Consider the following 72,089-nt stretch of genomic DNA (forward strand, 5'->3'; position numbering starts at 1 on the left):
AAGTATATTTCATGCTGTTTACATATAGAAGTAAAAACTCATGGTATAACAGTGTATTCACATTGAATACAAGTATATTTCATGCAGTTTACATATAGAACTAAAAACTCATGGTATAACAGTGTATTCACATTGAATACAAGTATATTCCATGCAGTTTACATATAGAACTAAAAACTCATGGTATAACAGTGTATTCACATTGAATACAAGTATATTCCATGCAGTTTACATATAGAAGTAAAAACTCATGGTATAACAGTGTATTCACATTGAATACAAGTATATTTGATGCTGTTTACATATAGAACTAAAAACTCATGGTATAACAGTGTATTCACATTGAATACAAGTATATTCCATGCAGTTTACATATAGAAGTAAAAACTCATGGTATAACAGTGTATTCACATTGAATACAAGTATATTCCATGCAGTTTACATATAGAAGTAAAAACTCATGGTATAACAGTGTATTCACATTGAATACAAGTATATTTGATGCTGTTTACATATAGAACTAAAAACTCATGGTATAACAGTGTATTCACATTGAATACAAGTATATTCCAGATTTACATATAGAAGTAAAAACTCATGGTATAACAGTGTATTCACATTGAATACAAGTATATTTCATGCTGTTTACATATAGAACTAAAAACTCATGGTATAACAGTGTATTCACATTGAATACAAGTATATTTCATGCTGTTTACATATAGAAGTAAAAACTCATGGTATAACAGTGTATTCACATTGAATACAAGTATATTTGATGCAGTTTACATATAGAAGTAAAAACTCATGGTATAACAGTGTATTCACATTGAATACAAGTATATTCCATGCAGTTTACATATAGAAGTAAAAACTCATGGTATAACAGTGTATTCACATTGAATACAAGTATATTCCATGCAGTTTACATATAGAAGTAAAAACTCATGGTATAACAGTGTATTCACATTGAATACAAGTATATTCCATGCAGTTTACATATAGAACTAAAAACTCATGGTATAACAGTGTATTCACATTGAATACAAGTATATTCCATGCAGTTTACATATAGAAGTAAAAACTCATGGTATAACAGTGTATTCACATTGAATACAAGTATATTTGATGCTGTTTACATATAGAACTAAAAACTCATGGTATAACAGTGTATTCACATTGAATACAAGTATATTCCATGCAGTTTACATATAGAAGTAAAAACTCATGGTATAACAGTGTATTCACATTGAATACAAGTATATTCCATGCAGTTTACATATAGAACTAAAAACTCATGGTATAACAGTGTATTCACATTGAATACAAGTTATATTCCATGCTGTTTACATATAGAAGTAAAAACTCATGGTATAACAGTGTATTCACATTGAATACAAGTATATTTGATGCTGTTTACATATAGAACTAAAAACTCATGGTATAACAGTGTATTCACATTGAATACAAGTATATTCCATGCAGTTTACATATAGAAGTAAAAACTCATGGTATAACAGTGTATTCACATTGAATACAAGTATATTTGATGCTGTTTACATATAGAACTAAAAACTCATGGTATAACAGTGTATTCACATTGAATACAAGTATATTCCATGCAGTTTACATATAGAAGTAAAAACTCATGGTATAACAGTGTATTCACATTGAATACAAGTATATTTCATGCTGTTTACATATAGAACTAAAAACTCATGGTATAACAGTGTATTCACATTGAATACAAGTATATTCCATGCAGTTTACATATAGAAGTAAAAACTCATGGGTATAACAGTGTATTCACATTGAATACAAGTATATTTGATGCTGTTTACATATAGAACTAAAAACTCATGGTATAACAGTGTATTCACATTGAATACAAGTATATTTCATGCAGTTTACATATAGAAGTAAAAACTCATGGTATAACAGTGTATTCACATTGAATACAAGTATATTCCATGCAGTTTACATATAGAAGTAAAAACTCATGGTATAACAGTGTATTCACATTGAATACAAGTATATTTCATGCTGTTTACATATAGAACTAAAAACTCATGGTATAACAGTGTATTCACATTGAATACAAGTATATTCCATGCAGTTTACATATAGAAGTAAAAACTCATGGTATAACAGTGTATTCACATTGAATACAAGTATATTTGATGCTGTTTACATATAGAACTAAAAACTCATGGTATAACAGTGTATTCACATTGAATACAAGTATATTCCATGCAGTTTACATATAGAAGTAAAAACTCATGGTATAACAGTGTATTCACATTGAATACAAGTATATTTGATGCTGTTTACATATAGAACTAAAAACTCATGGTATAACAGTGTATTCACATTGAATACAAGTATATTCCATGCAGTTTACATATAGAAGTAAAAACTCATGGTATAACAGTGTATTCACATTGAATACAAGTATATTCCATGCAGTTTACACATAGAAGTAAAAACTCATGGTATAACAGTGTATTCACATTGAATACAAGTATATTCCATGCAGTTTACATATAGAAGTAAAAACTCATGGTATAACAGTGTATTCACATTGAATACAAGTATATTCCATGCAGTTTACATATAGAACTAAAAACTCATGGTATAACAGTGTATTCACATTGAATACAAGTATATTCCATGCAGTTTACATATAGAACTAAAAACTCATGGTATAACAGTGTATTCACATTGAATACAAGTATATTCCATGCAGTTTACATATAGAACTAAAAACTCATGGTATAACAGTGTATTCACATTGAATACAAGTATATTCCATGCAGTTTACATATAGAAGTAAAAACTCATGGTATAACAGTGTATTCACATTGAATACAAGTATATTTGATGCTGTTTACATATAGAAGTAAAAACTCATGGTATAACAGTGTATTCACATTGAATACAAGTATATTTGATGCTGTTTACATATAGAAGTAAAAACTCATGGTATAACAGTGTATTCACATTGAATACAAGTATATTCCATGCAGTTTACATATAGAAGTAAAAACTCATGGTATAACAGTGTATTCACATTGAATACAAGTATATTTGATGCTGTTTACATATAGAACTAAAAACTCATGGTATAACAGTGTATTCACATTGAATACAAGTATATTCCATGCAGTTTACATATAGAAGTAAAAACTCATGGTATAACAGTGTATTCACATTGAATACAAGTATATTTGATGCTGTTTACATATAGAAGTAAAAACTCATGGTATAACAGTGTATTCACATTGAATACAAGTATATTTCATGCTGTTTACATATAGAAGTAAAAACTCATGGTATAACAGTGTATTCACATTGAATACAAGTATATTTGATGCTGTTTACATATAGAAGTAAAAACTCATGGTATAACAGTGTATTCACATTGAATACAAGTATATTTGATGCTGTTTACATATAGAACTAAAAACTCATGGTATAACAGTGTATTCACATTGAATACAAGTATATTTGATGCTGTTTACATATAGAACTAAAAACTCATGGTATAACAGTGTATTCACATTGAATACAAGTATATTCCATGCAGTTTACATATAGAAGTAAAAACTCATGGTATAACAGTGTATTCACATTGAATACAAGTATATTTGATGCTGTTTACATATAGAAGTAAAAACTCATGGTATAACAGTGTATTCACATTGAATACAAGTATATTTCATGCTGTTTACATATAGAAGTAAAAACTCATGGTATAACAGTGTATTCACATTGAATACAAGTATATTTGATGCTGTTTACATATAGAACTAAAAACTCATGGTATAACAGTGTATTCACATTGAATACAAGTATATTCCATGCAGTTTACATATAGAAGTAAAAACTCATGGTATAACAGTGTATTCACATTGAATACAAGTATATTTGATGCTGTTTACATATAGAAGTAAAAACTCATGGTATAACAGTGTATTCACATTGAATACAAGTATATTTGATGCTGTTTACATATAGAACTAAAAACTCATGGTATAACAGTGTATTCACATTGAATACAAGTATATTTGATGCTGTTTACATATAGAACTAAAAACTCATGGTATAACAGTGTATTCACATTGAATACAAGTATATTTGATGCTGTTTACATATAGAAGTAAAAACTCATGGTATAACAGTGTATTCACATTGAATACAAGTATATTCCATGCAGTTTACATATAGAAGTAAAAACTCATGGTATAACAGTGTATTCACATTGAATACAAGTATATTTGATGCTGTTTACATATAGAACTAAAAACTCATGGTATAACAGTGTATTCACATTGAATACAAGTATATTCCATGCAGTTTACTATATAGAAGTAAAAACTCATGGTATAACAGTGTATTCACATTGAATACAAGTATATTCCATGCAGTTTACATATAGAAGTAAAAACTCATGGTATAACAGTGTATTCACATTGAATACAAGTATATTTGATGCTGTTTACATATAGAACTAAAAACTCATGGTATAACAGTGTATTCACATTGAATACAAGTATATTCGATGCAGTTTACATATAGAAGTAAAAACTCATGGTATAACAGTGTATTCACATTGAATACAAGTATATTCTGATGCAGTTTACATATAGAAGTAAAAACTCATGGTATAACAGTGTATTCACATTGAATACAAGTATATTCCATGCAGTTTACATATAGAAGTAAAAACTCATGGTATAACAGTGTATTCACATTGAATACAAGTATATTTGATGCTGTTTACATATAGAAGTAAAAACTCATGGTATAACAGTGTATTCACATTGAATACAAGTATATTTGATGCTGTTTACATATAGAACTAAAAACTCATGGTATAACAGTGTATTCACATTGAATACAAGTATATTTGATGCTGTTTACATATAGAACTAAAAACTCATGGTATAACAGTGTATTCACATTGAATACAAGTATATTTCATGCTGTTTACATATAGAAGTAAAAACTCATGGTATAACAGTGTATTCACATTGAATACAAGTATATTTGATGCTGTTTACATATAGAACTAAAAACTCATGGTATAACAGTGTATTCACATTGAATACAAGTATATTCCATGCAGTTTACATATAGAAGTAAAAACTCATGGTATAACAGTGTATTCACATTGAATACAAGTATATTTGATGCTGTTTACATATAGAACTAAAAACTCATGGTATAACAGTGTATTCACATTGAATACAAGTATATTCCATGCAGTTTACATATAGAAGTAAAAACTCATGGTATAACAGTGTATTCACATTGAATACAAGTATATTTGATGCTGTTTACATATAGAAGTAAAAACTCATGGTATAACAGTGTATTCACATTGAATACAAGTATATTTGATGCTGTTTACATATAGAAGTAAAAACTCATGGTATAACAGTGTATTCACATTGAATACAAGTATATTTGATGCTGTTTACATATAGAAGTAAAAACTCATGGTATAACAGTGTATTCACATTGAATACAAGTATATTTCATGCTGTTTACATATAGAACTAAAAACTCATGGTATAACAGTGTATTCACATTGAATACAAGTATATTTGATGCTGTTTACATATAGAACTAAAAACTCATGGTATAACAGTGTATTCACATTGAATACAAGTATATTCCATGCAGTTTACATATAGAAGTAAAAACTCATGGTATAACAGTGTATTCACATTGAATACAAGTATATTTGATGCTGTTTACATATAGAAGTAAAAACTCATGGTATAACAGTGTATTCACATTGAATACAAGTATATTTGATGCTGTTTACATATAGAAGTAAAAACTCATGGTATAACAGTGTATTCACATTGAATACAAGTATATTTGATGCTGTTTACATATAGAACTAAAAACTCATGGTATAACAGTGTATTCACATTGAATACAAGTATATTCCATGCAGTTTACATATAGAAGTAAAAACTCATGGTATAACAGTGTATTCACATTGAATACAAGTATATTCCATGCAGTTTCCATATAGAAGTAAAAACTCATGGTATAACAGTGTATTCACATTGAATACAAGTATATTTGATGCTGTTTACATATAGAAGTAAAAACTCATGGTATAACAGTGTATTCACATTGAATACAAGTATATTTGATGCTGTTTACATATAGAACTAAAAACTCATGGTATAACAGTGTATTCACATTGAATACAAGTATATTTGATGCTGTTTACATATAGAAGTAAAAACTCATGGTATAACAGTGTATTCACATTGAATACAAGTATATTTGATGCTGTTTACATATAGAAGTAAAAACTCATGGTATAACAGTGTATTCACATTGAATACAAGTATATTCCATGCAGTTTACATATAGAAGTAAAAACTCATGGTATAACAGTGTATTCACATTGAATACAAGTATATTTGATGCTGTTTACATATAGATCTAAAAACTCATGGTATAACAGTGTATTCACATTGAATACAAGTATATTCCATGCAGTTTACATATAGAAGTAAAAACTCATGGTATAACAGTGTATTCACATTGAATACAAGTATATTCTATGCAGTTTACATATAGAAGTAAAAACTCATGGTATAACAGTGTATTCACATTGAATACAAGTATATTTGATGCTGTTTACATATAGAACTAAAAACTCATGGTATAACAGTATATTCACATTGAATACAAGTATATTCCATGCAGTTTACATATAGAAGTAAAAACTCATGGTATAACAGTGTATTCACATTGAATACAAGTATATTCCATGCAGTTTACATATAGAAGTAAAAACTCATGGTATAACAGTGTATTCACATTGAATACAAGTATATTCCATGCAGTTTCCATATAGAAGTAAAAACTCATGGTATAACAGTGTATTCACATTGAATACAAGTATATTTGATGCTGTTTACATATAGAAGTAAAAACTCATGGTATAACAGTGTATTCACATTGAATACAGGTATATTTGATGCTGTTTACATATAGAACTAAAAACTCATGGTATAACAGTGTATTCACATTGAATACAAGTATATTTGATGCTGTTTACATATAGAACTAAAAACTCATGGTATAACAGTGTATTCACATTGAATACAAGTATATTCCATGCAGTTTACATATAGAAGTAAAAACTCATGGTATAACAGTGTATTCACATTGAATACAAGTATATTCCATGCAGTTTACATATAGAAGTAAAAACTCATGGTATAACAGTGTATTCACATTGAATACAAGTATATTCTATGCAGTTTACATATAGAAGTATAAACTCATGGTATAACAGTGTATTCACATTGAATACAAGTATATTCCATGCAGTTTACATATAGAAGTAAAAACTCATGGTATAACAGTGTATTCACATTGAATACAAGTATATTCCATGCAGTTTACATATAGAAGTAAAAACTCATGGTATAACAGTGTATTCACATTGAATACAAGTATATTCCATGCAGTTTACATATAGAAGTAAAAACTCATAGTATAACAGTGTATTCACATTGAATACAAGTATATTCCATGCAGTTTACATATAGAAGTAAAAACTCATGGTATAACAATGTATTCACATTGAATACAAGTATATTCCATGCAGTTTACATATAGAAGTAAAAACTCATGGTATAACAGTGTATTCACATTGAATACAAGTATATTTGATGCTGTTTACATATAGATCTAAAAACTCATGGTATAACAGTGTATTCACATTGAATACAAGTATATTCCATGCAGTTTACATATAGAAGTAAAAACTCATGGTATAACAGTGTATTCACATTGAATACAAGTATATTCTATGCAGTTTACATATAGAAGTAAAAACTCATGGTATAACAGTGTATTCACATTGAATACAAGTATATTTGATGCTGTTTACATATAGAACTAAAAACTCATGGTATAACAGTAAATTCACATTGAATACAAGTATATTCGATGCAGTTTACATATAGAAGTAAAAACTCATGGTATAACAGTGTATTCACATTGAATACAAGTATATTCCATGCAGTTTACAAATAGAAGTATAAACTCATGGTATAACAGTGTATTCACATTGAATACAAGTATATTCCATGCAGTTTACATATAGAAGTAAAAACTCATGGTATAAAAGTGTATTCACATTGAATACAAGTATATTTCATGCAGTTTACATATAGAAGTAAAAACTCATGGTATAACAGTGTATTCACATTGAATACAAGTATATTCCATGCAGTTTACATATAGAAGTAAAAACTCATGGTATAACAGTGTATTCACATTGAATACAAGTATATTTGATGCTGTTTACATATAGAAGTAAAAACTCATGGTATAACAGTGTATTCACATTGAATACAAGTATATTCCATGCAGTTTACATATAGAAGTAAAAACTCATGGTATAACAGTGTATTCACATTGAATACAAGTATATTTGATGCTGTTTACGTATAGAACTAAAAACTCATGGTATAACAGTAAATTCACATTGAATACAAGTATATTCGATGCAGTTAACATATAGAAGTAAAAACTCATGGTATAACAGTGTATTCACATTGAATACAAGTATATTCCATGCAGTTTACATATAGAAGTAAAAACTCATGGTATAACAGTGTATTCACATTGAATACAAGTATATTTGATGCTCTTTACATATAGAAGTAAAAACTCATGGTATAACAGTGTATTCACATTGAATACAGGTATATTTGATGCTGTTTACATATAGAACTAAAAACTCATGGTATAACAGTGTATTCACATTGAATACAAGTATATTTGATGCTTTTTACATATAGAAGTAAAAACTCATGGTATAACAGTGTATTCACATTGAATACAAGTATATTTGATGCTTTTTTACATATAGAAGTAAAAACTCATGGTATAACAGTATATTCACATTGAATACAAGTATATTCCATGCAGTTTACATATAGAGGTAAAAACTCATGGTATAACAGTGTATTTACATTGAATACAAGTATATTCCATGCAGTTTACATTTAGAAGTAAAAACTCATGGTATAACAGTGTATTTACATTGAATACAAGTATATTCCATGCAGTTTACATATAAAAGTAAAAACTCATGGTATAACAGTGTATTCACATTGAATACAAGTATATTTGATGCTGTTTACATATAGAACTAAAAACTCATGGTATAACAGTGTATTCACATGGAATACAAGTATATTCCATGCAGTTTACATATAGAAGTAAAAACTCATGGTATAACAGTGTATTCACATTGAATACAAGTATATTTGATACTGTTTACATATAGAAGTAAAAACTCATGGTATAACAGTGTATTCACATTGAATACAAGTATATTCCATGCAGTTTACATATAGAAGTAAAAACTCATGGTATAACAGTGTATTCACATTGAATACAGGTATATTTGATGCTGTTTACATATAGAACTAAAAACTCATGGTATAACAGTGTATTCACATCGAATACAAGTATATTCCATGCAGTTTACATATAGAAGTAAAAACTCATGGTATAACAGTGTATTCACATTGAATACAAGTATATTCCATGCAGTTTACATATAGAAGTATAAACTCATGGTATAACAGTGTATTCACATTGAATACAAGTATATTTGATGCTGTTTACATATAGAAGTAAAAACTCGTGGTATAACAGTGTATTCACATTGAATACAGGTATATTTGATGCTGTTTACATATAGAAGTAAAAACTCATGGTATAACAGTGTATTCACATTGAATACAAGTATATTTGATGCTGTTTACATATAGAAGTAAAAACTCATGGTATAACAGTGTATTCACATTGAATTCAAGTATATTCCATGCAGTTTACATATAGAAGTAAAAACTCATGGTATAACAGTGTATTCACATTGAATACAAGTATATTTGATGCTGTTTACATATAGAAGTAAAAACTCATGGTATAACACTGTATTCACATTGAATACAAGTATATTTGATGCAGTTTATATATAGAAGTAAAAACTCATGGTATAACAGTGTATTCACATTGAATACAAGTATATTTGATTCTGTTTACATATAGAAGTAGAAACTCATGGTATAACAGTGTATTCACATTGAATACAAGTATATTTGATGCTGTTTACATATAGAAGTAGAAACTCATGGAATAACAGTGTATTCACATTGAATACAAGTATATTCCATGCAGTTTACATATAGAAGTGAAAACTTATTGTATAACAGTGTATACACATTGAATACAAGTATATTCCATGCAGTTTAAATATAGAAGTAAAAACTCATGGTATAACAGTGTATTCAAATTGAATACAAGTATATTTGATGCAGTTTACATATAGAAGTAAAAACTGATGGTATAACAGTGTATTCACATTGAATTCAAGTATATTCCATGCAGTATACATATAGAAGTAAAAACTCATGGTATAACAGTGTATTCACATTGAATACAAGTATATTCCATGCAGTTTACATATAGAAGTAAAAACTCATGGTATAACAGTGTATTCACATTGAATACAAGTATATTCCATGCAGTTTACATATAGAGGTAAAAACTCATGGTATAACAGTGTATTTACATTGAATACAAGTATATTCCATGCAGTTTACATATAGAAGTAAAAACTCATGGTATAACAGTGTATTCACATTGAATACAAGTATATTTGATGCTTTTTACATATAGAAGTAAAAACTCATGGTATAACAGTATATTCACATTGAATACAAGTATATTCCATGCAGTTTACATATAGAAGTAAAAACTCATGGTATAACAGTGTATTCACATTGAATACAAGTATGTTTGATGCTGTTTACATATAGAACTAAAAACTCATGGTATAACAGTGTATTCACATTGAATACAAGTATATTCAATGCAGTTTACATATAGAAGTAAAAACTCATGGTATAACAGTGTATTCACATTGAATACAAGTATATTCCATGCAGTTTACATATAGAAGTAAAAACTCATGGTATAACAGTGTATTCACATTGAATACAAGTATATTTGATGCTGTTTACATATAGAACTAAAAACTCATGGTATAACAGTGTATTCACATTGAATACAAGTATATTCCATGCAGTTTACATATAGAAGTAAAAACTCATGGTATAACAGTGTATTCACATTGAATACAAGTATATTTCATGCAGTTTACATATAGAACTAAAAACTCATGGTATAACAGTGTATTCACATTGAATACAAGTATATTTGATGCTGTTTACATATAGAACTAAAAACTCATGGTATAACAGTGTATTCACATTGAATACAAGTATATTCGATGCAGTTTACATATAGAAGTAAAAACTCATGGTATAACAGTGTATTCACATTGAATACAAGTATATTTGATGCTTTTTACATATAGAAGTAAAAACTCATGGTATAACAGTGTATTCACATTGAATACAAGTATATTCCATGCAGTTTACATCATAGAAGTAAAAACTCATGGTATAACAGTGTATTCACATTGAATACAAGTATATTCCATGCAGTTTACATATAGAAGTAAAAACTCATGGTATAACAGTGTATTCACATTGAATACAAGTATATTCCATGCAGTTTACATATAGAAGTAAAAACTCATGGTATAACAGTGTATTCACATTGAATACAAGTATATTTGATGCTGTTTACATATAGAACTAAAAACTCATGGTATAACAGTGTATTCACATTGAATACAAGTATATTCCATGCAGTTTACATATAGAAGTAAAAACTCATGGTATAACAGTGTATTCACATTGAATACAAGTATATTTGATGCTGTTTACATATAGAAGTAAAAACTCATGGTATAACAGTGTATTCACATTGAATACAAGTATATTCCATGCAGTTTACATATAGAAGTAAAAACTCATGGTATAACAGTGTATTCACATTGAATACAAGTATATTTGATGCTGTTTACATATAGAACTAAAAACTCATGGTATAACAGTGTATTCACATTGAATACAAGTATATTCCATGCAGTTTACATATAGAAGTAAAAACTCATGGTATAACAGTGTATTCACATTGAATACAAGTATATTCCATGCAGTTTACATATAGAAGTATAAACTCATGGTATAACAGTGTATTCACATTGAATACAAGTATATTTGATGCTGTTTACATATAGAAGTAAAAACTCATGGTATAACAGTGTATTCACATTGAATACAAGTATATTTCATGCTGTTTACATATAGAAGTAAAAACTCATGGTATAACAGTGTATTCACATTGAATACAAGTATATTTCATGCAGTTTACATATAGAAGTAAAAACTCATGGTATAACAGTGTATTCACATTGAATACAAGTATATTCCATGCAGTTTACATATAGAAGTAAAAACTCATGGTATAACAGTGTATTCACATTGAATACAAGTATATTTGATGCTGTTTACATATAGAAGTAAAAACTCATGGTATAACAGTGTATTCACATTGAATACAAGTATATTTGATGCAGTTTATATATAGAAGTAAAAACTCATGGTATAACAGTGTATTCACATTGAATACAAGTATATTTGATGCTGTTTACATATAGAAGTAAAAACTCATGGTATAACAGTGTATTCACATTGAATACAAGTATATTTGATGCTGTTTACATATAGAAGTAAAAACTCATGGTATAACAGTGTATTCACATTGAATACAAGTATATTCCATGCAGTTTACATATAGAAGTAAAAACTCATGGTATAACAGTGTATTCACATTGAATACAAGTATATTCCATGCAGTTTACATATAGAAGTAAAAACTCATGGTATAACAGTGTATTCACATTGAATACAAGTATATTTGATGCAGTTTACATATAGAAGTAAAAACTCATGGTATAACAGTGTATTCACATTGAATACAAGTATATTCCATGCAGTTTACATATAGAAGTAAAAACTCATGGTATAACAGTGTATTCACATTGAATACAAGTATATTCCATGCAGTTTACATATAGAAGTAAAAACTCATGGTATAACAGTGTATTCACATTGAATACAAGTATATTCCATGCAGTTTACATATAGAAGTAAAAACTCATGGTATAACAGTGTATTCACATTGAATACAAGTATATTCCATGCAGTTTACATATAGAAGTAAAAACTCATGGTATAACAGTGTATTCACATTGAATACAAGTATATTCCATGCAGTTTACATATAGAAGTAAAAACTCATGGTATAACAGTGTATTCACATTGAATACAAGTATATTTGATGCTGTTTACATATAGAACTAAAAACTCATGGTATAACAGTGTATTCACATTGAATACAAGTATATTCCATGCAGTTTACATATAGAAGTAAAAACTCATGGTATAACAGTGTATTCACATTGAATACAAGTATATTCCATGCAGTTTACATATAGAAGTAAAAACTCATGGTATAACAGTGTATTCACATTGAATACAAGTATATTTGATGCTGTTTACATATAGAACTAAAAACTCATGGTATAACAGTGTATTCACATTGAATACAAGTATATTCCATGCAGTTTACATATAGAAGTAAAAACTCATGGTATAACAGTGTATTCACATTGAATACAAGTATATTTCATGCAGTTTACATATAGAAGTAAAAACTCATGGTATAACAGTGTATTCACATTGAATACAAGTATATTTGATGCTGTTTACATATAGAACTAAAAACTCATGGTATAACAGTGTATTCACATTGAATACAAGTATATTCCATGCAGTTTACATATAGAAGTAAAAACTCATGGTATAACAGTGTATTCACATTGAATACAAGTATATTCCATGCAGTTTACTATATAGAAGTAAAAACTCATGGTATAACAGTGTATTCACATTGAATACAAGTATATTTGATGCTGTTTACATATAGAAGTAAAAACTCATGGTATAACAGTGTATTCACATTGAATACAAGTATATTTGATGCTTTTTACATATAGAAGTAAAAACTCATGGTATAACAGTGTATTCACATTGAATACAAGTATATTCCATGCAGTTTACATATAGAAGTAAAAACTCATGGTATAACAGTGTATTCACATTGAATACAAGTATATTCCATGCAGTTTACATATAGAAGTAAAAACTCATGGTATAACAGTGTATTCACATTGAATACAAGTATATTCCATGCAGTTTACATATAGAAGTAAAAACTCATGGTATAACAGTGTATTCACATTGAATACAAGTATATTTGATGCTGTTTACATATAGAACTAAAAACTCATGGTATAACAGTGTATTCACATTGAATACAAGTATATTCCATGCAGTTTACATATAGAAGTAAAAACTCATGGTATAACAGTGTATTCACATTGAATACAAGTATATTCCATGCAGTTTACATATAGAAGTAAAAACTCATGGTATAACAGTGTATTCACATTGAATACAAGTATATTCCATGCAGTTTACATATAGAAGTAAAAACTCATGGTATAACAGTGTATTCACATTGAATACAAGTATATTTGATGCTGTTTACATATAGACGTAAAAACTCATGGTATAACAGTGTATTCACATTGAATACAAGTATATTCCATGCAGTTTACATATAGAAGTAAAAACTCATGGTATAACAGTGTATTCACATTGAATACAAGTATATTCCATGCAGTTTACATATAGAAGTAAAAACTCATGGTATAACAGTGTATTCACATTGAATACAAGTATATTCCATGCAGTTTACATATAGAAGTAAAAACTCATGGTATAACAGTGTATTCACATTGAATACAAGTATATTCCATGCAGTTTACATATAGAAGTAAAAACTCATGGTATAACAGTGTATTCACATTGAATACAAGTATATTCCATGCAGTTTACATATAGAAGTAAAAACTCATGGTATAACAGTGTATTCACATTGAATACAAGTATATTCGATGCAGTTTACATATAGAAGTAAAAACTCATGGTATAACAGTGTATTCACATTGAATACAAGTATATTCCATGCAGTTTACATATAGAAGTAAAAACTCATGGTATAACAGTGTATTCACATTGAATACAAGTATATTCCATGCAGTTTACATATAGAAGTAAAAACTCATGGTATAACAGTGTATTCACATTGAATACAAGTATATTCCATGCAGTTTACATATAGAAGTAAAAACTCATGGTATAACAGTGTATTCACATTGAATACAAGTATATTTCATGCAGTTTACATATAGAAGTAAAAACTCATGGTATAACAGTGTATTCACATTGAATACAAGTATATTCCATGCAGTTTACATATAGAAGTAAAAACTCATGGTATAACAGTGTATTCACATTGAATACAAGTATATTTGATGCTGTTTACATATAGAACTAAAAACTCATGGTATAACAGTGTATTCACATTGAATACAAGTATATTCGATGCAGTTTACATATAGAAGTAAAAACTCATGGTATAACAGTGTATTCACATTGAATACAAGTATATTCCATGCAGTTTACATATAGAAGTAAAAACTCATGGTATAACAGTGTATTCACATTGAATACAAGTATATTTGATGCTGTTTACATATAGAAGTAAAAACTCATGGTATAACAGTGTATTCACATTGAATACAAGTATATTTGATGCTGTTTACATATAGAAGTAAAAACTCATGGTATAACAGTGTATTCACATTGAATACAAGTATATTTGATGCTGTTTACATATAGAAGTAAAAACTCATTGTATAAAAGTGTATTCACATTGAATACAAGTATATTTGATGCTGTTTACATATAGAAGTAAAAACTCATGGTATAACAGTGTATTCACATTGAATACAAGTATATTCCATGCAGTTTACCTATTAAAATAGGGTGTACAGTATAAAATGGACATTTTTTTATTCATTCGGCATTCGAGATTTGGGTTAATAATTGTAAAATAAATAACTTCTTAAAGTCTTAGATTTTTAAAATAAAATTATCTTTCCCCACTTGCCAGTATAAATTTTGTGTTTGGTTGAAATTCAATTTTTTTTTAGATATTTTTGGTTAGAAACTGAATTAAAACTAAATAAATTTAAACGGCGCTTGGCCGTTCGTTAGCTACACATATGAGGCACGTTTACTTAAAATTTGAGCCCTCCACCTTTTTTTTATCTTCACGCACAATAAGGGAAAAATAACTCTATTTGGATTTAAAGTACATTTGTATTGTTTTTGTACTATTACAACATTTCCATTGCTTCTTTACTCATATTTGAGATACTGAAATTGGAACGGTGTTGTTCAACTAGCTGAGCAAGGGACTCTCTTTCTTTTTATCAAAGCAACTGTCTTTATAGTCTCCAATCAGCTTGATGCCCCTCTCTGCGCAATCGTTAACTGTTATTAACGAGTCAACGAATTCCTTCGCCACTCGAAAGTCTTCAAAATGAATCCACAAATTACAAGGCACCATCATCCATTCTTGGCGTTTGTTCAGTTTCAATAAATGAAATAAAAGCCATGACCTACCGCAATGTAAATTTATAAGTAAATAGGAAATATATATAAGATTCAATAATAATGAGAAAAGACCTTTCTCCAATAAGGTCTGATAGAGTGGGTTGGTCATCTGGACGCCAATTTATTGTTGGTGGCTTCGGCTTCCCTACAGCGAATTCAGTTGGTCTACTCGTTGATATAAGAGTGTGAGCTAATTTGTTTTTATCTTCGTCTGTAAGGTTCGGATCAAAAAGTGCAAGAGGCACAAGTTCTTGTGTCAAGTAATCCAAATGCAAATTGATGGAGTGAATCGTTTCTTTTGCTAGAAGATGCAAAAGTATTTTGTTAGTTCATATTAGGCTACATTATTCAATTAAAAATTCAATGAATTTACGAAAATATACCAGCTTCTTTATCGACTAAGGAGTATTGATGCATAAAGCAAAGGAATCGTAGATCATTAGAAGGCGCTGACGACGTTAAAGATGACTGAAGGAAATATTTTCCATAAAACACAGCTATATAAATTGCCATACGCTTTACTTCCTTCACTTCTTTGGGGCGAAGATGAAAAAATTTTTGAAGTAGATGTATTTTAAGGTAATAAATAGCCTTCGCCATGAAGCGAGCGTGATGATCGGCACCAGGGCGGCGAATTTTGAATTGATTAGTTGACAAATCAGCTCCAAGGAAGACGGCCATGAGCTCACACAACTCTTTGTAGTCTTCTCTAGGGAACACATCGTTTTTCAAGCAGTTTCCCGCCCACTCCTTCACTTCATTCGCTTGAGAGGTCATGAATGGATTCAGTTCATCATAGTCCAAAGTCTGGTATTCTTCTGGAGAAATAAGTGGTTGAAAACTATTGTAATCGTCTTTGAATCTTGAAAAAAGCTTGTATGTCGGGCCTGTTGTTGGACCACCAAGTTTCTTCTGAGTTCTTTTAATGTGACATTCGGCAATGTGTCTACGACATGGACAATTCAGGAGTGGATGTCCGAGTTCCTGTTCTAATAATACAGTAGCTCCATTATACGCACCAGAATTACTGGCGGTTGTGTCGTAAACGGCTGCGACGACGTTATCTTGGAGGTTCCATTCGGTCAAAGCTTGGATACAGGCATCTTTTTGTGCCAATCCAGAAGAAGATAGAACACTACAAATGGACAAAATCTTGGGCGGTGGACTGAAAACAATGGCAACTCTATCCTCTTTTAGTCCTCCTCTCATTGAAAATATTTTTGAATCAAAGTGGATAGTACCATGTCGAGGAGGTATGTAGCTTTGTCGCACTTCTTTTGCGATTCTCTCGATCTCTTTGGATCTTTTTTGATGAACACTTCCGACAGACAACGTTACATTAGATAGAGTTGATCCACTAACCGAGTTCACGAAAGAAGCCAGCATTACTGTGTGTTGCCGAGTAGAGAGGCCCATCCTTAAAGCAGCACTCGATGTCGGAGTGATTAAATCTCTTTGTAGCACTACGTCAGTCTCACTTGTAAAGTTCATTTCATGTTCAAATGAAGAATCCAGGTCTACGATGTTTTTTCCTTCACCATCAGTTGAAGAATCTATGCTGTCATCTGCTGCTGTTGTCTGAGCGATTCTGTCAAGTTCTTTTTGTTTTCTTTGTTCAATTAAATCTTCTCTTTCCTTTCTCTGTCTTTCTTTTGCATCCAATATCTTGTCCACTCCATCCATACACCCCACCTGAGGTACCTGACGCTGTCCAATTAGAAAATCCCAATCAATTTTCCACTCAGTGTTTGGTGACTCAGATCGGGTGTTTCCTGATTGTTCTAACAATCCGTAGGTGTTGGGGTGAGAAATATCAAAAAGACATTTGAGATTACCGACAAACTGTTGTATCCTTTCTTGTGGTTTAGTATCATTCAGACGATTATTGGGGATTTTCTTCAAAGTCTCATATTTCCCAACAAGTTTTACTATTTGATCTAAACATGACTTCTCAGGCTTAGTGGGAATTCGAGATGGTTTCCAAAATCGAGAAATAATCTCATCGTATATAATCTTGGCGATGGCTCGAACAGTAGAAGTAAATGGACCACAACTATTATCTCTTATAAAAAGATAACGTTTTAAAATAAGGTGATTGATTGGGAGTTTTGAACCAAGAATTTCACTGATTGTAGATCCAACAAGCCAATGATGACTTTCAGAACGAAGGACACGTTTCATTTTCACTTACACTTGTTTCTCGTTTACGCTTCTGACAATTAACTGACAACAACAACAACTCTTACGGTGACCCCTTGCGGTCACAGTAATTATGACTTCGGTTTTTCTGACAACATTGGCGCTCTTTGAACTGATTGTGCGTGAAGATAAAAAAAGGTGGAGGGCTCAAATTTTAAGTAAACGTGCCTCATATGTGTAGCTAACGAACGGCCAAGCGCCGTTTAAATTTATTTAGTTTTAATTCAGTTTCTAACCAAAAATATCTAAAAAAAAATTGAATTTCAACCAAACACAAAATTTATACTGGCAAGTGGGGAAAGATAATTTTATTTTAAAAATCTAAGACTTTAAGAAGTTATTTATTTTACAATTATTAACCCAAATCTCGAATGCCGAATGAATAAAAAAATGTCCATTTTATACTGTACACCCTAGTAAAAACTCATGGTATAACAGTGTATTCACATTGAATACAAGTATATTCCATGCAGTTTACATATAGAAGTAAAAACTCATGGTATAACAGTGTATTCACATTGAATACAAGTATATTTGATGCTGTTTACATATAGAACTAAAAACTCATGGTATAACAGTGTATTCACATTGAATACAAGTATATTCCATGCAGTTTACATATAGAAGTAAAAACTCATGGTATAACAGTGTATTCACATTGAATACAAGTATATTTCATGCAGTTTACATATAGAAGTAAAAACTCATGGTATAACAGTGTATTCACATTGAATACAAGTATATTCCATGCAGTTTACATATAGAAGTAAAAACTCATGGTATAACAGTGTATTCACATTGAATACAAGTATATTCCATGCAGTTTACATATAGAAGTAAAAACTCATGGTATAACAGTGTATTCACATTGAATACAAGTATATTTGATGCTGTTTACATATAGAAGTAAAAACTCATGGTATAACAGTGTATTCACATTGAATACAAGTATATTTGATGCTGTTTACATATAGAACTAAAAACTCATGGTATAACAGTGTATTCACATTGAATACAAGTATATTCCATGCAGTTTACACATAGAAGTAAAAACTCATGGTATAACAGTGTATTCACATTGAATACAAGTATATTCCATGCAGTTTACATATAGAAGTAAAAACTCATGGTATAACAGTGTATTCACATTGAATACAAGTATATTCCATGCAGTTTACATATAGAAGTAAAAACTCATGGTATAACAGTGTATTCACATTGAATACAAGTATATTTGATGCTGTTTACATATAGAAGTAGAAACTCATGGTATAACAGTGTATTCACATTGAATACAAGTATATTCCATGCAGTTTACATATAGAAGTAAAAACTCATGGTATAACAGTGTATTCACATTGAATACAAGTATATTCCATGCAGTTTACATATAGAAGTAAAAACTCATGGTATAACAGTGTATTCACATTGAATACAAGTATATTTGATGCAGTTTACATATAGAAGTAAAAACTCATGGTATAACAGTGTATTCACATTGAATACAAGTATATTCCATGCAGTTTACATATAGAAGTAAAAACTCATGGTATAACAGTGTATTCACATTGAATACAAGTATATTTGATGCTGTTTACATATAGAAGTAAAAACTCATGGTATAACAGTGTATTCACATTGAATACAAGTATATTTCATGCAGTTTATATATAGAAGTAAAAACTCATGGTATAACAGTGTATTCACATTGAATACAAGTATATTTGATGCTGTTTACATATAGAAGTAAAAACTCATGGTATAACAGTGTATTCACATTGAATACAAGTATATTTGATGCTGTTTACATATAGAAGTAAAAACTCATGGTATAACAGTGTATTCACATTGAATACAAGTATATTCCATGCAGTTTACATATAGAAGTAAAAACTCATGGTATAACAGTGTATTCACATTGAATACAAGTATATTCCATGCAGTTTACATATAGAAGTAAAAACTCATGGTATAACAGTGTATTCACATTGAATACAAGTATATTTGATGCAGTTTACATATAGAAGTAAAAACTCATGGTATAACAGTGTATTCACATTGAATACAAGTATATTCCATGCAGTTTACATATAGAAGTAAAAACTCATGGTATAACAGTGTATTCACATTGAATACAAGTATATTCCATGCAGTTTACATATAGAAGTAAAAACTCATGGTATAACAGTGTATTCACATTGAATACAAGTATATTCCATGCAGTTTACATATAGAAGTAAAAACTCATGGTATAACAGTGTATTCACATTGAATACAAGTATATTCCATGCAGTTTACATATAGAAGTAAAAACTCATGGTATAACAGTGTATTCACATTGAATACAAGTATATTTCATGCAGTTTACATATAGAAGTAAAAACTCATGGTATAACAGTGTATTCACATTGAATACAAGTATATTTGATGCTGTTTACATATAGAAGTAAAAACTCATGGTATAACAGTGTATTCACATTGAATACAAGTATATTCCATGCAGTTTACATATAGAAGTAAAAACTCATGGTATAACAGTGTATTCACATTGAATACAAGTATATTTGATGCTGTTTACATATAGAAGTAAAAACTCATGGTATAACAGTGTATTCACATTGAATACAAGTATATTCCATGCAGTTTACATATAGAAGTAAAAACTCATGGTATAACAGTGTATTCACATTGAATACAAGTATATTTGATGCTGTTTACATATAGAAGTAAAAACTCATGGTATAACAGTGTATTCACATTGAATACAAGTATATTCCATGCAGTTTACATATAGAAGTAAAAACTCATGGTATAACAGTGTATTCACATTGAATACAAGTATATTTGATGCTGTTTACATATAGAAGTAAAAACTCATGGTATAACAGTGTATTCACATTGAATACAAGTATATTTGATGCTGTTTACATATAGAACTAAAAACTCATGGTATAACAGTGTATTCACATTGAATACAAGTATATTCCATGCAGTTTACATATAGAAGTAAAAACTCATGGTATAACAGTGTATTCACATTGAATACAAGTATATTCCATGCAGTTTACATATAGAAGTATAAACTCATGGTATAACAGTGTATTCACATTGAATACAAGTATATTTGATGCAGTTTACATATAGAAGTAAAAACTCATGGTATAACAGTGTATTCACATTGAATACAAGTATATTTGATGCTGTTTACATATAGAAGTAAAAACTCATGGTATAACAGTGTATTCACATTGAATACAAGTATATTTGATGCTGTTTACATATAGAAGTAAAAACTCATGGTATAACAGTGTATTCACATTGAATACAAGTATATTTCATGCAGTTTATATATAGAAGTAAAAACTCATGGTATAACAGTGTATTCACATTGAATACAAGTATATTTGATGCAGTTTACATATAAAAGTAAAAACTCATGGTATAACAGTGTATTCACATTGAATACAAGTATATTTGATGCTGTTTACATATAGAAGTAAAAACTCATGGTATAACAGTGTATTCACATTGAATACAAGTATATTCCATGCAGTTTACATATAGAAGTAAAAACTCATGGTATAACAGTGTATTCACATTGAATACAAGTATATTCCATGCAGTTTACATATAGAAGTAAAAACTCATGGTATAACAGTGTATTCACATTGAATACAAGTATATTTGATGCAGTTTACATATAGAAGTAAAAACTCATGGTATAACAGTGTATTCACATTGAATACAAGTATATTCCATGCAGTTTACATATAGAAGTAAAAACTCATGGTATAACAGTGTATTCACATTGAATACAAGTATATTCCATGCAGTTTACATATAGAAGTAAAAACTCATGGTATAACAGTGTATTCACATTGAATACAAGTATATTCCATGCAGTTTACATATAGAAGTAAAAACTCATGGTATAACAGTGTATTCACATTGAATACAAGTATATTCCATGTAGTTTACATATAGAAGTAAAAACTCATGGTATAAGATCTTATTGCACATTCAAAAGTACCGACAAGCCAAAAGTCGTGCGCAGCTTACCGGATGCGCACCACTGTGGCCTATAGCTGAACTAAAAATTGTTTTATGCTTGACTATAACCATTCGTACGATGCGTTTACCGTTAAGCAGACAGATCGCACTCATGGTCATGGAATCTGCAAGTTTGTTTTCATTATTAAAAAGTAAACTGTGATGTAGTTTACATAATGAGCAGTCGAGTCACTCGAGTGTCATATAAACTATCCGAATTAGCCAAAAGTTTACCTGAGGTTGAATTTAAATCATACTGTGAAAAAATTGAAGAACTGAAATGTAATGATCCTCTTGTAATTTACTTTTGTAATAGACTTTTTCTTGATTGCGTTTCGAATTCACCACAAATACAACAAACTCGTCTCATGTTATTTAATAACAAGGTTTTACGCTGCAGTGACTGAAACAACGGACGAAATGTCAACTGGAAAATAACTGGCAATCCGTCTGTGGTAAAGCATCGTACGAATGGTTATAGTCAAGCATAAAACAATTTTTAGTTCGGCTATAGGCACAGTGGTGCGCATCGCTAAGCTCGCACGATTTTCTTGTCGCGTACTTTTGAATTGCAATAAGATCTATAACAGTGTATTCACATTGAATACAAGTATATTTGATGCTGTTTACATATAGAAGTAAAAACTCATGGTATAACAGTGTATTCACATTGAATACAAGTATATTTCATGCTGTTTACATATAGAAGTAAAAACTCATGGTATAACAGTGTATTCACATTGAATACAAGTATATTCCATGCAGTTTACATATAGAAGTAAAAACTCATGGTATAACAGTGTATTCACATTGAATACAAGTATATTTGATGCTGTTTACATATAGAAGTAAAAACTCATGGTATAACAGTGTATTCACATTGAATACAAGTATATTCCATGCAGTTTACATATAGAAGTAAAAACTCATGGTATAACAGTGTATTCACATTGAATACAAGTATATTTGATGCTGTTTACATATAGAAGTAAAAACTCATGGTATAACAGTGTATTCACATTGAATACAAGTATATTCCATGCAGTTTACATATAGAAGTAAAAACTCATGGTATAACAGTGTATTCACATTGAATACAAGTATATTCCATGCAGTTTACATATAGAAGTAAAAACTCATGGTATAACAGTGTATTCACATTGAATACAAGTATATTTGATGCTGTTTACATATAGAACTAAAAACTCATGGTATAACAGTGTATTCACATTGAATACAAGTATATTCCATGCAGTTTACATATAGAAGTAAAAACTCATGGTATAACAGTGTATTCACATTGAATACAAGTATATTCCATGCAGTTTACATATAGAAGTATAAACTCATGGTATAACAGTGTATTCACATTGAATACAAGTATATTTGATGCTGTTTACATATAGAAGTAAAAACTCGTGGTATAACAGTGTATTCACATTGAATACAGGTATATTTGATGCTGTTTACATAAAGAAGTAAAAACTCATGGTATAACAGTGTATTCACATTGAATACAAGTATATTTGATGCTGTTTACATATAGAAGTAAAAACTCATGGTATAACAGTGTATTCACATTGAATTCAAGTATATTCCATGCAGTTTACATATACAAGTAAAAACTCATGGTATAACAGTGTATTCACATTGAATACAAGTATATTCCATGCAGTTTACATATAGAAGTATAAACTCATGGTATAACAGTGTATTCACATTGAATACAAGTATATTTGATGCTGTTTACATATAGAAGTAAAAACTCGTGGTATAACAGTGTATTCACATTGAATACAGGTATATTTGATGCTGTTTATATATAGAAGTAAAAACTCATGGTATAACAGTGTATTCACATTGAATACAAGTATATTTGATTCTGTTTACATATAGAAGTAGAAACTCATGGTATAACAGTGTATTCACATTGAATACAAGTATATTTGATGCTGTTTACATAAAGAAGTAGAAACTTATGCAATAACAGTGTATTCACATTGAATACAAGTATATTCCATGCAGTTTACATATAGAAGTAAAAATTTATTGTATAAAAGTGTATACACATTGAATACAAGTATATTCCATGCAGTTTAAATATAGAAGTAAAAACTCATGGTATAACAGTGTATTCACATTGAATACAAGTATATTTGATGCAGTTTACATCTAGAAGTAAAAACTCATGGTATAACAGTGTATTCACATTGAATACAAGTATATTCCATGCAGTATACATATAGAAGTAAAAACTCATGGTATAACAGTGTATTCACATTGAATACAAGTATATTCCATGCAGTTTACATATAGAAGTAAAAACTCATGGTATAACAGTGTATTCACATTGAATACAAGTATATTCCATGCAGTTTACATATAGAGGTAAAAACTCATGGTATAACAGTGTATTTACATTGAATACAAGTATATTCCATGCAGTTTACATATAGAAGTAAAAACTCATGGTATAACAGTGTATTCACATTGAATACAAGTATATTTGATGCTGTTTACATATAGAACTAAAAACTCATGGTATAACAGTGTATTCACATTGAATACAAGTATATTCCATGCAGTTTACATATAGAAGTAAAAACTCATGGTATAACAGTGTATTCACATTGAATACAAGTATGTTTGATGCTGTTTACATATAGAACTAAAAACTCATGGTATAACAGTGTATTCACATTGAATACAAGTATATTCAATGCAGTTTACATATAGAAGTAAAAACTCATGGTATAACAGTGTATTCACATTGAATACAAGTATATTCCATGCAGTTTACATATAGAAGTAAAAACTCATGGTATAACAGTGTATTCACATTGAATACAAGTATATTTGATGCTGTTTACATATAGAACTAAAAACTCATGGTATAACAGTGTATTCACATTGAATACAAGTATATTCCATGCAGTTTACATATAGAAGTAAAAACTCATGGTATAACAGTGTATTCACATTGAATACAAGTATATTCCATGCAGTTTACACATAGAAGTAAAAACTCATGGTATAACAGTGTATTCACATTGAATACAAGTATATTTGATGCTGTTTACATATAGAAGTAAAAACTCATGGTATAACAGTGTATTCACATTGAATACAAGTATATTTGATGCTGTTTACATATAGAAGTAAAAACTCATGGTATAACAGTGTATTCACATTGAATACAAGTATATTCCATGCAGTTTACATATAGAAGTAAAAACTCATGGTATAACAGTGTATTCACATTGAATACAAGTATATTTGATGCTGTTTACATATAGAAGTAAATACTCATGGTATAACAGTATATTCCATGCAGTTTACATATAGAAGTAAAAACTCATGGTATAACAGTGTATTCACATTGAATACAAGTATATTTGATGCTGTTTACATATAGAAGTAAAAACTCATGGTATAACAGTGTATTCACATTGAATACAAGTATATTCCATGCAGTTTACATATAGAAGTAAAAACTCATGGTATAACAGTGTATTCACATTGAATACAAGTATATTTGATGCTGTTTACATATAGAAGTAAAAACTCATGGTATAACAGTGTATTCACATTGAATACAAGTATATTTGATGCTGTTTACATATAGAACTAAAAACTCATGGTATAACAGTGTATTCACATTGAATACAAGTATATTCCATGCAGTTTACATATAGAAGTAAAAACTCATGGTATAACAGTGTATTCACATTGAATACAAGTATATTCCATGCAGTTTACATATAGAAGTAAAAACTCATGGTATAACAGTGTATTCACATTGAATACAAGTATATTTGATGCTGTTTACATATAGAAGTAAAAACTCATGGTATAACAGTGTATTCACATTGAATACAAGTATATTTGATGCTGTTTACATATAGAAGTAAAAACTCATGGTATAACAGTGTATTCACATTGAATACAAGTATATTTGATGCTGTTTACATATAGAAGTAAAAACTCATGGTATAACAGTGTATTCACATTGAATACAAGTATATTCCATGCAGTTTACATATACAAGTAAAAACTCATGGTATAACAGTGTATTCACATTGAATACAAGTATATTTGATGCTGTTTACATATAGAAGTAAAAACTCATGGTATAACACTGTATTCACATTGCATACAAGTATATTTGATGCAGTTTATATATAGAAGTAAAAACTCATGGTATAACAGTGTATTCACATTGAATACAAGTATATTTGATTCTGTTTACATATAGAAGTAGAAACTCATGGTATAACAGTGTATTCACATTGAATACAAGTATATTTGATGCTGTTTACATAAAGAAGTAGAAACTTATGGAATAACAGTGGATTCACATTGAATACAAGTATATTCCATGCAGTTTACATATAGAAGTAAAAATTTATTGTATAAAAGTGTATACACATTGAATACAAGTATATTCCATGCAGTTTAAATATAGAAGTAAAAACTCATGGTATAACAGTGTATTCACATTGAATACAAGTATATTTGATGCAGTTTACATATAGAAGTAAAAACTCATGGTATAACAGTGTATTCACATTGAATACAAGTATATTCCATGCAGTATACATATAGAAGTAAAAACTCATGGTATAACAGTGTATTCACATTGAATACAAGTATATTCCATGCAGTTTACATATAGAAGTAAAAACTCATGGTATAACAGTGTATTCACATTGAATACAAGTATATTCCATGCAGTTTACATATAGAAGTAAAAACTCATGGTATAACAGTGTATTTACATTGAATACAAGTATATTCCATGCAGTTTACATATAGAAGTAAAAACTCATGGTATAACAGTGTATTCACATTGAATACAAGTATATTCCATGCAGTTTACATATAGAAGTAAAAACTCATGGTATAACAGTGTATTCACATTGAATACAAGTATATTTGATGCTGTTTACATATAGAACTAAAAACTCATGGTATAACAGTGTATTCACATTGAATACAAGTATATTCAATGCAGTTTACATATAGAAGTAAAAACTCATGGTATAACAGTGTATTCACATTGAATACAAGTATATTCCATGCAGTTTACATATAGAATTAAAAACTCATGGTATAACAGTGTATTCACATTGAATACAAGTATATTTGATGCTGTTTACATATAGATCTAAAAACTCATGGTATAACAGTGTATTCACATTGAATACAAGTATATTCCATGCAGTTTACATATAGAAGTAAAAACTCATGGTATAACAGTGTATTCACATTGAATACAAGTATATTCCATGCAGTTTACATATAGAAGTAAAAACTCATGGTATAACAGTGTATTCACATTGAATACAAGTATATTTGATGCTGTTTACATATAGAACTAAAAACTCATGGTATAACAGTGTATTCACATTGAATACAAGTATATTCGATGCAGTTTACATATAGAAGTAAAAACTCATGGTATAACAGTGTATTCACATTGAATACAAGTATATTCCATGCAGTTTACATATAGAAGTAAAAAACATGGTATAACAGTGTATTCACATTGAATACAAGTATATTCCATGCAGTTTACATATAGAAGTAAAAACTCATGGTATAAAAGTGTATTCACATTGAATACAAGTATATTCCATGCAGTTTACATATAGAAGTAAAAACTCATGGTATAACAGTGTATTCACATTGAATACAAGTATATTCCATGCAGTTTATATATAGAAGTAAAAACTCATGGTATAACAGTGTATTCACATTGAATACAAGTATATTAAATGCTGTTTACATATAGAAGTAAAAACTCATGGTATAACAGTGTATTCACATTGAATACAAGTATATTCCATGCAGTTTACATATAGAAGTAAAAACTCATGGTATAACAGTGTATTCACATTGAATACAAGTATATTCCATGCAGTTTACATATAGAAGTAAAAACTCATGGTATAACAGTGTATTCACATTGAATACAAGTATATTTGATGCTGTTTACATATAGATCTAAAAACTCATGGTATAACAGTGTATTCACATTGAATACAAGTATATTCCATGCAGTTTACATATAGAAGTAAAAACTCATGGTATAACAGTGTATTCACATTGAATACAAGTATATTCCATGCAGTTTACATATAGAAGTAAAAACTCATGGTATAACAGTGTATTCACATTGAATACAAGTATATTTGATGCTGTTTACATATAGAACTAAAAACTCATGGTATAACAGTAAATTCACATTGAATACAAGTATATTCGATGCAGTTTACATATAGAAGTAAAAACTCATGGTATAACAGTGTATTCACATTGAATACAAGTATATTCCATGCAGTTTACATATAGAAGTATAAACTCATGGTATAACAGTGTATTCACATTGAATACAAGTATATTCCATGCAGTTTACATATAGAAGTAAAAACTCATGGTATAAAAGTGAATTCACATTGAATACAAGTATATTCCATGCAGTATACATATAGAAGTAAAAACTCATGGTATAACAGTGTATTCACATTGAATACAAGTATATTCCATGCAGTTTACATATAGAAGTAAAAACTCATGGTATAACAGTGTATTCACATTGAATACAAGTATATTTGATGCTGTTTACATATAGAAGTAAAAACTCATGGTATAACAGTGTATTCACATTGAATACAAGTATATTCCATGCAGTTTACATATAGAAGTAAAAACTCATGGTATAACAGTGTATTCACATTGAATACAAGTATATTTGATGCTGTTTACATATAGAACTAAAAACTCATGGTATAACAGTGTATTCACATTGAATACAAGTATATTCGATGCAGTTTACATATAGAAGTAAAAACTCATGGTATAACAGTGTATTCACATTGAATACAAGTATATTCCATGCAGTTTACATATAGAAGTAAAAACTCATGGTATAACAGTGTATTCACATTGAATACAAGTATATTTGATGCTCTTTACATATAGAAGTAAAAACTCATGGTATAACAGTGTATTCACATTGAATACAAGTATATTTGATGCTGTTTACATATAGAACTAAAAACTCATGGTATAACAGTGTATTCACATTGAATACAAGTATATTTGATGCTTTTTACATATAGAAGTAAAAACTCATGGTATAACAGTGTATTCACATTGAATACAAGTATATTTGATGCTGTTTACATATAGAAGTAAAAACTCATGGTATAACAGTGTATTCACATTGAATACAAGTATATTCCATGCAGTTTACATATAGAAGTAAAAACTCATGGTATAACAGTGTATTCACATTGAATACAAGTATATTCCATGCAGTTTACATATAGAAGTAAAAACTCATGGTATAACAGTGTATTCACATTGAATACAAGTATATTCCATGCAGTTTACATATAGAAGTAAAAACTCATGGTATAACAGTGTATTCACATTGAATACAAGTATATTTGATGCTGTTTACATATAGAACTAAAAACTCATGGTATAACAGTGTATTCACATTGAATACAAGTATATTCCATGCAGTTTACATATAGAAGTAAAAACTCATGGTATAACAGTGTATTCACATTGAATACAAGTATATTTGATGCTGTTTACATATAGAAGTAAAAACTCATGGTATAACAGTGTATTCACATTGAATACAAGTATATTCCATGCAGTTTACTATATAGAAGTAAAAACTCATGGTATAACAGTGTATTCACATTGAATACAAGTATATTCCATGCAGTTTACATATAGAAGTAAAAACTCATGGTATAACAGTGTATTCACATTGAATACAAGTATATTTGATGCTGTTTACATATAGAAGTAAAAACTCATGGTATAACAGTGTATTCACATTGAATACAAGTATATTTGATGCTGTTTACATATAGAACTAAAAACTCATGGTATAACAGTGTATTCACATTGAATACAAGTATATTCCATGCAGTTTACATATAGAAGTAAAAACTCATGGTATAACAGTGTATTCACATTGAATACAAGTATATTCCATGCAGTTTACATATAGAAGTATAAACTCATGGTATAACAGTGTATTCACATTGAATACAAGTATATTTGATGCTGTTTACATATAGAAGTAAAAACTCATGGTATAACAGTGTATTCACATTGAATACAAGTATATTTCATGCAGTTTACATATAGAAGTAAAAACTCATTGTATAACAGTGTATTCACATTGAATACAAGTATATTCCATGCAGTTTACATATAGAAGTAAAAACTCATGGTATAACAGTGTATTCACATTGAATACAAGTATATTTGATGCAGTTTACATATAGAAGTAAAAACTCATGGTATAACAGTGTATTCACATTGAATACAAGTATATTCCATGCAGTATACATATAGAAGTAAAAACTCATGGTATAACAGTGTATTTACATTGAATACAAGTATATTCCATGCAGTTTACATATAGAAGTAAAAACTCATGGTATAACAGTGTATTCACATTGAATACAAGTATATTCCATGCAGTTTACATATAGAAGTAAAAACTCATGGTATAACAGTGTATTCACATTGAATACAAGTATATTCCATGCAGTTTACATATAGAAGTAAAAACTCATGGTATAACAGTGTATTCACATTGAATACAAGTATATTTGACGCTGTTTACATATAGAAGTAAAAACTCATGGTATAACAGTGTATTCACATTGAATACAAGTATATTTGATGCTGTTTACATATAGAACTAAAAACTCATGGTATAACAGTGTATTCACATTGAATACAAGTATATTTGATGCTTTTTACATATAGAACTAAAAACTCATGGTATTACAGTGTATTCACATTGAATACAAGTATATTTGATGCTGTTTACATATAGAAGTAAAAACTCATGGTATAACAGTGTATTCACATTGAATACAAGTATATTTGATGCTGTTTACATATAGAAGTAAAAACTCATGGTATAACAGTGTATTCACATTGAATACAAGTATATTTGATGCTGTTTACATATAGAACTAAAAACTCATGGTATAACAGTGTATTCACATTGAATACAAGTATATTTGATGCTTTTTACATATAGAAAAAAAAACTCATGGTATAACAGTGTATTCACATTGAATACAAGTATATTTGATGCTGTTTACATATAGAAGTAAAAACTCATGGTATAACAGTGTATTCACATTGAATACAAGTATATTCCATGCAGTTTACATATAGAGGTAAAAACTCATGGTATAACAGTGTATTTACATTGAATACAAGTATATTCCATGCAGTTTACATATAGAAGTAAAAACTCATGGTATAACAGTGTATTCACATTGAATACAAGTATATTCCATGAAGTTTACATATCAAAGTAAAAACTCATGGTATAACAGTGTATTCACATTGAATACAAGTATATTTGATGCTGTTTACATATAGAACTAAAAACTCATGGTATAACAGTGTATTCACATTGAATACAAGTATATTCCATGCAGTTTACATATAGAAGTAAAAACTCATGGTATAACAGTGTATTCACATTGAATACAAGTATATTTGATGCTGTTTACATATAGAAGTAAAAACTCATGGTATAACAGTGTATTCACATTGAATACAAGTATATTCCATGCAGTTTACATATAGAAGTAAAAACTCATTGTATAACAGTGTATTCACATTGAATACAAGTATATTTGATGCTGTTTAGATATAGAAGTAAAAACTCATGGTATAACAGTGTATTCACATTGAATACAAGTATATTTGATGCTGTTTACATATAAAACTAAAAACTCATGGTATAACAGTGTATTCACATTGAATACAAGTATATTCCATGCAGTTTACATATAGAAGTAAAAACTCATGGTATAACAGTATATTCACATTGAATACAAGTATATTCCATGCAGTTTACATATAGAAGTATAAACTCATGGTATAACAGTGTATTCACATTGAATACAAGTATATTTGATGCTGTTTACATATAGAAGTAAAAACTCGTGGTATAACAGTGTATTCACATTGAATACAAGTATATTTGATGCTGTTTACATATAGAAGTAAAAACTCATGGTATAACAGTGTATTCACATTGAATACAAGTATATTTGATGCTGTTTACCTATAGAAGTAAAAACTCATGGTATAACAGTGTATTCACATTGAATTCAAGTATATTCCATGCAGTTTACATATACAAGTAAAAACTCATTGTATAACAGTGTATTCACATTGAATACAAGTATATTTGATGCTGTTTACATATAGAAGTAAAAACTCATGGTATAACAGTGTATTCACATTGAATACAAGTATATTTGATGCAGTTTACATATAGAAGTAAAAACTCATGGTATAACAGTGTATTCACATTGAATACAAGTATATTTGATTCTGTTTACATATAGAAGTAGAAACTCATGGTATAACAGTGTATTCACATTGAATACAAGTATATTTGATGCTGTTTACATATAGAAGTAGAAACTCATGGAATAACAGTGTATTCACATTGAATACAAGTATATTCCATGCAGTTTATATATAGAAGTAAAAACTTATTGTATAACAGTGTATTTCACATTGAATACAAGTATATTCCATGCAGTTTAAATATAGAAGTATGTAAAACTCATGGTATAACAGTGTATTCAAATTGAATACAAGTATATTTGATGCAGTTTACATATAGAAGTAAAAACTGATTGTATAACAGTGTATTCACATTGAATTCAAGTATATTCCATGCAGTATACATATAGAAGTAAAAACTCATGGTATAACAGTGTATTCACATTGAATACAAGTATATTCCATGCAGTTTACATATAGAAGTAAAAACTCATGGTATAACAGTGTATTCACATTGAATTCAAGTATATTCCATGCAGTTTACATATAGAAGTAAAAAACTAATGGTATAACAATGTATACACATTGAATACAAGTATATTCCATGTAGTTTACATATAGAAGTAAAAACTCATGGTATAACAGTGTATTCACATTGAATACAAGTATATTTGATGCTGTTTACATATAGAAGTAAAAACTCATGGTATAACAGTGTATTCACATTGAATACAAGTATATTCCATGAAGTTTACATATAGAAGTAAAAACTCATTGTATAACAGTGTATTCACATTGAATACAAGTATATTTGATGCTGTTTAGATATAGAAGTAAAAACTCATGGTATAACAGTGTATTCACATTGAATACAGGTATATTTGATGCTGTTTACATATAGAACTAAAAACTCATGGTATAACAGTGTATTCACATTGAATACAAGTATATTCCATGCAGTTTACATATAGAAGTAAAAACTCATGGTATAACAGTATATTCACATTGAATACAAGTATATTCCATGCAGTTTACATATAGAAGTATAAACTCATGGTATAACAGTGTATTCACATTGAATACAAGTATATTTGATGCTGTTTACATATAGAAGTAAAAACTCGTGGTATAACAGTGTATTCACATTGAATACAGGTATATTTGATGCTGTTTACATATAGAAGTAAAAACTCATGGTATAACAGTGTATTCACATTGAATACAAGTATATTTGATGCTGTTTACATATAGAAGTAAAAACTCATGGTATAACAGTGTATTCACATTGAATTCAAGTATATTCCATGCAGTTTACATATACAAGTAAAAACTCATTGTATAACAGTGTATTCACATTGAATACAAGTATATTTGATGCTGTTTACATATAGAAGTAAAAACTCATGGTATAACACTGTATTCACATTGAATACAAGTATATTTGATGCAGTTTACATATAGAAGTAAAAACTCATGGTATAACAGTGTATTCACATTGAATACAAGTATATTTGATTCTGTTTACATATAGAAGTAGAAACTCATGGTATAACAGTGTATTCACATTGAATACAAGTATATTTGATGCTGTTTACATATAGAAGTAGAAACTCATGGAATAACAGTGTATTCACATTGAATACAAGTATATTCCATGCAGTTTACATATAGAAGTAAAAACTTATTGTATAACAGTGTATACACATTGAATACAAGTATATTCCATGCAGTTTAAATATAGAAGTAAAAACTCATGGTATAACAGTGTATTCAAATTGAATACAAGTATATTTGATGCAGTTTACATATAGAAGTAAAAACTGATTGTATAACAGTGTATTCACATTGAATTCAAGTATATTCCATGCAGTATACATATAGAAGTAAAAACTCATGGTATAACAGTGTATTCACATTGAATACAAGTATATTCCATGCAGTTTACATATAGAAGTAAAAACTCATGGTATAACAGTGTATTCACATTGAATTCAAGTATATTCCATGCAGTTTACATATAGAAGTAAAAAACTAATGGTATAACAATGTATACACATTGAATACAAGTATATTCCATGTAGTTTACATATAGAAATAAAAACTCATGGTATAACAGTGTATTCACATTGAATACAAGTATATTTGATGCTGTTTACATATAGAAGTAAAAACTCATGGTATAACAGTGTATTCACATTGAATACAAGTATGTTTGATGCTGTTTACATATAGAAGTAAAAACTCATGGTATAACAGTGTATTCACATTGAATACAGGTATATTTGATGCTGTTTACATATAGAACTAAAAACTCATGGTATAACAGTGTATTCACATTGAATACAAGTATATTTGATGCTTTTTACATATAGAAGTAAAAACTCATGGTATAACAGTGTATTCACATTGAATACAAGTATATTTGATGCTGTTTACATATAGAAGTAAAAACTCATGGTATAACAGTGTATTCACATTGAATTCAAGTATATTTGATACTGTTTACATATAGAAGTAAAAACTCATGGTATAACAGTGTATTCACATTGAATACAAGTATATTCCATGCAGTTTACATATAGAAGTAAAAACTCATGGTATAACAGTGTATTCACATTGAATACAAGTATATTCCATGCAGTTTACATATAGAAGTAAAAACTCATGGTATAACAGTGTATTCACATTGAATACAAGTATATTTGATACTGTTAACATATAGAAGTAAAAACTCATGGTATAACAGTGTATTCACATTGAATACAAGTATATTCCATGCAGTTTACATATAGAAGTAAAAACTCATGGTATAACAGTGTATTCACATTGAATACAAGTATATTTGATGCTGTTTACATATAGAAGTAAAAACTCATGGTATAACAGTGTATTCACATTGAATACAAGTATATTCCATGAAGTTTACATATAGAAGTAAAAACTCATTGTATAACAGTGTATTCACATTGAATACAAGTATATTTGATGCTGTTTAGATATAGAAGTAAAAACTCATGGTATAACAGTGTATTCACATTGAATACAGGTATATTTGATGCTGTTTACATATAGAACTAAAAACTCATGGTATAACAGTGTATTCACATTGAATACAAGTATATTCCATGCAGTTTACATATAGAAGTAAAAACTCATGGTATAACAGTATATTCACATTGAATACAAGTATATTCCATGCAGTTTACATATAGAAGTATAAACTCATGGTATAACAGTGTATTCACATTGAATACAAGTATATTTGATGCTGTTTACATATAGAAGTAAAAACTCGTGGTATAACAGTGTATTCACATTGAATACAGGTATATTTGATGCTGTTTACATATAGAAATAAAAACTCATGGTATAACAGTGTATTCACATTGAATACAAGTATATTTGATGCTGTTTACATATAGAAGTAAAAACTCATGGTATAACAGTGTATTCACATTGAATTCAAGTATATTCCATGCAGTTTACATATACAAGTAAAAACTCATTGTATAACAGTGTATTCACATTGAATACAAGTATATTTGATGCTGTTTACATATAGAAGTAAAAACTCATGGTATAACACTGTATTCACATTGAATACAAGTATATTTGATGCAGTTTACATATAGAAGTAAAAACTCATGGTATAACAGTGTATTCACATTGAATACAAGCATATTTGATTCTGTTTACATATAGAAGTAGAAACTCATGGTATAACAGTGTATTCACATTGAATACAAGTATATTTGATGCTGTTTACATATAGAAGTAGAAACTCATGGAATAACAGTGTATTCACATTGAATACAAGTATATTCCATGCAGTTTACATATAGAAGTAAAAACTTATTGTATAACAGTGTATACACATTGAATACAAGTATATTCCATGCAGTTTAAATATAGAAGTAAAAACTCATGGTATAACAGTGTATTCAAATTGAATACAAGTATATTTGATGCAGTTTACATATAGAAGTAAAAACTGATTGTATAACAGTGTATTCACATTGAATTCAAGTATATTCCATGCAGTATACATATAGAAGTAAAAACTCATGGTATAACAGTGTATTCACATTGAATACAAGTATATTCCATGCAGTTTACATATAGAAGTAAAAACTCATGGTATAACAGTGTATTCACATTGAATTCAAGTATATTCCATGCAGTTTACATATAGAAGTAAAAACTAATGGTATAACAATGTATACACATTGAATACAAGTATATTCCATGTAGTTTACATATAGAAGTAAAAACTCATGGTATAACAGTGTATTCACATTGAATACAAGTATATTTGATGCTGTTTACATATAGAAGTAAAAACTCATGGTATAACAGTGTATTCACATTGAATACAAGTATGTTTGATGCTGTTTACATATAGAAGTAAAAACTCATGGTATAACAGTGTATTCACATTGAATACAGGTATATTTGATGCTGTTTACATATAGAACTAAAAACTCATGGTATAACAGTGTATTCACATTGAATACAAGTATATTTGATGCTTTTTACATATAGAAGTAAAAACTCATGGTATAACAGTGTATTCACATTGAATACAAGTATATTTGATGCTGTTTACATATAGAAGTAAAAACTCATGGTATAACAGTGTATTCACATTGAATTCAAGTATATTTCATACTGTTTACATATAGAAGTAAAAACTCATGGTATAACAGTGTATTCACATTGAATACAAGTATATTCCATGCAGTTTACATATAGAAGTAAAAACTCATGGTATAACAGTGTATTCACATTGAATACAAGTATATTCCATGCAGTTTACATATAAAAGTAAAAACTCATGGTATAACAGTGTATTCACATTGAATACAAGTATATTTGATGCTGTTTACATATAGAACTAAAAACTCATGGTATAACAGTGTATTCACATTGAATACAAGTATATTCCATGCAATTTACATATAGAAGTAAAAACTCATGGTATAACAGTATATTCACATTGAATACAAGTATATTTGATACTGTTTACATATAGAAGTAAAAACTCATGGTATAACAGTGTATTCACATTGAATACAAGTATATTCCATGCAGTTTACATATAGAAGTAAAAACTCATGGTATAACAGTGTATTCACATTGAATACAAGTATATTTGATGCAGTTTACATATAGAAGTAAAAACTGATGGTATAACAGTGTATTCACATTGAATTCAAGTATATTCCATGCAGTATACATATAGAAGTAAAAATTCATGGTATAGCAGTGTATTCACATTGAATACAAGTATATTCCATGCAGTTTACATATAGAAGTAAAAACTCATGGTATAACAGTGTATTCACATTGAATACAAGTATATTTAATGCTGTTTACATATAGAAGTAAAAACTCATGGTATAACAGTGTATTCACATTTAATTCAAGTATATTCCATGCAGTTTACAGATAGAAATAAAAACTCATGGTATAACAGTGTATTCACATTGAATTCAAGTATATTCGATGCATTTTACATATAGAAGTAAAAACTTATTGTATAACAGTGTATACACATTGAATACAAGTATATTCCATGCAGTTTACATATAGAAGTAAAAACTCATGGTATAACAGTGTATTCAAATTGAATACAAGTATATTTGATGCAGTTTATATATAGAAGTAAAAACTCATGGTATAACAGTGTATTCACATTGAATTCAAGTATATTCCATGCAGTTTACATATAGAAGTAAAAACTCATGGTATAACAATGTATACACATTGAATACAAGTATATTCCATGTAGTTTACATATAGAAGTATAAACTCATGGTATAACAGTGTATTCACATTGAATACAAGTATATTTGATGCTGTTTACATATAGAAGTAGAAACTCATGGAATAACAGTGTATTCACATTGAATACAAGTATATTCCATGCAGTTTACATATAGAAGTAAAAACTTATTGTATAACAGTGTATACACATTGAATACAAGTAACTTCCATGCAGTTTACATATAGAAGTAAAAACTCATGGTATAACAGTGTATTCAAATTGAATACAAGTATATTTGATGCAGTTTACATATAGAAGTAAAAACTCATTGTATAACAGTGTATTCACATTGAATACAAGTATATTCCATGCAGTTTACATATAGAAGTATAAACTCATGGTATATCAGTGTATTCACATTGAATACAAGTATATTTGATGCTGTTTACATATAGAAGTAAAAACTCGTGGTATAACAGTGTATTCACATTGAATACAGGTATATTTGATGCTGTTTACATATAGAAGTAAAAACTCATGGTATAACAGTGTATTCACTTTGAATACAAGTATATTTGATGCTGTTTACATATAGAAGTAAAAACTCATGGTATAACAGTGTATTCACATTGAATACAAGTATATTCCATGCAGTTTACATATAGAAGTAAAAACTCATGGTATAACAGTGTATTCACATTGAATACAAGTATATTTGATGCTGTTTACATATAGAAGTAAAAACTCATGGTATAACACTGTATTCACAGTGAATACAAGTATATTTGATGCAGTTTACATATAGAAGTAAAAACTCATGGTATAACAGTGTATTCACATTGAATACAAGTATATTTGATGCTGTTTACATATAGAAGTAGAAACTCATGGTATAACAGTGTATTCACATTGAATACAAGTATATTTGATGCTGTTTACATATAGAAGTAGAAACTCATGGAATAACAGTGTATTCACAATGAATACAAGTATATTCCATGCAGTTTACATATAGAAGTAAAAACTTATTGTATAACAGTGTATACACATTGAATACAAGTATATTCCATGCAGTTTACATATAGAAGTAAAAACTCATGGTATAACAATGTATACACATTGAATACAAGTATATTCCATGTAGTTTACATATAGAAGTAAAAACTCATGGTATAACAGTGTATTCACATTGAATACAAGTATATTTGATGCTGTTTACATAAAGAAGTAGAAACTCATGGTATAACAGTGTATTCACATTGAATACAAGTATATTTGATGCTGTTTACATATAGAAGTAGAAACTCATGGAATAACAGTGTATTCACATTGAATACAAGTATATTCCATGCAGTTTACATATAGAAGTAAAAACTTATTGTATAACAGTGTATACACATTGAATACAAGTATATTCCATGCAGTTTACATATAGAAGTAAAAACTCATGGTATAACAGTGTATTCAAATTGAATACAAGTATATTTGATGCAGTTTACATATTGTAAGGAATGCATCAGCTCACTCTTTCTTGGAAAAATATCCTCCCTCTCATTCCTGGAAACAAGTCATTTTCCTTTCCATCCTTTCATTACGCTCACCTTGCGTTGGTGATCGCGTTGACTTTGTTTGTCGTATAAAACCCCATCAATTGTAATTCTTCGTTAGTCAACGCTGGGCTGTTCACCCAGTCTAGTGTTGATTCACCCCTTCGCGAGTCAAGTGTCAGGTCGTTTATTCGACCTGCTACTGGCTTGCTCGTTCCCCGTTTAAACTTGTCTTATTTGTGTCTTTGTTGTGCTTGACGCTGGCTATACGGCTACGGCCTGTATGTATGCCTCCAATCGTTTGAGACATTCATCGACTTGTTTGAATCATGTTAACATTTTACGGGAATATACCATCGAACGAAGTCCGCAGCTTCCCTTAATCGAGTAAAAGCTATTTACTTAAAGATGAAGTAAGTAGGGGTTTTACAATATAGAAGTAAAAACTCATTGTATGACAGTGTATTCACATTGAATACAAGTATATTCCATGCAGTTTACATATAGAAGTATAAACTCATGGTATATCAGTGTATTCACATTGAATACAAGTATATTTGATGCTGTTTACATATAGAAGTAAAAACTCGTGGTATAACAGTGTATTCACATTGAATACAGGTATATTTGATGCTGTTTACATATAGAAGTAAAAACTCATGGTATAACACTGTATTCACATTGAATACAAGTATATTTGATGCTGTTTACATATAGAAGTAAAAACTCATGGTATAACAGTGTATTCACATTGAATACAAGTATATTCCATGCAGTTTACATATAGAAGTAAAAACTCATGGTATAACAGTGTATTCACATTGAATTCAAGTATATTCCATGCAGTTTACATATAGAAATAAAAACTCATGGTATAACAGTGTATTCACATTGAATTCAAGTATATTCCATGCATTTTACATATAGAAGTAAAAACTTATTGTATAACAGTGTATACACATTGAATACAAGTTTATTCCATGCAGTTTACATATAGAAGTAAAAACTCATGGTATAACAGTGTATTCAAATTGAATACAAGTATATTTGATGCAGTTTACATATAGAAGTAAAAACTCATGGTATAACAGTGTATTCACATTGAATTCAAGTATATTCCATGCAGTTTACATATAGAAGTAAAAACTCATGGTATAACAATGTATACACATTGAATACAAGTATATTCCATGTAGTTTACATATAGAAGTAAAAACTCATGGTATAACAGTGTATTCACATTGAATACAAGTATATTTGATGCTGTTTACATATAGAAGTAGAAACTCATGGTATAACAGTGTATTCACATTGAATACAAGTATATTTGATGCTGTTTACATATTAGGGTGTACAGTATAAAATGGACATTTTTTTATTCATTCGGCATTCGAGATTTGGGTTAATAATTGTAAAATAAATAACTTCTTAAAGTCTTAGATTTTTAAAATAAAATTATCTTTCCCCACTTGCCAGTATAAATTTTGTGTTTGGTTGAAATTCAATTTTTTTTTGATATTTTTGGTTAGAAACTGAATTAAAACTAAATAAATTTAAACGGCGCTTGGCCGTTCGTTAGCTACACATATGAGGCACGTTTACTGAAAATTTGAGCCCTCCACCTTTTTTTTATCTTCACGCACAATATGGGAAAAATAACTCTATTTGGATTTAAAGTACATTTGTATTGTTTTTGTACTATTACAACATTTCCATTGCTTCTTTACTCATATTTGAGATACTGAAATTGGAACGGTGTTGTTCAACTAGCTGAGCAAGGGACTCTCTTTCTTTTTATCAAAGCAACTGTCTTTATAGTCTCCAATCAGCTTGATGCCCCTCTCTGCGCAATCGTTAACTGTTATTAACGAGTCAACGAATTCCTTCGCCACTCGAAAGTCTTCAAAATGAATCCACAAATTACAAGGCACCATCATCCATTCTTGGCGTTTGTTCAGTTTCAATAAATGAAATAAAAGCCATGACCTACCGCAATGTAAATTTATAAGTAAATAGGAAATATATATAAGATTCAATAATAATGAGAAAAGACCTTTCTCCAATAAGGTCTGATAGAGTGGGTTGGTCATCTGGACGCCAATTTATTGTTGGTGGCTTCGGCTTCCTACAGCGAATTCGGTTGGTCTACTCGTTGATATAAGAGTGTGAGCTAATTTGTTTTTATCTTCGTCTGTAAGGTTCGGATCAAAAAGTGCAAGAGGCACAAGTTCTTGTGTCAAGTAATCCAAATGCAAATTGATGGAGTGAATCGTTTCTTTTGCTAGAAGATGCAAAAGTATTTTGTTAGTTCCTATTAGGCTACATTATTCAATTAAAAATTCAATGAATTTACGAAAATATACCAGCTTCTTTATCGACTAAGGAGTATTGATGCATAAAGCAAAGGAATCGTAGATCATTAAAAGGTGCTGACGACGTTAAAGATGACTGAAGGAAATATTTTCCATAAAACACAGCTATATAAATTGCCATACGCTTTACTTCCTTCACTTCTTTGGGGCGAAGATGAAAAAATTTTTGAAGTAGATGTATTTTAAGGTAATAAATAGCCTTCGCCATGAAGCGAGCGTGATGATCGGCACCAGGGCGGCGAATTTTGAATTGATTAGTTGACAAATCAGCTCCAAGGAAGACGGCCATGAGCTCACACAACTCTTTGTAGTCTTCTCTAGGGAACACATCGTTTTTCAAGCAGTTTCCCGCCCACTCCTTCACTTCATTCGCTTGAGAGGTCATGAATGGATTCAGTTCATCATAGTCCAAAGTCTGGTATTCTTCTGGAGAAATAAGTGGTTGAAAACTATTGTAATCGTCTTTGAATCTTGAAAAAAGCTTGTATGTCGGGCCTGTTGTTGGACCACCAAGTTTCTTCTGAGTTCTTTTAATGTGACATTCGGCAATGTGTCTACGACATGGACAATTCAGGAGTGGATGTCCGAGTTCCTGTTCTAATAATACAGTAGCTCCATTATACGCACCAGAATTACTGGCGGTTGTGTCGTAAACGGCTGCGACGACGTTATCTTGGAGGTTCCATTCGGTCAAAGCTTGGATACAGGCATCTTTTTGTGCCAATCCAGAAGAAGATAGAACACTACAAATGGACAAAATCTTGGGCGGTGGACTGAAAACAATGGCAACTCTATCCTCTTTTAGTCCTCCTCTCATTGAAAATATTTTTGAATCAAAGTGGATAGTACCATGTCGAGGAGGTATGTAGCTTTGTCGCACTTCTTTTGCGATTCTCTCGATCTCTTTGGATCTTTTTTGATGAACACTTCCGACAGACAACGTTACATTAGATAGAGTTGATCCACTAACCGAGTTCACGAAAGAAGCCAGCATTACTGTGTGTTGCCGAGTAGAGAGGCCCATCCTTAAAGCAGCACTCGATGTCGGAGTGATTAAATCTCTTTGTAGCACTACGTCAGTCTCACTTGTAAAGTTCATTTCATGTTCAAATGAAGAATCCAGGTCTACGATGTTTTTTCCTTCACCATCAGTTGAAGAATCTATGCTGTCATCTGCTGCTGTTGTCTGAGCGATTCTGTCAAGTTCTTTTTGTTTTCTTTGTTCAATTAAATCTTCTCTTTCCTTTCTCTGTCTTTCTTTTGCATCCAATATCTTGTCCACTCCATCCATACACCCCACCTGAGGTACCTGACGCTGTCCAATTAGAAAATCCCAATCAATTTTCCACTCAGTGTTTGGTGACTCAGATCGGGTGTTTCCTGATTGTTCTAACAATCCGTAGGTGTTGGGGTGAGAAATATCAAAAAGACATTTGAGATTACCGACAAACTGTTGTATCCTTTCTTGTGGTTTAGTATCATTCAGACGATTATTGGGGATTTTCTTCAAAGTCTCATATTTCCCAACAAGTTTTACTATTTGATCTAAACATGACTTCTCAGGCTTAGTGGGAATTCGAGATGGTTTCCAAAATCGAGAAATAATCTCATCGTATATAATCTTGGCGATGGCTCGAACAGTAGAAGTAAATGGACCACAACTATTATCTCTTATAAAAAGATAACGTTTTAAAATAAGGTGATTGATTGGGAGTTTTGAACCAAGAATTTCACTGATTGTAGATCCAACAAGCCAATGATGACTTTCAGAACGAAGGACACGTTTCATTTTCACTTACACTTGTTTCTCGTTTACGCTTCTGACAATTAACTGACAACAACAACAACTCTTACGGTGACCCCTTGCGGTCACAGTAATTATGACTTCGGTTTTTCTGACAACATTGGCGCTCTTTGAACTGATTGTGCGTGAAGATAAAAAAAAGGTGGAGGGCTCAAATTTTAAGTAAACGTGCCTCATATGTGTAGCTAACGAACGGCCAAGCGCCGTTTAAATTTATTTAGTTTTAATTCAGTTTCTAACCAAAAATATCTAAAAAAAAATTGAATTTCAACCAAACACAAAATTTATACTGGCAAGTGGGGAAAGATAATTTTATTTTAAAAATCTAAGTTTTTAAGAAGTTATTTATTTTACAATTATTAACCCAAATCTCGAATGCCGAATGAATAAAAAAATGTCCATTTTATACTGTACACCCTATTACATATAGAAGTAGAAACTCATGGAATAACAGTGTATTCACATTGAATACAAGTATATTCCATGCAGTTTACATATAGAAGTAAAAACTTATTGTATAACAGTGTATACACATTGAATACAAGTATATTCCATGCAGTTTACATATAGAAGTAAAAACTCATGGTATAACAGTGTATTCACATTGAATACAAGTATATTTGATGCAGTTTACATATAGAAGTAAAAACTCATTGTATAACAGTGTATTCACATTGAATACAAGTATATTCCATGCAGTTTACATATAGAAGTAAAAACTCATGGTATAACAGTGTATTCACATTGAATACAAGTATATTCCATGCAGTTTACATATAGAAGTAAAAACTCATGGTATAACAGTGTATTCACATTGAATACAAGTATATTTAATGCTGTTTACATATAGAAGTAAAAACTCATGGTATAACAGTGTATTCACATTGAATACAAGTATATTCCATGCAATTTACATATAGAAATAAAAACTCATGGTATAACAGTGTATTCACATTGAATTCAAGTATATTCCATGCATTTTACATATAGAAGTAAAAACTTATTGTATAACAGTGTATACACATTGAATACAAGTATATTCCATGCAGTTTACATATAGAAGTAAAAACTCATGGTATAACAGTTTATTCAAATTGAATACAAGTATATTTGATGCAGTTTACATATAGAAGTAAAAACTCATGGTATAACAGTGTATTCACATTGAATTCAAGTATATTCCATGCAGTTTACATATAGAAGTAAAAACTCATGGTATAACAATGTATACACATTGAATACAAGTATATTCCATGTAGTTTTTCATATAGAAGTAAAAACTCATGGTATAACAGTGTATTCACATTGAATACAAGTATATTTGATGCTGTTTACATATAGAAGTAAAAACTCATGGTATAACACTGTATTCACATTGAATACAAGTATACTTGATGCAGTTTACATATAAAAGTAAAAACTCATGGTATACCAGTGTATTCACATTGAATACAAGTATATTTGATGCTGTTAACATATAGAAGTAGAAACTCATGGTATAACAGTGTATTCACATTGAATACAAGTATATTTGATGCTGTTTACATATAGAAGTAGAAACTCATGGAATAACAGTGTATTCACATTGAATACAAGTATATTCCATGCAGTTTACATAAAGAAGTAAAAACTTATTGTATAACAGTGTATACACATTGAATACAAGTATATTCCATGCAGTTTACATATAGAAGTAAAAACTCATGGTATAACAGTGTATTCAAATTGAATACAAGTATATTTGATGCAGTTTACATATAGAAGTAAAAACTCATGGTATAACAGTTTATTCACATTAATTTCAAGTATATTCCATGCAGTATACATATAGAAGTAAAAACTCATGGTATAACAGTGTATTCACATTGAATACAAGTATATTCCATGCAGTTTACATATAGAAGTAAAAACTCATGGTATCACAGTGTATTCACATTGAATACAAGTATATTTAATGCTGTTTACATATAGAAGTAAAAACTCATGGTATAACAGTATATTCACATTGAATTCAAGTATATTCCATGCAGTTTACATATAGAAATAAAAACTCATGGTATAACAGTGTATTCACATTGAATACAAGTATATTCCATGCAGTTTACATATAGAAGTAAAAACTCATGGTATAACAGTGTATTCACATTGAATACAAGTATATTCCTTGCAGTTTACATATAGAAGTAAAAACTCATGATATAACAGTGTATTCACATTGAATACAAGTATATTCCATGCAGTTTACATATAAAAGTAAAAACTCATGGTATAAAAGTGTATTCATATTAAATACAAGTATATTTGATGCTGTTTACATATAGAAGTAAAAACTCATGGTATAACAGTGTATTCACATTGAATGCAAGTATATTCCATGCTGTTTACATATAGAAGTAAAAACTCATGGTATAACAGTGTATTCACATTGAATACAAGTATATTCCATGCAGTTTACATATAGAAGTAAAAACTAATGGTATAACAGTGTATTCACATTGAATTCAAGTATATTCCATGCAGTTTACATATAGAAGTAAAAACTTATTGTATAACAGTGTATTCACATTGAATACAAGTATATTCCATGCAGTTTACATATAGAAGTAAAAAATTATTGTATGACAGTGTATACACATTGAATACAAGTATATTCCATGTAGTTTACATATAGAAGTAAAAACTCATGGTATAACAGTGTATTCACATTGAATACAAGTATATTTGATGCTGTTTACATATAGAAGTAAAAACTCATGGTATAACAGTGTATTCACATTGAATGCAAGTATATTCCATGCTGTTTACATATAGAGGTAAAAACTCATGGTATAACATTTTTTTCACCTTGAATACAAGTATATTCCATGCAGTTTACATATAGAAGTAAAAACTCATGGTATAACAGTGTATTCACATTGAATTCAAGTATATTCCATGCAGTTTACATATAGAAGTAAAAACTTATTGTATAAAAGTGTATACACATTGAATACAAGTATATTCCATGCAGTTTACATATAGAAGTAAAAACTCATGGTATAACAGTGTATTCACATTGAATACAAGTATATTTGATGCTGTTTTCATATAGAAGTAAAAACTCATGGTATAACAGTGTATTCACATTGAATACAAGTATATTCCATGCAGTTTACATATAGAAGTAAAAACTTATGGTATAACAGTGTATACACATTGAATACAAGTATATTCCATGCAGTTTACATATAGAAATAAAAACTCATGGTATAACAGTGTATTCAAATTGAATACAAATATATTTGATGCAGTTTACATATAGAAGTAAAAACTCATGGTATAACAGTGTATTCACATTGAATTCAAGTATACTCCATGCAGTATACATATAGAAGTAAAAAGTCATGGTATAACAGTGTTTTCACATTGAATACAAGTATATTCCATGCAGTTTACATATAGAAGTAAAAACTCATGGTATAACAGTGTATTCACATTGAATACAAGTATATTCCTTGCAGTTTACATATAGAAGTAAAAACTCATGATATAACAGTGTATTCACATTGAATACAAGTATATTCCATGCAGTTTACATATAGAAGTAAAAACTCATGGTATAACAGTGTATTCACATTGAATACAAGTATATTTGATGCTGTTTACATATAGAAGTTAAAACTCATGGTATAACAGTGTATTCACATTGAATACAAGTATTTTTGATGCTGTTTACATATAGAGGTAAAAACTTATGGTATAACAGTGTATTCACATTGAATACAAGTATATTTGATGCTATATTCATATAGAAGTAAAAACTCGTGGTATAACAGTGTATTCACATTGAATACAAGTATATTTGATGCAGTATACATATAGAAGTAAAAACTCATGGTAAAACAGCGTATTCACATCGAATACAAGTATATTCCATGCGGTTTACATATAGAAATAAAAAACTCATGGTATAACAGTGTATTCACATTGAATACAAGTATATTCCATGCAGTTTACATACAGAAGTAAAAACTCATGGAATAACAGTGTATTCACATTGAATACTAGTATATTTGATGCTATTTACATATAGAAGTAAAACTCATGGTATAACAGTGTATTCACATTGAATACTAGTATTTCCATGCATTTTACATACAGAAGTAAAAACTCATGGTATAACAGTGTATTCACATTGAATACAAGTATATTTGATGCAGTTTACATATAGAAGTAAAAACTTATGGTATAACAGTGTATTTACATTGAATACAAGTATATTTGATCCTGTTTACATATAGAAGTAGAAACTCATGGTATAACAGTGTACTGACATTGAATACAAGTATATTCCATGCAGTTTACATATAGAAGTAAACAATCATGGTATAACAGTGTATTCACATTAAATACAAGTATATTTGATGCAGTATACATATAGAAGTAAAAACTTATGGTATAACAGCGTATTCACATTGAATACAAGTATATATCATGCAGTTTACATATAGAAGTAAAAACTCATGGTATAACAGTGTATTCACATTGAATACAAGTATATTCCATGCAGTTTACATACAGAAGTAAAAACTCATGGTATAACAGTGTATTCACATTGAATACAAGTATATTTGATGCATTTTACATATAGAAGTAAAACTCATGGTATAACAGTGTATTCACATTGAATACAAGTATATTTGATGCAGTTTACATATAGAAGTAAAAACTCATGGTATAACAGTGTATTCACATTGAATACAAGTATATTTGATCCTGTTTACATATAGAAGTAGAAATTCATGGTATAACAGTGTACTCACATTGAATACAAGTATATTTGATGAAGTATACATATAGAAGTAAAAACTCATGGTATAACAGTGTATTCACATTGAATACAAGTATATTCCATGCAGTTTACATATAGAAGTAAAAACTCATGGTATAACAGTGTATTCACATTGAATACAAGTATATCCCATGCAGTTTACATATAGTGTCCGGCACCTAATTTACCGGCGAATTTAGGACAAGGGAGATTTAAACTGTGTTTTAATTTTGTATTTGCCGTTTCACTAATCTTCACTGCAGTTGCCAAGTGCGGTGGCTTTCCGCGAAGCGTGCAAAAACTCGACTGCCCAAAAGGCAAAAAATAGGCACCAAGCAAGAAAGGGAAAGATGGGCTGAGCAAGGCAAAGTAAGGGGAAGCCCTTTCTTGATTACAGGTGTTATTAGTTGGAGTCGTTCCCCACACAGCCGGCCCTGTTTCCAAAACTGGAAACATCTTCTTCGCCATCGGCTTCCAACAGACACAGTTTGTGTGCGGACCACACAAAAATTGATGTTTTGGTTCGTAGACGAGATGGATCCTTGCAGCCTTTTCTTCCGGGACTGACTCGGATGACTTTTACTTCAGCTGATCGTACGACTCCGTCCTGACCAGGAATAACGCGAATAATGCGGCCAATGGGCCACTCTCCCCGCTTCATGTTGGGCATCACGACAAGAACAATGTCGTCGACGGCTAGATTTCTTCGCGGGCGCAGCCACTTGCGTCGTTCGATTAAGTCCGGAACGTACTCTTTCAGCCATCTGTTCCAAAAGTGGGTGATGAGAGCTTGAGACTCTAACCACCGCTTTTTAGTTAGACCACCAAATTCGTCAGCGTTATCGGCATGAAAACCCGGATTGGCCCGTCCTGTCAGGAAATGGTTAGGAGTGAGGGGTTGTGGGTCGTGCGGATCGAAGCTGACATGCGTCAATGGTCTGGCGTTCAGTAGTGCGGTGACACCTGACATTGCGGTGAGGAGGACGCTACGAAGTGCGCGTTTGGCTGACTGGATGAGACGCTCCCAGCTCCCGCCGAAGTGTGGAGATGCCGGCGGGCTGAATCGCCATTCGACGTCTTGATTGGCCATCTTGTTGGCTAGTATTTCCCGATTCCAACCGGCGAGTGCAACGGCAATCTCGTGTTCTCCGGCGACTAAATTCGCGCCATTATCGCTATAGCAAATCCGTGGCAGGCCTCGTAGATCGACGAACCGGGTGAACGCCATCATGAAGGAATCCAAATCCATCGAGTGGGTTATGTCGAGGTGTACTGCACGACAATCGAGGCACGTAAAAATAACGCCATAGCGCTTCACCTTTCGGCGAAAAATGGTTAGGGGAAAAGGTCCGAAAAAGTCTATTCCAACGTTAGAAAATGAAGTAAGTGTGATTGAAGCCGGGTGGCAGGAAAAGGACCCATCAAGGGAGGATCCGGTTTGCTATTGCGCAATTTGCACGTGAAACAATCGCGTATAATGCGGCGAATGGATGCGCGAGGCCGTAGAACATGATATTGCTGTCGTAAGTCGTAAAGCGTGAATTCAGTTGATGCATGTTTTAGCCGCTCATGCACTTCCCGTATCAACATGGTGGAGAGTTGACTGGTGGGATCCAAGATGATAGGATGCTTGGCGAATTCTGAAATAGAAGCATGTTGCAGCCTCCCGCCAACGCGCATGACTCCGCAAGTGTCTAACGTAGGACTAAGCGATGCCAACTTAGATGTGGCTGGTACCGGTTTTCTCCTTTTGACACAATCAAGCTCCATCTGCAAATGGTGAGCTTGATCCACCTTGATGATTAAATTGGTGGCTTCACGGATATCGGCCGGAATAAGCCAGCTTTGTCCTATTCGTGGGAGATTTTTGCTTGATAGATTGAAGTTGGTCAGGAACCGGAGCAGCCAAGCTGCTATTCTTTTGATGGTGATGATGTTTGATGAATTTTGAATGAGAGTGTAAATTGGATGAGGTGTTTTGATGAGGAACGAGCCAACATATTTTTCAGGCACCACTTCTACGTCATCGGGAGACGGCTCATCGATGAAGATGGGCGACGGCCAATTCGCTTCCGGCATTGTGAGAAAATCGGGTCCGCGCAACCATCGGTGCTGAGTCGTCAGGTGGGTTGCCGGAATTCCTCTTGAACAGTCGTCAGCTGGATTGAGGTTGCCGGGTATATGACGCCATTGACTTGATTTGCTGGTGTCGGCGATCTCCGTGATGCGATGGGCGACAAATGCGTGATATTTACACTTAGTCGAATAGATCCACTGGAGGACAGTCTGGGAGTCGCACCAGTAGATTACGTTGGAAGCAATCGGTCCGAGTTCTTTTACGGCAGTAGAGCACAATCTGGCACCGAGGACGGCTGCTTGCAGCTCCAAGCGAGGGATGGACAATTGCCGTAGAGGAGCAACTCGCGCCTTTGCGAGGAATAAATTCAAAGCGAAATTCTCCTCGGAGTATTTAGCCCGTATATATATGCATGCGCCAAACCCAGCTTCTGAGGCGTCGGTAAATACGTGTAACTCGTATTCTAGCGGCTTCCGATGTTTTCGAAAACAGCGGGGTATCTTGAGTCTTGCGATGAATTCGAGCTCCGTTGCCCACGCCTTCCAAACAGATAGCAGATTTGGTGGCAGTGTGTCGTCCCAATTAATTCCGGCGCGCCAAACATCTTGCATAAGAATTTTCGCAACCATTATCACCGGGGAAAGAAAGCCCATTGGGTCATAAATTGAGGAAATTTCTTGCAAGACTTCTCGTTTTGTTTTTATGGCGGTCCTGGTGGAAGTTTTAAAAATAAAAATGTCAGCTTGACAATCCCACAACATACCAAGCGTACGCTCGATAGGAAGTCGGTCGGCGTCTAAATCCAATGAGCGCGACAAATCATTTTTGTCGACAGTGGCCAACACAGAGCGTGACGACGACAACCACTGAACCATGTTAAATCCGCCCAGTTTCAATAACGCGGATACTTCTTGACGAAGTGTGATGGCCTCTTCTTCGGTTTCGGTGCAGTCCAAATAATTATCAACATAGATGTTGCTTAGTACCTTGTTTACGACGTTGGGGTAGAAGTGGCCAAAATCTTCGGCCGTACGTCTGAGCGCGAAAATGCAAGTAGTTGGAGAAGAGACTGCCCCAAAAGTGTGGACCGTCATTTGATAAGTTGTTGGTGTGTCTTTGCTGCCGGGTGTCCTCCATAAGAATTTGAGTAGCGACTGCTGGTGTTTCGGCACTTGAACTTGGTGATACATTTTTTCTATGTCACCTGAGATTGGGACCGGCAGCATCCGAAAACGCAAGATAACTCCTATTAAACCAGTTAAAAGATCCGGACCTTTGAATAATTGGTCATTCAGGGACATTCCGCGATGTTTTGTGGAAGGATTGAATACTACGCGAACTTTGCCGGGTTTTGCGGCCGTTCGTACACCATGATGCGGCAATATCCATTCTTGGCCGTGTGGAACAGGAGTTGATGGCGCCGGGATGGCGTAGCCCAGGGAGATGTATTCTTCTACGACTCGAGCGTAATTTTTTGCGAAGATCGCATCCTTTTCGAAACGTCGCTCAAGAGAATGAAGATGTCGTAGTGCTACTTCTCGATTGCTGGGTAAATTTAGGGTTTCATTTCGCAGCATGAGCGCCACCTCATACCGCTCGCCAGTATGGCAAATTGTTTTGTTTAAGATGCTCAGGGCCTTTTTGTCTTCATGGCTCATTGGCGGGTGTGCGGGAGAGTTGACACCGAAAGATTCCGTGAGCCAGAACTGTGTGACAGCATCTTCTAGTTTTTGAGACACAAGATGTTTGTACCCAAGAAAGATTTTCGGGGGCGACTTGTCATGTGGTTGCAACATCGAGGTTGGCACTGGGCCAGTTAGGCACCAACCAAAATGGGTCCGTATTCCATCAGGAGCTTCTATTCCCTCCGGAGGTATCCGGACGTCCAACACATCGTGGACTCGCATGACGTCACTTCCAAGAAGCACGGATACCTTATTGGAATCAATGAAAGGGAAGTCCAAGTCGTTCAAATGTTTCCACTGGTGTTTAAGAGCTGGCCAATTGATTTTCCGGCTCGTAACTTCCAACTTCGGGACAGCGTATGCATTTTTTACTGTGAAGGTACGACTCTGATCTCTTGGGAAAATATTGAAGGTAACTCTTGTTGTTTTGATTTCGGGATCGACGCCGTGAAAGGTTCCAAGTCGAGCGATTTCAGTCGGTCCATCTATTTTTAACTGGACGGCTAAATTTTGAAGGATGAGGGAAGCTTCATTTCCGGGATCCAGGAGAGCGAAGGTGTCGAATTTATTTCCATTATGTTCGACCGTCACGGGCACCACTTGCAATAAAGTAGTTATTTGAGCCCCATCTACGAAGTGGGTGGCTACTAATTTCTTTTCTTCTTTTTTGTGAAGAGGGGATTTCTCCGTTTGAGGTGGAGCTTTTTCCGATTCTTGATTTCTCCAAGAAATGCGTGGGGCGCCGTGCATCAAAGAATGATGGCGGAATTCACAGTCTTACTTTTTTTTTGTACAGTTTTTACATTTTTTCTTACTTGTACATTCTTTGACCATGTGACCTTTGCTTAAACATTTAATGCAACACCCGGAACTTTTGATGAATTGCGCTCTCTCTTCTAGGGATTTTGTGCTGAACTTTGGGCACTGGGCGAGACGATGATCTTGTTTGCAAAGAAGACAAATTAACTTTTTCGTTTGGACTTCTGCTTGATCTTTTTCTTTTGATTTATATTCTTGACTGTCTTGCTGCTGAGGCGGTAAAATGGTGTTTATTTTGGGGGGGAATCGAACGCCTGGATCTTTTTGCCGGCCCGTTTTTGGTCTTTGTTGATGCTGGTCTCTTTCGATCTTGATTTGACAGTGCTTGGCCATCATCTCACCTTTTACTACCGCATGCAGCCAGTCAACAAAATCTTGCAGGTTTAAACAACGAGGATGATTCTTACTTATCTTTTTCCCCACCTACTTTGGATGTCAAGAGGCATCTTCGAGTGAACTAGCTCCATAAGTGTCACGGAATAAAGTTCTTTTTCATAGCCGCCGCTCTTGAGTGAAGCAACGGACCCGTTGATGTTTTGCGAGGCTTTTAACAATGATTTATAGTCGTTCATATTCAATTTCGGCAAATTGATGAGTGATTGAATGTAAGATCTTGAAACCAGTTGCGGGTGACCATAAGTTTCTTCTAGTTCCCGAAGTGCTTTTTCATACAAAGCTGGACTGCTTAAAGAATCTCCGAGACCATCTCGAATATCTTGAGTTAAGCACTGCTTCAATATTGCCATATTCTGGGTCGTTGAGATAGATGAATTTTGGTGGACAAGATCTCTATAGATCGCAATGAAATCGGCCCATTTCTTTGAATCGCCGTCAAAGGGTTGTAGATCCAGTTTTGGTAGGCGAAAGACAGAAAACAAATTTTTGCTGTTGACGGACGTCTCGCATGTCTGGTTGACTGACCATTTTTGTGAATCGATAAATTCTTGTTTGTTCTCGCCATGCTCTTCATCTACTCGTTCCATCGTACGGAATGTCTGCTGCTTTGGTTTGGCACCGGTTTCTTTATTATTTTGTTCGGCCGTGTTTACCAAACTATTTGACGTGTACAAAGCTAATTTTTTGTCGAAAGCTGTAGCGAGTTCTCCGATGCGAGCCTCCAATTCTCGTTTGAAATGATTTTTTGCTGTCTGACGGGACACCTTTTCGTCTTCAAGAAGACGCTGTCGATTTCTTATATCTCCTTTTAAACCCGTTTCCAAATCCTGCCGCTGCTGCTGCTCTAGGGCTAGGGCCTCGTTGCGTTCTTTGAGCCATGCTGCTAACTTTCGATTGTCTTCGGCGATTTCATTGATCGTTTGAGTCCTGATTGCCGCTTCATTGGCGTATTGTTGGTTGATCTGTGCTATATTGGATTGGAGACGTTGTAGCTCAATCTGAAGGTTTTGGCGAGCTATTTTTTCCTCCGCCAACTCACGGGATAAATCGTGCGTGGTTTTTTGTCTGGATGATGTACTGTGGACACTGTTGCTTTTATGAGAATCTGAGAAATGTGTTCTCTCATTGGACTTGAATAAATGAGATGGCAAACTGAACGAGGTGATTGTACTTTGAATTGATTAAGAAGTTGAGGGAGCTCTTGGTGCCGTTCTGATATAGTTGTCGATTCGCCCGTAACATTCCGTGGTGACTTGCTCCAACTTGGCGACCCACTCATGTTCCGGGTTTTGTCTTTGGGTTGGGGAAGACTGAAAGATATTGTGAGCCCTAATACATTCTTCAAGTTGGTTGGCTAGATTTCTTCTCATAAAATTCAGCTCGGTCAGACTACCTAGTTCAGCCATGTGTCTTTCTATTCTGTTGATTAATCTTGTATGTTGGGTTTTTACATTGGTTCGGATTTGTTTGTTAGCGCGATCTAGAAACAATGGCGGAAACTCGTCCGTTTCGTCAGTCTGAATATCAGCATTGCGGCTGAGGGTCCTAGCTTCGGCCATTTTTACGACACCAATAAGTCAGAGAGAATCACAATGCGGGTGAGAGACCAACCAAATGCCAGACCAACCAGCTTTTTTTTTCAAAAAGGCCTAGGACTAAGCAAATTAGGACTACTCTTAAAGTTTTTGAAAAAAGGGAGAAGAAAAAAAAAAAAAAAAAAACTGTGTTAGTCGGAGTTGACTTCTTGATCGTCGAGTAAATCTGAAGGGTCTAACTCGATTTGCAAAATGAATTGTTCTTCTTGAGCTTGGAGTGTAGGAAGATGTCTATGAGCTTCGGCGACCGCGTTGTCGTCTTCTCCTTGGTGATTCTCGTCTTTTTCGGGACGAGCGACTTGAATGACTTGACGTTGTGGCAGCAGCTGGATGCCTCTTTGTACTCCAATGTCATCGAAGTGTCTATGAGCTTCAGAAATGACGTCAAGAATTTGTTCTGACCGGTCTTGATTTTCTACGGCACGATTTCTTGTAGCTCTGGTTTGCTGTTGCCATTCAAGTCTTTGTTTTTGGCGCCTTTCTTCGTGCTGGGCTGCCCGAATTGCCCGGCTGAACGGGCTGTTTTGTCGGCGGGGGAGTTTGGGAGGGGGGGGGGACGCAAGGGAGGGGGGGGGGAAAAAAAAAAAAAAAAAAAAGGGGGAAAAAATGAAAAAAAATTAAACTGGAGCACAACTTTACCCTAGCGTGTTGTTGGACAATCAAAGGGGAAAAACGTGAAAGGATTGACGTTGCGACCCAAATTTCAAATGCAATGAGATGGACAGAGAAAGAGAAACCAAAAATTGATGAAAACAAAAATATTTACTGCCAACGGAAACTTTCCACGTGGGTTTAAATTGGGCGGAAGAGTAAATTTTCAGATTGCTAACTTTGGTATTTTGTCGGATGGGACCGATTTTAAGAGATAACTACCTGGGGATGGTGACGCCGAACGCGTTACGGACAATGTCAACCACGTGCTTTACTAACAGCCAAGGGAAACGAAATGGATTTTTCCCGAGATTGAACTGGATGCACCGTAATGTACACCGGAGTTTTGAGTTTTTTTTTTTTTTTTTAAGGTTACAGAATTCGAATGCAAGGTCGATGCACCAAAATGTCCGGCACTTAATTTACCGGCGAATTTAGGACAAGGGAGATTTAAACTGTGTTTTAATTTTGTATTTGCCGTTTCACTAATCTTCACTGCAGTTGACAAGTGCGGTGGCTTACCGCGAAGCGTGCAAAAACTCGACTGCCCAAAAGGCAAAAAATTGGAACCAAGCAAGAAAGGGAAAGATGGGCTGAGCAAGGCAAAGTAAGGGGAAGCCCTTTCCTGATTACAGGTGTTATTAGTTGGAGTCGTTCCCCACATATAGAAGTAAAAACTCATGGTATAACAGTGTATTCACATTGAATACAAGTATATTTGATGCTGTTTACATATAGAAGTAAAAACTCATGGTATAACAGTGTATTCACATTGAATACAAGTATTTTTGATGCTGTTTACATATAGAAGTAAAAACTCATGGTATAACAGTGTATTCATATTGAATACATGTATATTTGATGCTGTTTACATATAGAAGTAAAAACTCATGGTATAACAGTGTATTCACATTGAATACAAGTATATTCCATGCAGTTTACATATAGAAGTAAAAACTCATGATATAACAGTGTATTCACATTGAATACAAGTATATTCCATGCAGTTTACATATAGAAGTAAAAACTCATGGTATAACAGTGTATTCACATTGAATACAAGTATATTCCATGCAGTTTACATATAGAAGTAAAAACTCATGGTATAACAGTGTATTCACATTGAATACAAGTATATTCCTTGCAGTTTACATATAGAAGTAAAAACTCATGATATAACAGTGTATTCACATTGAATACAAGTATATTCCATGCAGTTTACATATAGAAGTAAAAACTCATAGTATAACGGCGTATTCACATTGAATACAAGTATATTTGATGCAGTATACATATAGAAGTAAAAACTCATGGTATAACAGTGTATTTACATTGAATACAAGTATATTCCATGCAGTTTACATATAGAAGTAAAAACTCATGGTATAACAGTGTATTCACATTGAATACAAGTATGTTCCATGCAGTTTACATATAGAAGTAAAAACTCATGGTATAACAGTGTATTCACATTGAATACAAGTATATTTGATGCAGTATACATATAGAAGTAAAAACTCATGGTATAACAGCGTATTCACATTGAATACAATTATATTTCATGTAGTTTACATATAGAAGTAAAAACTCATGGTATAACAGTGTATTCACATTGAATACAAGTATATTCCATGCAGTTTACATATCGAAGTAAAAACTCATGATATAACAGTGTATTCACATTGAATACAAGTATATTCCATGCAATTTACATATAGAAGAAAATACTCTTGGTATAACGGTGTATTCACATTGAATATAAGTGTTTTTGATGCTGTTTACATATAGAAGTAAAAACACATGGTAAAACAGTGTATTCACATAATACAAGTATATTTGATGCTGTTTACATATAGAAGAAAAAACTCATGGTATAACAGTGTATTCACATTGAATTCAAGTATATTTGATGCTGTTTACATATAGAAGTAAAAACTTATGGTATAACAGTGTATTCACATTGAATACAAGTATATTTGATGCAGTATTCATATAGAAGTAAAAACTCATGGTATAACAGTGTATTCACATTGAATACAAGTATATTTGAAACAGTATAACTATAGAAGTAAAAACTCATGGTATAACAGTGTATTTACATTGAATACAAGTATATTTGATGCAGTATACATATAGAAGTAAAAACTCATGGTATAACAGTGTATTCACATTGAATACAAGTATATTCCATGCAGTTTACATACAGAAGTAAAAACTCATGGTATAACAGTGTATTCACATTGAATACAAGTATATTTGATGCTGTTTACATATAGAAGTAAAACTCATGGTATAACAGTGTATTCACATTGAATACAAGTATATTTGATGCAGTTTACATATAGAAGTAAAAACTCATGGTATACCAGTGTATTCACATTGAATACAAGTATATTTGATCCTGTTTACATATAGAAGTAGAAACTCATGGTATAACAGTGTACTCACATTGAATACAAGTATATTTGATGCAGTATACATATAGAAGTAAAAACTCATGGTATAACAGTGTATTCACATTGAATACAAGTATATTCCATGCAGTTTACATATAGAAGAAAAAATTTATGGTATAACAGTGTATTCACATTGAATACAAGTATTTTTGATGCTGTTTACATATAGAAGTAAAAACTCATGGTATAACAGTGTATACACATTGAATACAAATATATTCCATGCAGTTTATATATTGAAGTAAAAACTCAGGGTATAACAGTGTATTCTCATTGAATACAAGTATATTTGATGCTGTTTACATATAGAAGTAGAAACTGATGGTATAACAGTGTATTCACTTTGAATACAAGTATATTCCATGCTGTTTACATATAGAAGTAAAAACTCATGGTATAACAGTGTATTCACATTGAATACAAGTATATTCCATGCAGTTTACATATCGAAGTAAAAACTCATGGTATAACAGTGTATTCACATTGAATACAATTATATTCCATGCAATTTACATATAGAAGTTACAAATTCATGGAAAAAAAATTTTTTTACATTAATACAAGTATATTCCATGCAGTTTACATATAGAAGTAAAAATTCATGGTATAGCAGTGTATTCACATTGAATACAAGTATATTTGATGCTGTTTACATATAGAAGTAAAAACTCATGGTATAACAGTGTATTCACATTGAATACAATTATATTTGATGCTGTTTACATATAGAAGTAAAAACACATGGTATAACAGTGTATTCACATAATACAAGTATATTTGATGCTGTTTACATTTAGAAGTAAAAACTCATGGTATAACAGTGTCTTCACATTGAATTCAAGTATATTTGATGCTGTTTACATATAGAAGTAAAAACTTATGGTATAACAGAGTATTCACATTGAATACAAGTATATTTGATGCAGTATTCATATAGAAGTAAAAACTCATGGTATAACAGTGTATTCACATTGAATACAAGTATATTTGAAGCAGTATAACTATAGAAGTAAAAACTCATGGTATAACAGTGTATTCACATTGAATACAAGTATATTTGATGCAGTATACATATAGAAGTAAAAACTCATGGTATAACAGTGTATTCACATTGAATACAAGTATATTCCATGCAGTTTACATATAGAAGTAAAAATTCATGGTATAACAGTGTATTCACATTGAATAAAAATATATTTGATGCTGTTTACATATAGAAGTAAAAACTCATGGTATAACAGTGTATTCACATTGAATACAAGTATATTTGATGCTGTTTTTATATAGAAGTAAATACTCATGGTATAACAGTGTATTCACATTGAATATAATTATTTTTGATGCTGTTTACATATAGAAGTAAAAACTCATGGTATAACAGTGTATTCATATTGAATACATGTATATTTGATGCTGTTTACATATAGAAGTAAAAACTCATGGTATAACAGTGTATTCACATTGAATACAAGTATATTCCATGCAGTTTACATATAGAAGTAAAAACTCATGGTATTACAGTGTATTCACATTGAATTCAAGTATATTCTATGCAGTTTACATATAGAAGTAAAAACTCAGTGTATAACAGTGTATTCACATTGAATACAAGTATAATTGATGCTGTTTACATATAGAAGTAAAAACTCATGGTATTACAGTGTATTCACATTGAATACAAGTATATTCCATGCAGTTTACATATAGAAGTAAAAAATCATGGTATAACAGTGTATTCACATTGAATACAAGTATATTCCATGCTGTTTACATATAGAAGTAAAAACTCATGGTATAACAGTGTATTCACATTGAATACAAGTATATTCCATGCAGTTTACATATAGAACTAAAATCTCATGGTATAACAGTGTATTCACATTGAATTCAAGTATATTCCATGCAGTTTAGATATAGAAGTAAAAACTCATGGTATAACAGTGTATTCACATTGAATTCAAGTATATTCCATGCAGTTTACATATAGAAGTAAAAACTCATGGTATAACAGTGTATACACATTGAATACAAATATATTCCATGCAGTTTACATATAGAAGTAAAAACTTATGGTATAACAGTGTATTCACATTGAATACAAGTAGAGTTGATGCAGTTTATATATAGAAGTAAAAACTCGTGGTATAACAGTGTATTCACATTGAATACAAGTATATTGTAAGGATCGACCATCCAAATCAAAATTTAAACGGTAAAATTTAACGCGTTGCTTTTTATTGCCCTGTTTTGACCCCAAATTTGTTGCCCCGAGTGACCGACTTGCTACTTTTATTACTCTAACGGTAAAGTCAGCCTTCTTCCGCCGACCTTATATTTTTGAACACCCCTGACCTCGTTTGACATTAAATTCGACACTCTGCGTTGCCGTATAAAAGACGGACAAACTTCACCAGCAGGGGAGGAGTCACCAGTCGACCAGCGAGGAGTCAGTGAGTCAGTCTTCCTCCCTCCGTCTGTTATTTTTTCCCTTTTGTTTTTGCCGCTGTGTTTTGAAATGTAATTGGTGTCAAATTTAAATAAACATCATCACCCCAATTGTTTCATCTGGTGGCAGCGAGGACGAACCCGCCGACCGAAGTCTTGGCCGTTGCGGACGCGTTACCAAAAACTCTACTACAGCAGTTCTTCGCCGATGATGGCACAAATTGAAGACAAATATTCTGTCACCGACATCAAAGAAAAACCTTTAAAGAAGAAAATAAAGGCATTGTGGTTGGAGAAATTCAAGAAACTAAAAAAATTTGTAAGTAAAACACTGAAAATTAAAATATCTCGACCTGTTTTTTCGGCTGCTATTGTCGCAAGCCGAGTCACCATTGAGAAAGCCTCTTCCCACCCGGAAAAACACCAAGACAAGGAAAATCACCAAAATGGAAACAGCATATTCGCGGATGAATCTGTCATACGACCATCAGTGTTGGAACATCAAACGACTGTAAGTTGCATTTTTGCCATCCCTTTTCCTGAACCAACTTGCGAAAACGCAGCTGTTACCATGTCGAAAAGTGAGAAAAAAAAGGAACCAAAAATCGTTGTGACTTCCGACCACCTTGGTGACCACGAAGACCAACCCGGGCTGAAACATCTGAACTAGTTGGAGCTCTTACAATCGATCCTACACGATGCCCACTTGACGCCAGGCGACGATCAACGCGCTTCAAACGCCGTACACCAAGCCGAAACCTTCAGAGTCTCTGACCGCCCACGGCCAACGGCCAAAATTAAGAAACGAAGCAGAGGTTGCACGAAAGAGCCGTTGCTTTTTGCGCAAAGACGGTGCGTGCTTGTCTGCCTAGCCGCCTAAGCCCTCATCACCTAGACCACGCGAAGACCCACCCAAACCGACATTGGAAATTCAACATTACAATTCGAGACCGATCCAATTTATTTCCTAACTATCTTAGACCCCCCTTCTCTTACATAGTTTTTCCACCTAAAACTAGTTCCCCTTTGAATTTGACACCTCTAGATTTATATAAACTACGGCAAAAGAAAATCAACTTCACTTCTATTCCCCCCTCTATACCTCCACTTAACCAAAGAGGACATTCTCATGCAAACCATTCTTTATCTTTTTTTTTATTTTGGAACAGCTGAAGTTTTATTGAGGTTATAATCTCGCTTCTTCTCTTATTGACACATCTGTTTGCGAAGCTGTGTTCTAGGTTTAGGCACACCTCTTGCAGAGGCAATTGTATCTGTACCGGGCTCCGGGCTCGAGGGCGTTAAATATTTCCTTCGACGGAACACGCCACATTGAGCTCCGCGCTCCCAAACGTCGGCGTCACTACTCATTTTTTTCATATTCATTATTTTGCTGTTTTTAATCTGATTCGTAAAGACTGTCTAGGCTTAGACACTTTGGCTTCAGATTTGTTTTATCGAGCTCCGCGCTCGAAGGCGTAAAAATTCCTTCGACGGAATGCGCCACACTGAGCTCCGCGCTCGTAGACGTCTGCGTCACCACTCTTTCTTCATATTCTTTGTTTTGCTGTTGTAAAATCTGATTTCAAAAAACCGTCTAGGCTTAGACACTTTACTTCAGATTATTTTTTTATCGAGCTCCGTGCTCAAAGGCGTACGTATTTCCTTCAACGGAACACGCCACACTGAGCTCCGCGCTCCCAGACGTCCGCGTCACTACTCGTTTAATGCTGTATCTTTTCTCCTTCGCTGTATTTCGTTCCAAATAAAAACAATGTCTCATTCCATCTGAGAAAGCTACCAACGCGATAAAACTCCTCGAATATTCCTGGCTTACTTTTTCTTCTCTTGAACTGCATGTTTTACTATGTTGAGAAAAGAGATTGCGAGACGCAATCTATTTTGACGGGGACCCATGTAAGGATCCGCCATCCAAATCAAAATTTAAACGGTAAAATTTAACGCGTTGCTTTTTATTGCCCTGTTTTGACCCCAAATTTGTTGCCCCGAATGACCGACTTTCTACTTTTATTACTCTAACGGTAAAAACAGCCTTCTTCCGCCGACCTTATATTTTTGAACACGCCTGACCTCGTTTGACATTAAATTCGACACTCTGCGTTGCCGTATAAAAGACGGACAAACTTCACCAGCAGGGGAGGAGTCACCAGTCGACCAGCGAGGAGTCAGTGAGTCAGTCTTCCTCCCTCCGTCTGTTATCTTTTCCCTTTTGTTTTTGCCGCTGTGTTTTGAAATGTAATTGGTGTCAAATTTAAATAAACATCAACATCACCCCAATTGTTTCAATATTTGATGCTGTTTACATATAGAAATAAAAACTCATGGTATAACAGTGTATTCACATTGTATACAAGTATATTCCATGCAGTTTATATATAGAAGTAAAAACTCATGGTATAACAGTGTATTCACATAGAATACAAGTATATTCCATGCAGTTTTCATATAGAAGTAAAAACTCCTGGAATAACAGTGTATTCCCATTGAATACAAGTATATTTGATGCAGTTTACATATAGAAGTAAAAACTCATGGTATAACAGTGTATAAACATTGAATACAAGTATATTTGATGCTGTTTACATATAGAAGTAAAAACTCATGGTATAACAGTGAATTCACATTGAATTCAAGTATATTCCATGCAGTTTACATATAGAAGTAAAAACTCATGGTATAACAGTGTATTCACATTGAATACAAGTATATTTGATGCAGTTTACATATAGAAGTAAAAACTCATGGTATAACAGTGTATTCACATTGAATACAAGTATAATTGATGCTGTTTACATATAGAAGTAGAAACTCATGGTATAACAGTGTATTCACATTGAATACAAGTATAATTGATGCTGTTTACATATAGAAGTAGAAACTCATGGTATAACAGTGTATTCACATTGAATACAAGTATATTTGATGCTGTTTACATATAGAAGTAGAAACTCATGGTATAACAGTGTATTCACATTGAATTCAAGTATATTCCATGCAGTTTACATATAGAAGTAAAAACTCATGGTATAACATGTATTCACATTGAATACAAGTATATTTGATGCAGTTTACATATAGAAGTAGAAACTCATGGTATAACAGTGTATTCACATTGAATACAAGTATAATTGATGCTGTTTACATATAGAAGTAGAAACTCATGGTATAACAGTGTATTCACATTGAATACAAGTATATTTGATGCTGTTTACATATAGAAGTATAAACTCATGGTATAACAGTGTATTCACATTGAATTCAAGTATATTCCATGCAGTTTACATATAGAAGTAAAAACTCATGGTATAACAGTGTATTCACATTGAATTCAAGTATATTCCATGCAGTTTAAATATAGAAGTAAAAACTCATGGTATAACAGTGTATTCACATTGAATACAAGTATATTTGATGCTGTTTACATATAGAAGTAGAAACTCATGGTATAACAGTGTATTCACATTGAATTCAAGTATATTCCATGCAGTTTACATATAGAAGTAAAAACTCATGGTATAACAGTGTATTCACATTGAATACAAGTATATTTGATGCTGTTTACATATAGAAGTAGAAACTCATGGTATAACAGTGTATTCACATTGAATTCAAGTATATTCCATGCAGTTTACATATAGAAGTAAAAACTCATGGTATAACAGTGTTTTCACATTGAATTCAAGTATATTCCATGCAGTTTACATATAGAAGTAAAAACACATGGTATAACAGTGTATTCACATTGAATTCAAGTATATTCCTAGCAGTTTACATATAGAAGTAAAAACTCATGGTATAACAGTGTATACACATTAAATACAAGTATATTCCATGCAGTTTACATATAGAAGTAAAAACTCATGGTATAACAGTGTATTCACATAGAATACAAGTATATTTGATGCTGTTCACATATAGAAGTAAAAACTCGTGGTATAACAGTGTATTCACATTGAATACAAGTATAGTTGATGCTGTTTACATTTAGAAGTAGAAACTCATGGTATAACAGTGTATTAACATTGAATACAAGTATATTTGATGCTGTTTACATATAGAAGTAAAAACTCGTGGTATAACAGTGTATTCACATTGAATACAAGTATAGTTGATGCTGTTTACATTTAGAAGTAGAAACTCAAGGTATAACAGTGTATTAACATTGAATAAAAGTATATTTGATGCTGTTTACATATAGAAGTAAAAACTCATGGTATAACAGTGTATTCACATTGAATACAAGTATATTTGATGCTGTTTACATATAGAAGTAAAAACTCATGGTATAACAGTGTATTCACATTGAATACAAGTATATTTGATGTTGTTTACATATAGAAGTAGAAACTCATGGTATAACAGTGTTTTCACATTGAATACAAGTATATTTGATGCTGTTTACATATAGAAGTAGAAACTCATAGTATAACAGTGTATTCACATTGAATAGAAGTATATTTGATGCTGTTTACATATAGAAGTAGAAACTCATGGTATAACAGTGTATTCACATTGAATTCAAGTATATTCCATGCAGTTTACATATAGAAGTAAAAACTCATGGTATAACAGTGTATTCACATTGAATTCAAGTATATTCCATGCAGTTTAAATATAGAAGTAAAAACTCATGGTATAACAGTGTATTCACATTGAATACAAGTATATTTGATGCTGTTTACATATAGAAGTAGAAACTCATGGTATAACAGTGTATTCACATTGAATTCAAGTATATTCCATGCAGTTTACATATAGAAGTAAAAACTCATGGTATAACAGTGTATTCACATTGAATACAAGTATATTTGATGCTGTTTACATATAGAAGTAGAAACTCATGGTATAACAGTGTACTCACATTGAATTCAAGTATATTCCATGCAGTTTACATATAGAAGTAAAAACTAATGGTATAACAGTGTTTTCACATTGAATTCAAGTATATTCCATGCAGTTTACATATAGAAGTAAAAACACATGGTATAACAGTGTATTCACATTGAATTCAAGTATATTCCTAGCAGTTTACATATAGAAGTAAAAACTCGTGGTATAACAGTGTATACACATTAAATACAAGTATATTCCATGCAGTTTACATATAGAAATAAAAACTCATGGTATAACAGTGTATTCACATAGAATACAAGTATATTTGATGCTGTTCACATATAGAAGTAAAAACTCGTGGTATAACAGTGTATTCACATTGAATACAAGTATAGTTGATGCTGTTTACATTTAGAAGTAGAAACTCATGGTATAACAGTGTATTAACATTGAATACAAGTATATTTGATGCTGTTTACATATAGAAGTAAAAACTCGTGGTATAGCAGTGTATTCACATTGAATACAAGTATAGTTGATGCTGTTTACATTTAGAAGTAGAAACTCATGGTATAACAGTGTATTAACATTGAATACAAGTATATTTGATGCTGTTTACATATAGAAGTAAAAACTCATGGTATAACAGTGTATTCACATTGAATACAAGTATATTTGATGCTGTTTACATATAGAAGTAAAAACTCATGGTATAACAGTGTATTCACATTGAATACAAGTATATTTGATGTTGTTTACATATAGAAGTAGAAACTCATGGTATAACAGTGTTTTCACATTGAATACAAGTATATTTGATGCTGTTTACATATAGAAGTAGAAACTCATAGTATAACAGTGTATTCACATTGAATATAAGTATATTTGATGCTGTTTACATATAGAAGTAGAAACTCATGGTATAACAGTGTATTCACATTGAATTCAAGTATATTCCATGCAGTTTACATATAGAAGTAAAAACTCATTGTATAACAGTGTATTCACATTGAATACAAGTATATTTGATGCTGTTTACATATAGAAGTAGAAACTCATGGTATAACAGTGTATTCACATTGAATACAAGTATATTTGATGCTGTTTACATATAGAAGTAGAAACTCATAGTATAACAGTGTAATCACATTGAATACAAGTATATTTGATGCTGTTTACATACAGAAGTATAAACTCATGGTATAACAGTGTATTCAAATTGAATTCAAGTATATTTGATGCAGTTTACATATAGAAGTAAAAACTCATGGTATGACAGTGTATTCACATTGAAAACAAGTATATTCCATGCAGTTTACATATAGAAGTAGAAACTCATGGTATAACAGTGTATTCACATTGAATACAAGTATATTTGATGCTGTTTACATATAGAAGTAGAAACTCATGGTATAACAGTGTATTCACATTGAATACAAGTATATTTGATGCTGTTTACATATAGAAGTAGAAACTCATGGTATAACAGTGTATTCACATTGAATACAAGTATATTTGATGCTGTTTACATATAGAAGTAAAAACTCATGGTATAACAGTGTATTCACATTGAATACAAGTATATTCCATGCAGTTTACATATAGAAGTAAAAACTCATGGTATAACAGTGTATTCACATTGAATACAAGTATATTCCATGCAGTTTACATATGAAGTAAAACTCATGGTATAACAGTGTATTCACATTGAATACAAGTATATTTGATGCTGTTTACATATAGAAGTAAAACTCATGGTATAAAGTTTATTCACATTGAATACAAGTATATTTGATGCTGTTTAGATATAGAAATAGAAACTCATGGTATAACAGTGTATTCACATTGAATACAAGTATATTCAATGCTGTTTACATATAGAAGTAAAAAGTCATGGTATAACAGTGTATTCACATTGAATTCAAGTATATTCCATGCAGTTTACATATAGAAGTAAAAACTCATTGTATAACAGTGTATTCACATTGAACTCAAGTATATTCCAAGCAGTTTACATATAGAAGTAAAAACTTATGGTATAACAGTGTATACACATTGAATACAAGTATATTCCATGCAGTTTACATATAGAAGTAAAAACTCATGGTATAACAGTGTATTCACATTGAATACAAGTATATTTGATGCTGTTTACATATAGAAGTAGAAACTCATAGTATAACAGTGTATTCACATTGAATACAAGTATATTTGATGCTGTTTACATATAGAAGTAGAAACTCATGGTATAACAGTGTATTCAAATTGAATACAAGTATATTTGATGATGTTTACATATAGAAGTAGAAACTCATGGTATAATAGTGTAATCACCTTGAATACAAGTATATTTGATGCTGTTTACATATAGAAGTAAAAACTCATGGTATAACAGTGTATTCAAATTGAATTCCAGTATATTTGATGCAGTTTACATATAGAAGTAAAAACTCATGGTATAACAGTGTATTCACATTGAATACAAGTATATTTCATGCAGTTTACATATAGAAGGAAAAACTCATGGTATAACAGTGTATTCACATTGAATACAAGTATTTTTGATGCTGTTTACATATAGAAGTAGAAACTCATGGTATAACAGTGTATTCACATTGAATAAAAGTATATTTGATGCTGTTTACATATAGAAGTAAAAATTCATGGTATAACAGTGTATTCACATTAAATACAAGTATATTTGATGCTGTTTACATATAGAAGTAAAAACTCATGGTATAACAGTGTATTCACATTGAATACAAGTATATTCCATGCAGTTTACATATAGAAGTAAAAACTCATGGTATAACAGTGTATTCACATTGAATACAAGTATATTTGATGCTGTTTACATATAGAAGTAGAAACTCATGGTATAACAGTGTATTCACATTGAATTCAAGTATATTCCATGCAGTTTTTACATATAGAAGTAAAAACTCATGGTATAACAGTGTATTCACATTGAATACAAGTATATTTGATGCTGTTTACATATAGAAGTAGAAACTCATGGTATAACAGTGTACTCACATTGAATTCAAGTATATTCCATGCAGTTTACATATAGAAGTAAAAACTAATGGTATAACAGTGTTTTCACATTGAATTCAAGTATATTCCATGCAGTTTACATATAGAAGTAAAAACACATGGTATAACAGTGTATTCACATTGAATTCAAGTATATTCCTAGCAGTTTACATATAGAAGTAAAAACTCGTGGTATAACAGTGTATACACATTAAATACAAGTATATTCCATGCAGTTTACATATAGAAATAAAAACTCATGGTATAACAGTGTATTCACATAGAATACAAGTATATTTGATGCTGTTCACATATAGAAGTAAAAACTCGTGGTATAACAGTGTATTCACATTGAATACAAGTATAGTTGATGCTGTTTACATTTAGAAGTAGAAACTCATGGTATAACAGTGTATTAACATTGAATACAAGTATATTTGATGCTGTTTACATATAGAAGTAAAAACTCGTGGTATAGCAGTGTATTCACATTGAATACAAGTATAGTTGATGCTGTTTACATTTAGAAGTAGAAACGCATGGTATAACAGTGTATTAACATTGAATACAAGTATATTTGATGCTGTTTACATATAGAAGTAAAAACTCATGGTATAACAGTGTATTCACATTGAATACAAGTATATTTGATGCTGTTTACATATAGAAGTAGAAACTCATAGTAAAACAGTGTATTCACATTGAATACAAGTATATTTGATGCTGTTTACATATAGAAGTAGAAACTCATGGTATAACAGTGTATTCACATTGAATTCAAGTATATTCCATGCAGTTTACATATAGAAGTAAAAACTCATTGTATAACAGTGTATTCACATTGAATACAAGTATATTTGATGCTGTTTACATATAGAAGTAGAAACTCATGGTATAACAGTGTATTCACATTGAATACAAGTATATTTGATGCTGTTTACATATAGAAGTAGAAACTCATAGTATAACAGTGTAATCACATTGAATACAAGTATATTTGATGCTGTTTACATACAGAAGTATAAACTCATGGTATAACAGTGTATTCAAATTGAATTCAAGTATATTTGATGCAGTTTACATATAGAAGTAAAAACTCATGGTATGACAGTGTATTCACATTGAAAACAAGTATATTCCATGCAGTTTACATATAGAAGTAGAAACTCATGGTATAACAGTGTATTCACATTGAATACAAGTATATTTGATGCTGTTTACATATAGAAGTAGAAACTCATGGTATAACAGTGTATTCACATTGAATACAAGTATATTTGATGCTGTTTACATATAGAAGTAGAAACTCATGGTATAACAGTGTATTCACATTGAATACAAGTATATTTGATGCTGTTTACATATAGAAGTAAAAACTCATGGTATAACAGTGTATTCACATTGAATACAAGTATATTCCATGCAGTTTACATATAGAAGTAAAAACTCATGGTATAACAGTGTATTCACATTGAATACAAGTATATTCCATGCAGTTTACATATAGAAGTAAAAACTCATGGTATAACAGTGTATTCACATTAAATACAAGTATATTTGATGCTGTTTACATGTAGAAGTAAAAACTCATGGTATAAAAGTTTATTCACATTGAATACAAGTATATTTGATGCTGTTTAGATATAGAAATAGAAACTCATGGTATAACAGTGTATTCACATTGAATACAAGTATATTCAATGCTGTTTACATATAGAAGTAAAAAGTCATGGTATAACAGTGTATTCACATTGAATTCAAGTATATTCTATGCAGTTTACATATAGAAGTAAAAACTCATTGTATAACAGTGTATTCACATTGAACTCAAGTATATTCCAAGCAGTTTACATATAGAAGTAAAAACTTATGGTATAACAGTGTATACACATTGAATACAAGTATATTCCATGCAGTTTACATATAGAAGTAAAAACTCATGGTATAACAGTGTATTCACATTGAATACAAGTATATTTGATGCTGTTTACATATAGAAGTAGAAACTCATAGTATAACAGTGTATTCACATTGAATACAAGTATATTTGATGCTGTTTACATATAGAAGTAGAAACTCATGGTATAACAGTGTATTCAAATTGAATACAAGTATATTTGATGATGTTTACATATAGAAGTAGAAACTCATGGTATAATAGTGTAATCACCTTGAATACAAGTATATTTGATGCTGTTTACATATAGAAGTAAAAACTCATGGTATAACAGTGTATTCAAATTGAATTCCAGTATATTTGATGCAGTTTACATATAGAAGTAAAAACTCATGGTATAACAGTGTATTCACATTGAATACAAGTATATTTCATGCAGTTTACATATAGAAGGAAAAACTCATGGTATAACAGTGTATTCACATTGAATACAAGTATTTTTGATGCTGTTTACATATAGAAGTAGAAACTCATGGTATAACAGTGTATTCACATTGAATAAAAGTATATTTGATGCTGTTTACATATAGAAGTAAAAATTCATGGTATAACAGTGTATTCACATTAAATACAAGTATATTTGATGCTGTTTACATATAGAAGTAAAAACTCATGGTATAACAGTGTATTCACATTGAATACAAGTAT

General features: G+C 31.2%; 4 protein-coding genes across 4 annotated transcripts; all 4 read right to left on the reverse strand.

Annotated features, from left to right (window-relative positions):
* Window positions 1–16,267: 16,267 nt before the first annotated feature.
* Window positions 16,268–18,860, reverse strand: LOC123467321. The gene is given in 7 exon segments (XM_045167277.1): window positions 16,268–16,377; window positions 16,380–16,567; window positions 16,635–16,863; window positions 16,946–17,030; window positions 17,283–17,645; window positions 17,648–17,697; window positions 17,804–18,860. Coding segments are annotated over 7 exon segments (1,950 nt in total). The 5' UTR covers window positions 18,744–18,860; the 3' UTR covers window positions 16,268–16,282.
* A 23,325-nt stretch (window positions 18,861–42,185) lies between these two features.
* LOC123467320 lies at window positions 42,186–44,971 on the reverse strand. The gene is given in 5 exon segments (XM_045167276.1): window positions 42,186–42,280; window positions 42,283–42,470; window positions 42,538–42,607; window positions 42,610–42,765; window positions 42,848–44,971. Coding segments are annotated over 5 exon segments (2,307 nt in total). The 5' UTR covers window positions 44,646–44,971.
* A 4,902-nt stretch (window positions 44,972–49,873) lies between these two features.
* Window positions 49,874–50,698, reverse strand: LOC123467322. Its single transcript, XM_045167278.1, has one exon. It carries the CDS (start codon window positions 50,696–50,698, stop codon window positions 49,874–49,876), a length of 825 nt encoding a protein of 274 aa, XP_045023213.1.
* A 131-nt stretch (window positions 50,699–50,829) lies between these two features.
* LOC123467324 lies at window positions 50,830–56,006 on the reverse strand. Its single transcript, XM_045167279.1, has 4 exons — window positions 55,784–56,006; window positions 54,479–55,552; window positions 54,054–54,425; window positions 50,830–54,008 (listed from the first exon to the last, which is right to left on the reverse strand). The coding sequence occupies exons 1-4, from the start codon at window positions 56,004–56,006 to the stop codon at window positions 50,830–50,832; spliced, it is 4,848 nt and encodes a 1,615-aa protein (XP_045023214.1).
* Window positions 56,007–72,089: the final 16,083 nt, after the last annotated feature.

Source organism: Daphnia magna, unplaced genomic scaffold (genome assembly GCF_020631705.1).
Source record: "Daphnia magna isolate NIES unplaced genomic scaffold, ASM2063170v1.1 Dm_contigs171, whole genome shotgun sequence".
Classification (NCBI taxonomy): domain Eukaryota; kingdom Metazoa; phylum Arthropoda; class Branchiopoda; order Diplostraca; family Daphniidae; genus Daphnia; species Daphnia magna.

Excerpts from the sequence above, each read along its gene's own strand:
- LOC123467322 (XM_045167278.1), bottom strand. The coding sequence starts at position 50,698 with ATGGCGTTCACCCGGTTCGTCGATCTACGAGGCCTGCCACGGATTTGC.
- LOC123467324 (XM_045167279.1), bottom strand. The coding sequence starts at position 56,006 with ATGGCCGAAGCTAGGACCCTCAGCCGCAATGCTGATATTCAGACTGAC. Across the intron at positions 54,426-54,478 it reads GATGCCTCTTGACATCCAAA|ATTTTGTTGACTGGCTGCAT; the intron begins GTAGGTGGGGAA and ends TAAACCTGCAAG. Across the intron at positions 54,009-54,053 it reads AGGTCACATGGTCAAAGAAT|ACTGTGAATTCCGCCATCAT; the intron begins GTACAAGTAAGA and ends AAAAAAAGTAAG.